Genomic DNA, 62,408 nt, shown 5'->3' with positions numbered 1-62,408 from the left:
TTACATTTCTAGCTACAACCCTGCTCTGTATACTCATTCTAAACTTGTTCCATAGACTATAATATAATCTATCTCCACTCATTCATTCATCAAGATTGAAAAATGGATTCAAATGCTTGTCTACCACACTTGCTAGTGTTAGCAATAACATTGGTATTGGTTAGTCATGCAATGGAAGATTCAGCTCAAGACAAACAGAGATGTGCAGAATCCCTGACAGGTGTTGCAACGTGTCTGCCATATTTGGGTGCTGACGCGAAAGCACCCACAGCAGATTGTTGCGGTGGTCTCACACAAGCCATGAAGACCAACAAGAAGTGTGTCTGCCTTATTCTCAAAGACAGGGATGTTCCTGACCTTGGCTTAAAGATTAACATGACAATTGCTGTTGGTCTCCCTTCTCTTTGCAAAACACCTGATAATCTCTCACAGTGCTCTGGTATGTTCAATTTCAAATTAAGTCTTCCTTTTTTCTTGAAGAACACTACACTACAGTGTTATGTTTCCATTTCCTATGCAATGAGTCTTGTTAGTGGCCATATAACAACTAATGTTTTTATCTTTCATTGTCTGATGATAACATGTTTTTAATAGGAAAAAAAAGAGTCTTTATTTCTATTTTCAAAACTATTTTTAGTTTTCAAGATACAACTAAACAAGGTTCTTGATAGCAACAACAACATTACGGAAGAACCAGAGGTAGCAGCTAATAGCAGACCAGCAAGGAACCACAACAGACCCACTCACCTCAGAGATTACGTTTAGCCGCGACAGCATTAGTGCACTGCAGTTAGTTAGGGGACAGAGATAGTGCTTTTCCCAAATTCTGTTATCCTCAAATTCTGTTATAACAGAGTTTGTTATTATCTGCTAGAAAACAATAAGCAGTGTAAGCCTGTAAATATCAAGAGAAAAGGAATGAAAAAGCACAGAACAGAATTTGAATTTGCTTATCTTCTCTTTATTTCCTTCGTTTTGCTCTTAGCAGATAGCCTCTGCTATCAGTTCTTCAGACTGTTTGGCGGAGAATGATGTGAGACACAGAATGTGAAATTGAGAGGGAACTTGAATAAGATTAAAACAGAAGAAGCTGAGAAAACAATTTCCCGTTGTTTTTGTTTTTTTGGATTTTAGAACACTTATTTTGGATAGGATTCTCCAAACTTATATATTTTGGATAAGAAATTGATTACTAAGTAGTCTAAAATTATTTTATAAAACAGTTTCTTAACTGAGAATACTCAGGCCCTAAATCTTCCAATTTTAGTATATTTCTAAAAAAATCAGAATATTTGTGGTCTAAGTTTTATCATTATCAAGCCTTTCATTTTCCTTAAAGAACAAAAGAGTGTTACATTCCATTTACTATGTAATGAATGGTCAACAAGTCATGTACTTCAAACTCTACTTTTCTCATTCATAACTAGACAATAACACATTTTAAAGGGGAAAAAAAGGGCATCTAAATTTGCCAATTTTACTTTGTTTGTGTATCTGTTATCTCTGAGTTTTCAACTGCGAAAGTTAAAAATATTTGAGGTTTGATTTTTTCTCAAGAAATTCTTGTTTGAAACGATTTGAACAGCACTTCTGCACTTGGATCCTAAATCACCTGAAGCTCAAGCTTTTAATCAAATTGGTCAGAAATCCAATGGTGGTTCTATCAGTCCTTCGCCCACTACTTCTGGTAGTGATCCTTTCAACAAAATATTTCATTTTTAGAATTTATTTTTGACATTGACATTTGAGTTTCAATGGTGTAGTACTAAATTTTGCATTTATTTTTAATGTGTTCTTTTGTGCATTCAGCTGAAGGAAGTTCCCAGAATGGTAGAAACCAAGGGATAGATGAAACGGCCACAGCTAAGAATAGTGCGTCTTATATCGGGAAGAGATTGTTAGAAAGTTTGGTTGCAGTTGCAGGGCTTCAAATTTGGCTTTCATGAGCTTAACTCAAATACTACCTATATATTACCATTCTCATATCACATTGAAACGTAAACCATTGATTAGTTGATAGTGTAAAAATATTTACACTCGAGTGTATTAAATCTCTGACAGACTCACAATAGATATTATTGCAAAACCTTATTGGAGATTTATTTTTGTGAGCATTTTGCCTTTAATCTCATACAACTAAATGCTTGTTACACAAATCTTATTGTTCAGTCCTAAAATTCTTTTATCTCTAATAAGAAATAACGACTTGTTGCAATAGAAATTAAAATCTTATTATTTTTTTTAAGTACACTTGAGGATGATTTTGGTATCCCACTTTTCAATTGCTCGGTTCGTTTCCATATTTTCAAATTTTACAAATTTGATTCATTAGTTAACTTAATTGATATCAAATTTTACATTTTGGTATCCATATTTACAAAATTAACAAACTAATTTTTTTTTCCTCGTAAAGTCTAAAACTGATAATTCGTCAAGCATGATATGGTTTCTTTAGCCAAGTACAAGATAATCTAGATTCTACTTGTATCCTCCCAAGATAGTCTAAGAATGAATGAGTTAAGTTGAATATGGAAAAACAAATATTCATTAAGATGTTATGGTTTGATTATCCCAACAACTTTTCTCAAATGATTCAACTTGTTGAATTGAGCTTTCCTTTCTCTGTAATGTTGAATACAAAGTTGGAGGATCAAAAGGGGCAGGCATGGTGCAAGGGTCGGTATTTGCAGGAACCTTGACCAATGATTCCATCATAAATTTCTTTACTGATCCTTCTGCTCCACAAACCATTGACTCCACACATAGTTCTGTAGCATTAGCACTTATGGAGGGTTTGTATCTGAAGAGTTTAGCATATGAATTCAGGAGATGAAAAATGTAGTCGTACACGTAGTCCATCTTTACCTCTTCTTGAATGAAATCACTGGCCATGCACCTTGCCAATTTGATGTGCCTGATAAATTTCACAAATAGAAATGAAATGGAACAAGTTAAACATTGAGAAAGTGTTGTTTAATTTATTTATTTCCTCCAAAAAGTTTTGCATTAGTAGGTAATTCTTGTTTATTATTCGTATAAGCTCACATTTTAGTAAATAGTATATCTGCATATGGACTGTGCAATAATGTAAAGGATGAAACATGTTAGGCTTTTGGGCCAAGGTTATTATATTAAATCTTAAAAGATACTATATATTAAACATTGATTTGCTTATAACTATGTTGTCAGGTTTGACCCTGATTAATATTAACTGATTCACCATTAAATCAAATATTCCGAGGCCTCGATGAATTCTTTTAGGATTAATTAACTTGGTAAGAATTATATTCTAGCCTTAGTGAAGAAGCAAAACTTCAAGAGTTTAGCATATGAATTCAGGAGATGAAACATGTAGCCGTACACGTAGAGTGGTAGAGTCACATGACAGAATGTATTTTTGACTGACTGACCAAGCAGAACCTTCAATGTACACCTTATATCTGCACGATCATGATTGAATTGAAACATTTATTTATTGATAAACTGAACTTATATATCCAATAACAAAAATATATTATTACATATAATTATAACTGAAGCATGAATGGACAGTTTTAATGTTATACCTATAAGTGCATTGACTTGGCAAGTCTGATTTGTTGAACCCCTCTTGTGATTCTCGAAACCAATCCTGAAACAAAATTTTCATTTGTCAAGAAGGAAGCTATATATGTGGCTTTATTGTGAGTCAATTAACAGACAAAATATATTGTTTAGAAGGAAAAAATCAGTAATGTTCAATAACAGGTTATTTCCTTTGATTTTGAATGTACTTTTAAGTTGTGTATTAATAAAAGATTAAAAGTTAAAAAAGTGTATAATGTTATATACAATATTGGTACTGGCCATTGTGTTGCTTGAATTTGCCTGTTATTTCTAGTTTCTGCACACCATGTGCTTAAGCCAATTTTATATAATGAAACTTTTGCTTATAAGAAATATTACGTACAAAATTAATTTTTTCATATCCAAAGAATAAAACTACTTTCAGTAAGTGTAATCAAACAAAGCTAATAAGAAGTGTGATACCTGGGCAAATAAACGAGCATTCCAATCTTGATTTTCAGAAACATTGCATTTAATGAGGTCTTGTCTGGTTTGAGCAACAGCTGGATTACCTTTCCAGTAAGCATAAGGCTCTCTGTTCAGCCATGGTATCCTCGTAGTGCCTTCTTTCAACCCTCCCAACAAAATATGCCATGGCTTTATATTAATCTCTGCCCTGTGCACCACACATACAATACTTTTTACTTATTTAAAAATTAAGGTCGCCTTAGGGGTGATTGTCAATTTTCAATTTTCCATTTTAAAATATAATTTCGAAATACAAACATGTTCAACAAAAATTGCACTAAGTTGATTTTTTACATCTTTCTGAAATGGTTTTTATCACATACAACAAACAATAAAATTTTGTTTAATTTATTGATTATTGTTTATGTTTTAACCTTTACTGTTATTTTTTATAATATTTTTAAATTATTTTTATTATGTTTAATTCTTTTTTATTTATTTTTGTGTCAATATTTTTTTAATATTACATGATTTTATATTGGAGTGTGATAAGATTAAATATTTAAATTATTTTATCTATTAAATAATTTTTTAAAATCTAAAAATTAAAATAAACTGAAACTAAAAACTCCAAACATAAACTGAGTTTAATTTTTAATGATTTTGAAACCGAACACAAAGAACTACTTCTAGAATTGTGTCCCAAACAATGTAATAAAAATATAATTCTATTGTATATTTGTATAACAAAATCATATTTATGTAAAAAGAATACTTCTAGAATTTTCTAATTTTCTACCCACATGGGTAATGTGAATAGCAATATAAAATCCTATATACTTAGCCTTCTACGATACGATAAACAAATTTTGAAAATTTTCACTCATAAATGGACTCCTTTAGAAGTCCACACATAGGTCCTTCTAGACTTGAATGACAAATTGAAAAGGTACCAAAAAAAAAAAGATTTTGATATAATAATCACATGCTAAAAGGTTAATTTGTGTATTGTGAATTATTGATTTTGTTTATTATATATTCTTTTTCTTTTTTTTTCAAAATTTTAATTTTTGACAGTTTTACACTGATGACAAAATATTTGTAATACCTTAACAACGTTTTATCACATGATTTTTACGTCATAACCCAAGTGAGAAATCATATGATTATCACATCATCATTATTTAACAGTGATTTTTTATTTATGAAAGTGACTGAGCAATGACAAACAGAATTATAGATTAAGACCGCCCAAAAGATAATTGAGAGACTAATAATCACTTTCGTAGAAGGATGAAGAACTAAAAGTTGATAAAATTCAAATTCTTAATCATTCATTTAAAAAGTTAGAATCTATCACACTATTCAGACCAATCAGTACTAAAGAACAATTTATAAATATTAACCAAAAATAATGAAAGCTGGCTACACTGGTTTTCAATGGGAAGAGTCTGAGAAACTACTTAGTATTGAGGGAATGGAGCAATGGCAGATTCATCTGAGAGCTCTACATCATCAAAAGGTTGTGGAGCAATGCCACCATACCTGAGCTTTTGATCTCACCCATTTGTCGACGAGCATTTGCACCTTCTGCTACTGCACACAATTTGGGAAGAAACACACCTGTGCATACATGAAAGACAAAACTTATAATTTATTAGACAATTTATAATCGTATATCATTTTGTGTGTTCAGTTCTGAAAATGTTTTTTAGATGCGTATTCATAAAAGATAAAAATAAATAGAAAACAAAAGTAACTACATACAATATTAGATCAATTTGTTTTTGTTACAATATTAGATCAATTTAATTAAGATAGAACCGTATGTCAAATATATAATTCATGCATTCAATGATAAAAATTAGAATTATTTTTAGTTAATTAGCAATGTAAAAATTGATGCTGTGTTATAGTTTTTTATTTCTAAATCACAAGGTATTTTTTTATTAAAGATAATCTACTTGTTCAATAGAAATAGAATTATTATAGATGATACGTTTTTATATATAAATATTTAATGTAATTATATATTTAAGATTAAAATTTAAAACTTCCAATTAAACTAAAATAAGATTACATTAATTGATCAATACACTTAGTGTTTTATGGTGTGATAGTTAGACAAGATCATATCGATGCAAGTGAACAGTGTGAGCTAGGTTTGTATGATGGCTATGATAATGAGGAATTAAGTTTGGTCACTAGCTACTACTACTAGTCAATGGAGAACCTGTTGCTCCAAACTACCTGCGATACTTTATGTTTGAAAGAAAACAAAAAGATTGCTCCTATACTGCGTCCTCATACAGAAACTATCTCATGCTGAAAATTATGTATGATGTTTTTATATCATAACACAACATTATTTTTCATGATCAAGTGAAAAAAATTAATAATATTGGATGCCCCCATAGTGTGCAACTACAGACCTTCAGTTTGCAAGACTGAAGTCTCTACGTACCATTGAGCTACAGGGGCAAGAACATTTTGAATCAAAAATTGATTTTTCTATTGGTTCTTCCTTTCCTCCCTTATACTCTCCTCTTTTCATAAAAAAGGTTAGACTCAATAATTTTCATCTTTATGTTTACAATAATATTTTGTTTTATGTTTTTAATACTAACCTAGAGTCTACATATCAAAGTTGCTGAAAATTATGTTCATTCTCATTCTTGGCGCTGTTAGTCTAGTGTGAAAACGGACAAATTCAGTTTCCTGTTATATATGGCACTGTTTATAAAAAGGAAATAAAAAAAAGTAGAATTTGATTATGGCTAATTTCACCCATTATATTTATTACAAGAAAACCTTTAGATAAAAATTATTTTTTTGTACTTTTAGCTTGGTCGTAAACATTAACATTACATCACGCTAAATTTTATGAGGAAGGATGCTATAAATATTAACAATACATCTCACACACACAAAGACATCTAAAATTATATCACTATGTTTTATGATGTGTTATGATTTGCTTTAAAATATGGTACAAGGTTTATCAGAGACCGGCTTATAAGTAAAAATTAAATTTGTCATAAAGGGAGTAAAATGGAAAATAATTAATTTCTAAATTAGAATTAAATTAGAATAAGCTGTGCAGATCTTATAATTTTTGTTCACTAATTCGCCCACCACATAATGTTTTAATTTTTCCAACTTTGTATAATCTAAAAAGTATAAAAATGAAGATTACGACTTTCAGCCTCCAGTTCCTTTTAATGGAAGAAGTGAGTAAATGTTGATGCGATATCGGTAGCCCCCATAGGGTAATTTAGAATATTACTCCAACAATTTTGTTGGTTCTCAAGCATCATTGGTTATCTATGGATATCTCATCAAAGTTCTTGGCCTGGCCGGCTTGGAGAGTCAAGTCTTGTATGCAGCCACGAGTCACGACTTTAATTAACACGAAAGAACTAATTATTCACTTCAATGGTTAGTGACTAAAATTAAATATAAGTTTTTTTCCTATTCAACCACGTTTTCATGAACCACTAGTCCCCCATTTTTGGAAACAAGAATGTGATACACAGAATTGAACAACTAGTTGATCTTAACTACAAATATGCTCAATATGCAAATATGTACATCCCAAAAACAGAATTTAAATAAGACTCTCAAATTTAAAAAAAGAAAAAAAGAAAGAAAGAAGATAGCAATAACTACAATGCAAATTGAACAACCTGGCAATACAATGATACAACATTGGTTGTAAGCAACACTAAACAGTGATACTATACGAGTAAAAAGATTGAAGTTTGAACCCCACATGATCAAGGAAATGAAAATAGGCATGCCGCCATGATCTACAAATCAGCAAAGGAGCAATCACTATCCAAAGTCCCACAACAAATCCAATTGTCGCACTAACAAAAAACCAATTCACTCCATGCCCATGACTTCCTTCATAACTATGAGTTTTCCCATTGGAGCTGCAGTTTATGGGCAGTGGTGGACCACATAGATTGTTGCCGATAAAGCTGGAGGCATCAAAGGTTTGCAATTGAGTTCCTGTTGGAATTTTTCCCTTCAAATGATTATAAGACACGTCTAGCATGCTCAAAAAGCTCAAATTAGAAATGGTTGGAGGGATTTCACCAGAAAGTTGATTCCTCGAAAAATCAATACACTGTAACGATCCCATATTACCAATACCTTCTGGAATAGGACCAATCAATTGGTTGTGGGACAAGTTCAAAAAGTTCAATCCATTTAGATCTGTGATTTCTCTAGGAATATCTCCTAATAATTTGTTACTTGACAGATCAATACTTGTTACCAAACCCAGAATGTTTCGATACTCATCTCCTCTTCCTTTTAGCCATAGTAGCACACTAACTATACCTGATACCGAAGAGTAATATGTATCATTTGGTGCATGAGAATAGATACGGGGATATGTACTCCGGTTCACTAGTGTCATGGCACTCAAGTTACGGAAACAGATGGGTATATTGCCAGAAAAATTATTTTTTGCAAGGTCTAAAACCTGAAGAAGACTCATCTGACATATTTCATTTGGAATGTGACCGGAAAAACTGTTTGATCGAAGGCGGAGGATTTTCATATTTGAGAGCTTTTCTCCAACCCATGTTGGAATACATCCTGAAAGATTATTTTCTCCAAGATCCAAGGATATCAATTGGCTAGTCTTCTTCAAACTGGTAGGAAATATTCCCGAGAGCAAGTTGTTACGAATTTCTAATGACTGCAGCTCAGCCAAGGAACCCATGGATGGTGGGAAGTTCCCAACAAAATGGTGCTTGTAAATTCACTTCCACTAGAAATGGCCAATTAATCCAACAATCAGGTATTTCTCTGACAGATTATTGGATGCAAGATTGAGAAATTCTAATTGCATTGGCTTGTCCTGATTGTTACATAAAAAATCTTGCATGGATTCAGAGAATGAATTGGTTGAAAGGTCTAAGTCATACACATCATTTGAAAGATAGGGTAATTTACCACATAAGTGATTTGTGCTTAGATCAACAGTTTGGATAGATATTGGATTTTTTATTGTAGTCACAAGCTCACCACGGATATGATTATGAGAGAGGTTTAAATACAAAACCTGAGAATGTGCTTCCCAGAACCAAGTGGGAATAGAATCGAAAATCCCCGTGTTAGATAGTCCAACATATTTAAGTTTGTTTTGTGACTGAATCCACAATGGAAAGCTGGGACCTAACTGCCATGATGTCACTTCCAAATAGGTAAGTTGAAAATTAGGAATCCAATTGGGACCCACTTTTAAAGTGAAATTGTTTCCCGATGCACCAAAATCCGTCAAGCTTGTAAGATTTGCAAGATCATCTTCCTTGACAACTCCTTGAAAATTATTGCCATCAATCCAAAGAGATGACAATTTAGAGAGTGATCCAAGACTTTCAAATGGATTTCCACTGAATTTATTAATAGAGAGATCGAGAAATGTTAAATCTATCTCCCTTGAGTTGCGGAGATTTCCCAAAAAAGTCGGAATTGTTCCTTCAAGTTGATTATATGACAAATAAAGTGCAACAAGAGAAGTCAAATTTCCCAAAGAAGTTGGAATGGTTCCTTCAAGTTGATTGTATGACAAATCAAGTTCAACAAGAGAAGTCAAATTTCCCAGGGCATCAGAAATAGTCCCATGCAAGTTGCTGGAATGAATTTCCAAAGACTTGAGACGATGAAGACCGTATAAGCAATCAGGTATAGAAGATGAGAATGAATTTCCAGACAAGTCAAGATTTTGAATAAGTGTGAGGTTTCGAATACCACAAGGAATCGGACCTTGGATTTCATTACCATGTAATTGAAGAGAAACAAGTTTCTTCAATTTGAATATCCACTTGGGGACAAAAGAAATGGCAGGGGAATAACTAGTATTGTAAAGAATGAGAGTTTGCAGAGATGAGAAGTTGAGCAAGGATGGTTCATTATAGTGAGGGAGTGTGCAGTTTGACAAATATAGGTGGGTCAAAGAAGGAAGAGATTGGAGAGTGTGTAGCCAATGAAATGCTTTGGATAGGTTTGCATTACTCAAATCAAGATATTCAAGCTTCCACATACTTGATAGCCATTCTACATTTTCAGCAAACAGAGGTTCGACAACAGAATGACCTCCAAGGCCAAGATACACCAAATTGGAGAGATTCCCAATCTGAGATGGAATTGTTTCATTGGCGGCATACGCCAGGTCAAGATACACCAAATTTGAGAGATTCCAAATCTGAGATGGAATCTTCCCCATGAATGGAGTACCAGAGAGGTCGAGGTGAGTCAAGGAAGTCATTGTCCCAAGGAAAGAAGGAATTGACATACCTTCTCCAAGGAAAAGATTGCCGCTCAAGTCCAAGTAATTCAAATGCTTTAAATCAGCCAAACAAGGACTTATCTCTCCACCAAAGCTCCATCTCCGATAAGCTTCCCAATTTGCATAATCAGAATCTGAAGTGTTGAGGTGAAGCTGAAGAACGTGGGAAGTAAGGTTGTGGCAGAGGACTCCATACCAGTGGCAACAGTTGGTATTATTATGATTCCAAGACCAAAGCCTATTTGAAGGATCATTCAGATTATTCTTAAACTTCAAAAGTGTCTCACGCTCACTTGGGATGCACACACTCTCTCTGCATGGTAAGCTCAACAACCAAAGCTGGACAAAGACAAGAATATAAATGGAGGAATTCATGATCACACAAGAATATATAGAAAACAAGTGTAGTTGTTGGTTCTGCATATAAATCATCAAACTTCTATTATTTATACTGCTGCCCTGCCTGTTTTTTTCTTCACTTTCATTATTTTTTACCTTTTTTATTATTGTGCCAAATACTAAATTATTCTTCCATTCTTTTTTTACGCTGGCCTCTTTAAATTATCGATTTAATTATCCAATTATCCCGAATTAATTCTTAGAATACGAAATTTTTTGTATTTACTGTATCTATCTCCCTTTTTAAAATTCCTATATACACTAAATTCATAAAAAAAATCAAAATTAATAACAAAAAAATATGATTTATTCTTGTGCTGAATACTAACATAAGAAACATTCTTTTATATAGGTACAGTTTTTTTTTTACAAAAATAAATAAGAATTATTTTATTTTAATTTACTCTATAATACTGCTTAAATGAAAATTTGGTGTCATTAAACTTCAAATTTTAACTATTATTTAATCAATCCTTCCGTTAAACTTTTGTTACGTACAAAAGTCCAACATTTTTTTAAGAAAAAAACCAAGTCTTTTATTTCATCAAATTTAATATTAAATTATCAAATTTTCAATATTCAAACTAAAAATAATGTAAAAGAAAATTGTCTTCTAAATCATAGCTTACACCATCAAGTCAATCTCAAGGTTTTCCATTTTTTCATCTTGAACCTTTGGACACTCCACAAAGTCCAGCCATTATGTTAAGGTCTGACTTCTTCAACTTGAACCATAGGTCACTGCATTACCTTCATATCAAGTTCCCTGTCATTGACAACAAATGTTGCGAGTTAAGTCAAGCAAGGAAAAAAAATATTATTGATGAATAAATCAATTATAGGAAAAGAGTTTACTTTAAAGACTATTTTGGTTAAAAAAATCTAAAAAAAATTATTTCATTCCAAGCTAGCTATTTAATTTTGATCAATTTTTCAATTCACAAAATAATATTCTTCTTATATGTGAAAAAGACTAATTAATCTTCATTGTCATTAATGATTGTTCTGTTGTCTATTTCTAATTGTTTTTTTAATCATAATATTATTTTCTTTTTATTAAAAATTAATTAGTGAGATACAAAGAAGTTTAACGTGATCTATCATAATTATTGAGATCATAGTTTTTCCTTTTATAAGTCTTGGTCCAAATTTCTCCATGTATTGTAGATCATATTTAACTTAAAAAGTAAATTAGAAGATCTACAAAGAAGTGTGACATGTTTTTTAAATTATAAAATTATGGAGTTAGCTATTTATTGTTAGACCACAAGTTTTCATATATTAAAGTTTTTGTCTAAATTTCATTTATGGTGATAGTTTAAGAATAGTGATAGAAGACAAAAATAAATATTCAATTTATTGAAATATCTAACTCAATTAATTGATGAATACATCAATTATAGGAAAAGGGTGTACTTTAAAGACTATTTCTATTAAAAAATCTATAAAAAAATTATTTCCTTCCAATCTAATTATTTAATTTTAATCAGTTTTTCAGTTCACAAAATAATATTCTCTTATATAGGAAAAAAAGACTAGATTTAATCATCATCAATTGGAAAAGTTATTGTGTCATCTATTTATAATTGTATTCTAACTTGAATATTATTTTATTTATCATATAAAAATTAATTAGTTATATAAAAGAAGTAAAAAGAATATTAACTTTTTTTCTCAAAAAAAAATCAGTATCATATTTTATATTTTTTACAACTTATCAACTTAAATAAGAGGAGAAACATAATTTTAATTTCCATTTTACTTTTTAAATAATTGCAAGTGCCAAATTTAAATAATCATGAGAATACTCACGTTCAATATAATTTTCTAAAAAAAAATCCATACGATAACTTAAACAATCTATAAAGAAATATAATTTATTCTTGTGTCAAATACTAAAACAAGAAACATTTTTTATTTTAGTTTATCGTATAGAATTGCTTAAATCAATGAAATTTTTATTTTAAGAAAATATTAATGATTTTTTTAAAACTTTAAGTAGTTTACATCAAAGATAATTAAATTTGGCTTAATTAGTCTTCAAATTTTAACTATTATTCAAATCAATCTTTTCGTTAAACCTGTACGTATTAAGTAAACAACAAAAAGTCTTGTCTTATAAAATTCAAACATTCTATTACATGCGGTTTGAACCCATAATTAATTTTAAATATCAAATTTTAATTATTCAAAATAAAAGAAATGAAAACAAAATTGTCTCCTAGAGAAACCGTTGGCCACTCCACCAAATCCATATCAAGGTCCCCACTTTTCCAACTTGAACCATAGACTACTCCATCAAGTCTATGTCAAGGTCCTCCATTTTAAGGTCCCCACTTTTCCAACTTGAACCATAGACTACTTCAACCTTAGGACACTCCACAAAGTCCACCAATATTAAGGTCTCTGCCTTCTTCAACTTCTGCAACGCATATATAGAAAACAACTTAATTGTATAAGTGCTTCTTGCTTCTGCATATAAATCATAAAACTTCTATTATTTATACTGCTGCAAGTGTCTTTCTTGACTTTTTTATTTTTTTTATTGTGTTTCCTTTTTTTAATTATTGACTTTATTATCCAATTCTCCCGAGTTAATTCTTAGAATAGGAAATAATTTTGAATTTACTTTATCTATCTCCCTTTTTAAAATTCCTATATACACAAAATTTTATATTGAATTTAACTATTATTTAATCTATCCTTTCGTTAAACTTTTGTTAATTAAACAATAAAAGTCCAACATTTTATTAAAAAAATTCAAGTCTTCTATTTCATGGACTCCATCAAGTCTTTTATTAAAAGTCCAACTTTTGTTAATTCAAGTCTTTTACAAAATTTTGTTAATTCAACTTTTGTTAATTATTACAAAATTTGGTATTGAATTTAACTATTATTTAATTCAAGCCTTTTATTAAAAGTTCAACTTTTGTTAATTTAAATATTATTTTGTTAATTAAACCATAGCCGACTCCATCAAGTCTATCTCAAGGTCCTGTATTTTTTCATCTTGAACCTTTGGACACTCCACAAAGTCCAGCCATGTTATGTTCTCTGGCTTCAACTTGAACCATAGCCCATAGGGCACAAACAATATATTAATGATAAATACATCAATTATAGGAAAAGGGTCTAATTTAAAGACTATTTCAGTTAAAAAATCTATATAAAAAAAGATTATTTCATTCATATCTTGCTATTTAATTTTGATCAATTTTTTAATTCACAAAATAATATTCTCTTATATATGAAAAAAAACTAGATTTAATCGTCATTTGGAATGGTTGTTGTGTGATCTATTTCTAATTGTATTCAAACATGAATATTATTTTCTTTATCATATAAAAATTAATTGGTGATATAAAAAGAAGTGTGCAAAAGAATATTAATTTTTTTCTAAAAAAAATTAGTAGCATATTTTGTATTTTTTTTACACGTCATCAACTTAAATAATAGGAGAAACATAATTTTAATTTCCATTTTAATTTTTAAATAATTTTAATTACCAAATTTAAGCAATCATAAAATTTATCATGTTCAATATAATATTCTCAAAAAAAAATATTCATATGATAACTTAAATAATCTACTAAGAAATATAATTTATTCTTATGGAGATCGAATACTAAAATAAATAAAAAATATATTTTTGATCACAATATAAAATTTTTTAAATCAATGAAATTTCATTTTAAGAAAATATTAATCATTGTTTTAATACTTTAAATCAAAGGTAATTAAATTTGGTTTAATTAGTCTTCAAATTTTAACTATTATTTAAATCAATCCTTTCGTTACACCTTTGTTAAGTAAATGATAGCATAGCAAGCAAGGAGGTGCAAGCAGTAACACTCTCACAAAGATAAAGATCTCTAAGCCATCATTTTTTTTTCCTTTTCTTTTCTATGAACTGTCATTTCTTATCTCTACATGTGAATGTCATGCAGACAAATGATGTCCAAGCTCCACTTTTTCCATTCATTGCAAGTTGTAAGCAGAATGTAGAATGTACGTATAATAAAATAATGAGAATGCCAACTACTAGTACGTAGTACTTAATTAAAACAAAAGTATCAAAATTAGAACGAAAATAACTTTGATGCTGTTAATACATGAGTTTAATTTTGATACACTGTAAAATTTTAAATTGTTAATTAATTAGAAATCACCTAATGATTTGTAAAACAATTACTAAAAAAAGTTTCATTTGAAACTTAGTCTTCCACCCGTCTCAAGCTCTCCACATGAAAACTAAGCTCTAGACAAAAATAAATAAATAAATAAATAACCACGAGAAATAATATATAACTCTTAAGTGGACAATTGGTGTTCTTTTGTGCATTCAGTTGAAGGAAGTTCCCAGAATGGTAGAAAGCAAGGGACAGATGAAACGGCCACAGCTAAGAATAGTGCATCTTATATCGGGAAGAGATTGTTAGAAAGTTTGGTTGCAGTTGCAGGGCTTCTAATTTGGCTTTCATGAGCTTAACTCAAATATTGCCTATATATATATATTACCAATTTGGTTTAACTCTAATTTGGCTTTCACAAAATAATATTCTCTTATATATGAAAAAAAAGACTAAATTTAATTTTCATCAATTGAAAAGGTTGTTTGTGTCATCTATTTCTAATTGTATTCAAACCTAAATATGATTTCCTTTATCATATAAAAATTAATTATTGATAAAAAAAGAAGTGGTGAAAAAGAATTTAACTTTTTTCTATAAAAAATAATATCATATTTTGTATTTTTTATAAGTTATCAACTTAAATAATAGGAGAAACATAATTTTTATTTTCATTTTACTTTTTAAATAATTGTAAGTGTCAAATTTAAACAATCATAAAAATACTCACGTTCAATATAATATTCTAAAAAATATATTTATACGATAACGTAAATAATATTCTACAAATAAATATATTTTATTCTTGTCTCAAATACTAAAATAAGAAACATTTTATTTTAATTTACAGTATAGGATTTCTTAAATCAATGAAATTTTTATTTTAAGAAAATACTAATAATTTTTTTAAAACTTTGAGTAGTTTACAGCAAAGGTAATTAAATTCGGTTTAATTAGTCTTAAAATTTTAACTATTATTTAAATTAATTAATCCTTTCGTTAAACCTGTACGTGTTAAGTAAATAACAAAATGTCTTGCCTTATAAAATTCAAATATTCTATTACTTGCAGTTTGAACCCATAATTAATTTTAAAATATCAATTTTTTATTATTCCAAATAAAAGAAATTGTCTAGTCTCCTAGACAAACCACTTCCCACTCCACCAAATTCATATCAAGGACCCCACTTTTCCCACTTGAACCATAGACTACTCCATAAGTCCAAGTCAATGTCCTTCATTTTTTCATCTTGAACCTTAGGACACTCCACAAAGTCCAGCCAACCATATTTAGGTCTCTATCTTCTTCAACATGAACCATAGGTCACTACATTACCTTCATATCAAGTTCCATATCATTGACAACAAATGTTTAGAATTAAGTAAGCAAGGAAAAAAATTATAAATGATGAATACATCAATTATAGGAAAATGATCTAATTTAAAGACTATTTCGGTTAAAAAATCTATATAAAAAAAGACTCTTTCGATTCAATCTAACTATTTAATTTTGATCTATTTTTTAATTTAAAAAATAATATTCTTCTTATATGTGAAAAAAAACTAATTTTCATTGTCATTAATCAGAAAGATTGTTGTGTCGTCTATTTCTAATTGTATTTTAGCCTGAATATTATATTCTTTTTCATTAAAAATTAATTAGTAAGATACAAAGAAGTGTAAAATGCTTGTTTAACTTGGTCTACCATAATTATTGAGATCATAACTTTTTTCTTTTATAAGTATTGGTCCAAATTTCTCCATATATTGTAGATCATATTTAGCTTAAAAAGTAAATTAGAGGATATGATATACCAAGAAGTGTCGCATGTTTTTTTAAATTATTTATCTATGGCCTTAGCTATTTTATTGTTAGACCACAAGTCTTCATATATTAAAGTCTTTGTCTGAATTTCATTTACTTGTGTGGTGATATTTTAAGAATAGTGATAGAAGAGAAAAATAAATATATAATTTATTGAAATATCTAACTTATGAAGATTTGCATTCTTAATGCATAAGCTTTTCAGTTTATATATTATTATTATTTGGAAATATTAATTTGTTGTGTTAATTGTCTATTTCTAATTAATTTGAAAATGAATCTTAATTTTTTATCATAAAAATTAGTATCATATTTTTTATTTTCTTTACAAGTTATCAACTTAAATACTAATAGGAGCAACATAATTTTAATTTCCATTTTATTTTTTAAATAATTTTAAGTGTCAAATTTAAGCAATCATAAAAATACTCACGTTCAATATAATATTTTTAAAAAATAATTCATGAGAACACTTAAATAATCTACAAAGAAATATAATTTATTCTTGTGCCAAATAAACAACAAAAAAAGTCTTGTATTATTAAATTCAAGTATTCTATTACATGCAATTTGAACCTATAACTAATTTTAAATGATCAAATTTTTATTATTCAAAATAAAAGAAAAGAAAAAAAAATTGTCTTCTAGACAAACCACAGACAACTCCACCAAATCCATATCAAGGTCCCCACTTTTTCAACTTGAACCATAGGCCACTCCATCAAATCTATGTCAAAGTTTCTTATCATTGACAATAAATGTTGAGAGTTAAGTCAAGCATGAAAAAAAATACGGTAAAATATATCATTTCTATCCCTATAAAATTTTAATGTGCTACTTTTTTTTATCCTGAGTTAAGTTTGGATGATAGATAATTATCATGTATTCTTAGATTTTGGTGTCTATCCCTATAAAAAGGTTCTTATATTTACAATTTTTTTATCTTTTGGTCCTCGAGGGGAAGATTCAATTCACACATAAACATGAACAAAATTAATAAAAATAGGGAAGCAAGCTCAGGTACAAATGAAGTGTAATGGAGGTATGAGACAAAGCCACTACACATTCCATTATTCTTGAGTCTGCCACCGACCTCTGCAAGCTTAGCATTTGCCAATTGCCATGATGTAATCTCCTTCTTGACAGTCTCTCATCAAGTTGGAGTGGTATCACAGCATTGAACTAAGTTGATCGTTCCAATGGGATGATGGTTTTGATTGCTGCAGATAAAGTGTGTGATTGTGAGTTTCTGGTCCCATGAGTTAAACTACAACGACTAAAAAAAATATTGTCGTAACTTTAAGGTCAAAAGGATAATTAAACCTTTTATTTTTTTATTACTTTTTTTAACAACGGGTTATATATATGTAGCAGTTTATTCTAAACAATGGACTACCTGTGAAATCTTTGAATTCTATGTAAGAAATGTTATTTCAAACTTCTCATCAGTCTTCATGTCAATGATGGCATGCTCCATTTGAATTCTATGTCTAATTAAGCTCTCGGTCTTCCGTTTTTGCAACTTTATTTCGTAGAAAGAAGCCAAATTTGAAGATACAACATTTGATACTATAACTGTTTGGTGTTTTGAAAATCTCACTCACATATTTCCAAATGTTACAAAAGAATTTGATTCAGTGGTTTTTACGAATTCCTTCCTAGCCTTTTTTACCAAGTCAGGGAATTTGCATTGTTGTGCATGATGGCTGCCACAAGGACCATTGTACCAACCCATTAGTGCAAGTGGTTTTTTCTTATGAGAATTGAGAAACAAATTATATATGTGTTTTATAAAGGGAATTCTATTATTTTTAATTTTGAACTTGTAATGTTTTTTGTTTCCCTCACAGAACAAGTGATGTTACTCTTGATCGACGCCATACGTACGCATACTTTAATGCTCTTTTTTCACACCACTTTTATCTTAATGGTATCTCAAGTTGACAGTCATAAATTAAAATAGCTAACTATAGTTGATTAGTAGAGACAAACAGCTCAAAGATAAAGATCTTTAAGCCATCATTTTTTTTTCCTTTTCTTTTCTATGAACTGTCATTTCTTATCTCTACATGGAATGTCTAGAAGTTGAAAATTACTTGAGCTTTCTTTACCTACTGCTTTCCATTTTGGCGAACTGCTTTTCTTTCTCATAATGAACTTTCCACTTCCAATGATGGTTGAACATTAATAATTCTTCATCTATTTTGTCTAAAAATTTCCACTCACTTTTGGTGAGTGGTGTGAATGTCATGCATACAAATGATGTCCAAGCTCCACTTTTTCCATTCATTGCAAGTTGTAAGCTCCACTTTTGATCGACGCCATACGTACGCCTACTTTGATGCTCTTTTTTCACACCACTTTTATCTTAATGGTATCTCAAGTTGACAATCATAAATTAAAATAGCTAACTATAGTTGATTAGTAGAGACACACAGCTCAAAGATAAAGATCTTTAAGCCATCATTAGTGGTGTTAATGTCATGCAGACAAATGATGTCCAAGCTCCACTCTTTCCATTCATTGTAAGTTGTAAGCAGAATGTAGAATGTACGTATATATAATAAAATAATGAGAATGGCAACTGCTAGTACTACTTAATTAGAACAAAAGTATCAAAATTAAAACGAAAATAACTTTGATGCTGTTAATATATGAGTTTAATTTTGATAGATAGTGTAAAAATTTAAATTATTAATTAATTAGAAATCACCAAATGATTTGTAAAACAATTAGTAAAAAAGTTATAGGAAATATATATAATTAATTAATTGCAAATGAAAGTGTATTTAAATTAAATTCTTAATTGACATATCCTTATTGTGATATTTTGTATATTTTTTATTTAATTGAGACACGGGTGTGGTTGTCTAATATAATAGGGATGGTTGGTGAGGAATTTTGGAATGTTAGTTGGTTTTAGGGAAGAACCAATGTCTTGAAATTCCCTCTTCACCAGAAGCAGTTTTATTGTGTCTTTATCGAAGTCATCTTCTCCAGAGACTTGCCTTTAACTTTGAAGATAGGAAATAGATCAGTCAAACATTGTTTCAGTTTATTTGGATTTTTTTTGAAGGACATGTGATTTTCAAAGACTTCTTACAACTCACAACCTTTGGAATTTCTCTATGCCTGGTTAACCCACAATTTCGGCGCCTGTTGCGGTTAGGAACATAGGCTAGCAAAAACACTAATCATTTCAAGAGAAATGTTAACACACTTTTCTAATATATTATTTTTTATATTAAAATTTATTAAAATAAAAAATTCAGCTGATCTCATATTTTATTTAGCAAATTTTTCTCATATATTAAGTCTTAGATTTTTAAAATTATAAAGGTAAAACTAAAATGTTTTACTAAATGTATTTTAAAGTAAATTTTATACACAAAAATATTATGATTTTATAAAAATTGTTTGGTCAAGGGAGACATATTGAGCCCTCCTAACTATAAGCTACCCTGAGGGTTTCTATCTTTCTTTTTCCCACTTAATTTTTGACTTTGGCAGCAAGGGTTAAACCTACCACATCTACATAACTATGTCTTACTTTCCAATAAGTTACACCTAAATAGCTAACATATTCATCTTGCCCACGCACACTATCTTTCGTAAACTTTTCACGATCATCTTTATATCATCAAATTCATTTAATTAAATATACAATTATCTTAATATTATAAGCAAGTCTCTGTATAATCATGTAGTGTTTCTAAATAGAATGAGCCTAAATCACACACTCCTGAAAAAAAAAAAAGAGTCATATTGTCAAAATAGCCGTAAAAAGATAGAAATACTAAGTTATGGGCAAGATTTTGATATACTATAACCTTAATTTTTACAATAAACCTAAATGTCTAAATATCATAACTCAACCATGTGACGAAATGACAATGTGTTAATTTTGTTGTGTCCTCAGGCCGAGGGAATTCTCACACACCATTCCAAACAATTTCTAAGGAATTCCACAACGTGTCTATGCTTCAGACAACAATAACGTACGAAATAAACAAGTAGCATCTAATAACGTTAAAATAAGCACACACATATATCGAGCCAACCAACGTTGGAGGTAGAAGAACAACAATAATATCAATATTTAATTTCATTTAGGGTTAATTTTTTAGGAACTCAATGTAAAATAATAATTTATTAAAAAACAAACACAAAATTTGAGTATTTATTAAGAATAAAAACATATTTAATTTCATTTAGTGTTTTGACAATCACTTAGTTACACCTTATGAAATTCACGGATTGGTTTGGAGGCTTGACTATCAAATTTCATCTCGCATCAGATTAAACATCGCATTACTATACCATATAGTTATATGTGATTTTTTTCCCATTCAATTTTATATTTAGCTACACATTAAAATTAATTTATACCAAATTTTTTGCATATAGGTTTTTTTTAGTGAATCAAATTCTTTTTTAATTCAAATTGGGACATTAGTTTTCGTATCCGTTAAGAATAATTGATACCTAATTTAAATAATTGTATTAAATTCTAATTATCAAAAAATCCCGTATTTATTATCATAAAAATATTTAACAATTTAATCATTAATTTCGTAGTATAATTGATACTGGACAACTAATATTTATTGCACTTAATTTCATTTGATAATAACTGATATTTCTTCAATCGCGTATCATTTGTTGCAAAACGAACATCCAATATCATTGGAGAACAATGTTGATGTAACGATTAATTCATTGATAATCACATGAATGTATTAAATCCAGGATATTAAATTTACAAATAATTTTTTGTTTTTCAATTATATTTTAACAATAATTAAGAAATAAATCTAAATCATTCTACATTTACATTTGTTTATAGGTATTTGGGATATTGGCCGGAGATGCTATATGGGAATCTAAATTTTGCTTAACACAAATGTGGTATGCAAGGAAAAATCAAATTGAAATATTTTTAACCACCACTTCAAATTTTTAAAAGATTTGTTTCAAAATAAGGATATGAAGAACAAATTGTTTTTAGAGAACATTTCCTCCATGATGTTTTCCTTTCCTTTAGGTGAAAAAAAAATAGACATTTCCAAAAATAATGAAAGTGCATTTATATAATGTTGTTTATATAGAGAAGTCTTTGAAAATATAAGTCAAGTACTATTACTACAAACTATTCTGTATCATATATCTCTTATATATTTTGATATAAAATATTTATTATTTTTTTTAATTTCTTAGTAACATGTGCATGAAAGTCAAATCAAACCGAATCTGAGGATTTATGTGACATTTAACTTTTATCAATTTTTGCCCTCAAAGATCACACTCTAATCAAGTAAAATAGAGACAAATTTAACAGACAATGACTAAATTAAATATGGATTTGGCTATTGCCATATTAACCTCGGAGAGGTAAAAGATCATTAATAATAGTAATAGAAACAGTAGACTTGTAAGCATAAAGTTGTTCCTAGGAAAACAATAAGCCACAAAGAAATCCCCAAGAATGTATTCATTCCTAATCCACAAAGAAAAGCCCGTATGCGCTTACTGTGTTGTCAATCCCAGAGGGCTTTCCATGAATGATCTTCTCCAAGGAATTTTCTATAACAAACCAAAGAACTAAATATAACAAGCTCTCAACATTACTGAAATATTCTCAAAGGAAAGATCTCAAAGGGATGGCAAGCCTAGTTTTTTTTTTTTTTTATCATAGAAACATTATAGTTTCTCCCTAGCAAGAATAATTTGTGATGGATTGAAATTTCCTTTATGTATCTATGAACCAGTGGCATAAAGTTTGTTTTTAAGCACACATGACATGACGATACCTAGCTTTGGATTACCATGTGACAAAAAATTACTTTCCTAACTTTAGTTTCCCCGAAAGGTAAAATTAACCAAATCTGAAAAGCGTTTCGTGTAATATTGGCTACGCATGATTAATTAACTTCTGAAACGGCCAGCTACTTCATAACCTTTTGATGTCATTCTCCCCAACAAAAAACAACTTGTTACCTAGCAACAGCTTGCTTGCTTGCTTTCTCACGCACTTAGTGACCCTCTATGCATGTGAAATAAATTGTTATAACCTTTATTGTTTTTCATCAATATTACCAAAATTTCCTTAAAATGTTCAATATTTCGTAACCTTCATAATTAATTCAAAATTCTCAAAAGATTAGTATATGACCTTTTTTCTTGTTTGTACTAGGAGAGGAATAAATGAAAAAAAAATCAGAAATTTGTGGATTGCTATTTGCTCATATGATGTGTCTATTAGTTCTTTGAAATTTGTATTGATCATATTTATTTTTACCTTTTAATAGATATATTGTGCTGTCATCCCAAGAGAAGGATCAAACATTGATGATGCAGAGGTGCTAAGATATTGCAAGAAGAATCTTGCATCTTTCAAAGTCCCTAAAAAGGTCTTCATTACTGATTCTTTGCCCAAGACTGCCACCGGAAAGATTTTGCGTCGTCTTGTGGCAAAACACTTTGTCTCTCAAATTTGAGCAACCCAAGTCCTACTTTTGAAGCCTCCATACCTGGCCATACATAGTTGGAGTCCACACACATAAATTTCAACAATAATTTGGCAACTTGGCATTTAAGAGGAGGGTAATTCTGCAAATGGTCTTTCATACAGGATACAATAGATTGTAGTTTTGAATATTCACGTCAAATGTTCACAATGTAATGTTTTCAATGTTTTATAGATCTTAAATACCAGTAGCAGACAAGCATGTCATGCTTATGCTTTTTTGCTATCGTGCTCCTGTTCCTTGCCACTGGTCTTGATGAAGCCAAGCATTGTCTCTTTGCCTTTTAAGTTGTACATAATTGCAAAACGGATACATGTAAAAGAATAAATCTTATTAAAGGTAAGGTTGATTTTAAAGTGGGCAAGAATGCATCCATGATCTTAAGTAAATAAAATTCAAGCGAATATGTGGTTTGGATTAGAGAATAGTATTATCCAGTGCACACTAAATTGGAGAGATTCCCAACATGTGGTTTCAAAACTCAAGAGTACTTACCAACTATTTCAAATTTAATCTACGTGATCTAGCTAATGTTTTCTATCAGAGAATTACAACTAGTTGATCTCAAGTACAAAACTATACTGAATATGCAAATCTTTACATCCAAAAACTGAATTTAAATAAGGCTCTCAAATTTGAAAAAAAAAAAGATAGCAATGACTACAAATTGATCAACCTGCCAATACAATGATAAAACATCAGTGTATTCTAAGCAACACTAAACAGTGATACTACATGAGCAAAAAGATTGAAGTTTGAACCACACATGATCAAGGAAATGAAAATAGGCATACCGCCATGATCTACAAATCAGCAAAGGAGCAATCACTATCCAGAATCCCACAATAAATCCAATTGCCGCTCTGACAAACAACCAATTCACTCCATGCCCATCACTTCCTTCATAACTATGAGTTTTCCCATTGGAGCTGCAGTTTATGGGAAGTGGTGGACCACATAGATTGTTGCCAATAAAGCTGGAGGCATCAAAGGTTTGCAATTGTGTTCCTGTTGGAATTTTTCCCTTCAAATGATTATAAGACAAGTCTAGCATGCTCAAAAAGCTCAAATTTGAAATGGTTGGAGGGATTTCACCAGAAAGTTGATTCCTAGAAAAATCAATGGACTGTAATGATCCCATATTACCAATGCCTTGTGGAATATGACCAATCACTTGGTTGTGGGATAAGTTCAAAAAGTTCAATCCATTTAGACTTGTGATTTCTCTAGGTATTTCTCCTAATAGTTTGTTACTTGACAGATCAATGCTTGTTACCAAACCCAGAATGTTTCGGTACTCATCTTCTCTTCCTTTCAGCCATAGTAGCACACCAACTATACTATATCCAGAAGATTAATGTCTACTATTTTGTGCTACAGAATAGATACGAGGATCTGAACTTTGGTTCATTAGTTTCATGGCACTCAAGTTAATTACTGAAACAACTTGGTATATTACCAGACAGATTGTTTTGTGCAAGGTCTAAAACCTGAAGATGACTCATCTGACATATTTCATTTGGAATGTGACCGACAAAACTGTTTGATCGAAGGTGGAGGATTTTCATGTTTAAGAGTTTTCTCCAACCCATGTTGGAATACTTCCTGAAAGATTATTTTCCCCAAGGTCCAAGGATATCAATTGGTTATTCTTCTTCAAACAGGTAGGAAATATTCCTGAGAGTGTGTTGTTACCAATTTGTAAAGACTGCAGCTCAGACAAGGAACCCATGGATGAGGGTAAGTTCCCAACAAAATGGTTGCTTTGTAAATTCACTTCCACTAGAAATGGCCAATTAATTCAACAATCAGGTATTTCTCCTGACAGATTATTTGATGCAAGATTGAGAATTTCTAATTGCATTGGCTTGTCCTGATTGTTACATAAAAAATCTTGCATGGATTCAGAGAATGAATTGGTTGAAAGGTCTAACCCATACACATCATTTGAAAGATAGGGTAATTTACCACATAAGTGATTTGTGCTTAGATCAACAGTTGGGATAGATATTGGATTTTTTAATGTAGTCACAAGCTCACCATGGATATGATTATGAGAGTGGTTTAAATACAAAACCTGAGATTGTGCTTCCCACATCTGTGTAGGAATAGAATCAATAATCCCTGTGTTAGACATGCCTAAATATTTAAGTTTTTTTTGTGACTGAATCCACGATGGAAAGCTGGGACCTAACTGCCATGATCCCACATCCAAATAGGTAAGCTGAAAACTAGGAAGCCAATTGGAATCAACTTTTAAAGTGAAATTGTTCCCTGGTGCATGAAACTCCTTCAAGCTTGTAAGATTTGCAAGATCATCTTCCTTGACAACTCCTTGAAAATTATTGCCATCAATACGCAGAGATGACAATTTAGAGAGTGATTCAATACTTTCAAATGGATTTCCACTGAATTTATTAATAGACAGATTGAGATATCTTAATGATGAAAGTTTTCCAAATGATCTTGGAAGAGCACCACCAATTAAGTTGTTGGAAAAATCTAGCATGTCAATATTTTTAAAAGCCCCAATTTGATCTATCAGATTGCCTGAAAGTTGTGAACTCCGAACTGCAAGTGTTGTGATTCCCTAGGAAATACAAGGAGCAAGAATTTCTAAAAGTTCATTAACCTGTTGGTTGAGTTTGAGATATGATAAACCTATCTCCCTTAAGTTGCAGAGATTAGCCAAAGAAGTTGAAATGGTTCCTTCAAGTAGATTATATGACAAATCAAGTTCAACAAGAGAAGTCAAATTTCCCAGGGCATCAGAAATAGTCCCATGTAAGTTGTTGTCCATTAGGTTCAGGAACTTGAGACGATGAAGACCGTATAAGCAATCAGGTATAGAAGATGAGAATGAATTTCCAGACAAGTCAAGATTTTGAAGAAGTGAGAGGTTTCGAATACCGCCAGGAATCGGACCTTGGATTTCATTACCCCGTAATTGAAGAGAAACAAGTTTCTTCAATTTGAATATCCACTTGGGGACAAAAGAAATGGCAGGGGAATAACTAGTAACGGAAAGATGGAGAGTTTGCAGAGATGAGAAGTTGAGCAAGGATGGTTCATTATAGTGAGGGAGTGTGCATCCTGACAAAGATAGGTGGGTCAAAGAAGGAAGAGATTGGAGAGTGTGTAGCCAATGAAATGCTTTGGATAGGTTTGCATTTCTTAAACTTCATAAGTGTCTCACGCTCACTTGGGATGCACACACTCTCTCTGCAAGGTAACCTAAACAACCAAAGCTCCACAAACACAACAATATAAATAATGGAGGAGGAATTCATGTTCATGCAACGCATATATGAAACAACTTAATTGTATAAGTGCTTCTTGCTTCTGCATATTAAACTTACTTCTTTCTATTATTTATACTGCCGCAACTGCCTTTCTTTCTTCATTCTTATTTCTTTTTTAATTCACAAAATGATATTTTTCTTATATATGAAAAAGGGCTAGTTTTCATCGTCATAATTTGTAATAGGTTGTTGTGTCGTCTATTAATTTCTAATTGTATTTGAATCTAGATATTGTTCTCTTTTTAATATAAAAATTAATTAGTGAGATACAAAGAAGTGTGAAATATAATGCTTGTTTAACTTGGTCTACCATAATTACACAGACCATAATTTTTTCTTTTATAAGTCTTGCTTCAAACTTCTCCATCTCCATGTATCGTAGCTATTTTATTGTTAGACTAATAATGCGTATATAGAATATACCATAGAAGGGTTTGCATTTAAAATTTTATTCCACTAATGGTGGTGGTTGCAGAATGCACAAATATGTAGAGGTATATATGTCTACAACGAGCCATTTAGGATTAAAAGTGTCTAATCACACCACCATTATTTTGCACTAGTTTATTTTATTTTGGTTTAACTACCCTTTTAGTCTTGATAGTTGTGATAATTTTTCTTTTTAGTCCCTATAATTTTAAACATTTATTTTGGTTCCTATATTTATAATTTTTTAACCTTTTGGTCCTCAGCAGGAAGTTTCAACTCACACATAAACATGAACAAAATTAATAAAAATAGGGAAGCAAACTCAGGCACAACTGAACTGCAATGGAGGTATGGGACTAAACCAATACACATTCCATTATTCTTGAGTCTGCCACCGACCCCTGCAAGCTTAGCATTTGCCAATTGCCCTGATGTAATCTCCTTCTTCATTGTCACTCATCAAGTTGGAGTGGTATCACAGCATTGAACTAAGTTGATCGTTCTAATGGTAGTTTGTGCCTTCATGGTTGGGATGATGTTGCAGGTTCCGGTTTGTTGTTGAGGGAAAAGATGATCAGCCACGTCTCGTGTGTGCTAAGAGAGTGCCTTTGCCCTCTCCACAACCTTAGTTTCAACAATTGACGTTAGTCGAAACTTGATGGTGAGAATCAAAAGAGTAAAAAAAAAAATGTGTTTAATTCATAATATATATTCGACCATTTGATCTTTGACAAATTTTTTCTTCAAAGAAAATCTTTAATATTTAAAAAATTTTATTTTAAATCTCCATCGTTAAATAATGACGTACCTTCAATATTTATTTGAAACTTGTCTTCCACCCCGTCTCCCTCAAGCTCTCCACATTCACACACATATGAACACTAAGCTCTAGACAAAAATAAATAAATAAATAACCACGAGAAATAATATATAACTCTTTAGTGGAATAAATAAATAAACACTAAGCTCTCCACATTCACACACATGAAATGATCCAGACTAAGTTAACAAACTAAATGGTCTTCTTCCGTGAGTTCACAATGAAACCACAGAATTTATTTCATCCACTAGTTTCCTTCCCAAATTTTTCTAAAACATAACACACTACAGAACCTTCTATAATTTTTTTTTTTAAAAAAAAAACCAACATTTTACATGTAGCACCACAACTTAACAATTTCTAGCTACAACCCTGCTCTGTATACTCATTCTAAACTTGTTCCATAGACTATAATATAATCTATCTCCACTCATTCATTCATCAAGATTGAAAAATGGATTCAAATGCTTGTCTACCACACTTGCTAGTGTTAGCAATAACATTGGTATTGGTTAGTCATGCAATGGGAGATTCAGCTCAAGACAAACAGAGATGTGCAGAATCCCTAACAGGTGTTACAACGTGTCTGCCATATTTGGGTGGTGACACGAAAGCACCCACAGCAGATTGTTCCAGTGGTCTCACACAAGCCATGAAGACCAACAAGAAGTGTGTCTGCGTTATTCTCAAAGACAGGGATGATCCTGATCTTGGCTTAAAGATTAACATGACAATTGCTGCTGGTCTCCCTTCTCTTTGCAAAACACCTGATAATTTCTCACAGTGTTCTGGTATGTTCAATTTCAAATTAAGTCTTCCTTTTTTTCTTAAAGAACACTACACTACAGTGTTATGTTTCCATTTCCTATGCAATGAATGATCTATAAGTCTTGTTAGTGGTGGCCATATAAAAACTTATGTTTTTATCTTTCATTGTTTGATGATAACCTGTTTTTAATAGGAAAAAAAAAGTCTTTATTTCTATTTTCAAAAACTATTTTTAGTTTTCAAGATACAACTAAACAAGTTCTTCAGACTGTTTGGTGGAGAATGATGTGAGACACAGAATGTGGAATTGAGAGGGAACTTGAACAAGATTAAAACAGAAGAAGCAGAGAAAACGTTTTCCCGATGTTTTTTATTTTTTGGATTTTAGAACACTTATTTTGGATACGATTCTCCAAACTTATATATTTTGGAAGAGAAATTGATTACTAAGTAGTCTAAAATTATTTTATAAAACAGTTTCTTAACTGAGAATACTCAGACCCTAAATCTTCCAATTTTAGTATATTTCTAAAAAAAATCAGAATATTTGTGGTCTAAGTTTTATCATTATCAAGCCTTTCATTTTCCTTAAAGAACAAAAGAGTGTCACATTCCATTTACTATGTAATGAATGGTCAACAAGTCATGTACTTCAAAGTTTTCTACTTTTCTCATTCGTAACTGGACAATAACACATTTTAAAGGGGAAAACAAGGGCATCTAAATCTGCCAATTTTACTTTGTTTGTGTATCTATTACCTCTGAGTTTTCAACTCCGAAAGTTAAAAATATTTGAGGTTTGATTTTTTCTCAAGAAATTCTTGTTTGAAATGATTTGAGCAACCCTTCTGCACTTGGATCCTAAATCACCTGAAGCTCAAGCTTTTAATCAAATTGATCAGAAATCCAATGGTGGTTCTATCAGTCCTTCGCCCACTTCTTCTGGTAGTGATCCTTTCAACAAAATATTTCATTTTTGGAATTTATTTTTTACATTGACTTTTGAGTTTCAATGGTGTAGTACTAAATTTTGCATTTATTTTTAATGTGTTATTTTGTGCATTCAGTTGAAGGAAGTTCCCAGAATGGTAGAAAGCAGGGGACAGATGAAACGGCCACAGCTAAGAATAGTGCATCTTATATCGGGAAGAGATTGTTAGAAAGTTTGGTTGCAGTTGCAGGGCTTCTAATTTGGTTTTCATGAGCTTAACTCAAATATTACCTATATATTACCATTTTCATATCACGTTAAAATGTAAACCATTGATGAGTTGATAGTGTAAAAATTATTTACACTCTTGAGTGTATTAAATCTCTGACAGACTCACAATAGACATTATTGCAAAACCTTATTGGAGATTTATTTTTGTGAGCATTTTGCCTTTAATCTCATACAACTATATGCTTGTTACACAAATCTTATTGTTCAGTCCTAAAAGTCTTTTATCTCTAATAAGTAATAACGACTTGTTGTAATAGAAATTAAAATCTTATTATTTTTTTTAATTACACTTGAGGATGATTTTGGTATCCCACTTTTCAATTGCTCCGTTCGTTCCCATATTTTCAAATTTTACAAATTTGATTCATTAATTAACTAGATATCCAATCTTTGATGGAGATGTTTATGAGGCTATATGTGAAAATAGAGTGTTGGCATGGATCTCAACTTTTAATTCCTCAATTTTGGTTGCCATATTTTTAAAATTATGCGATTTTGGAGCAGGAGTGTTGTTTTTCAAATATACCAATACTACTCAGGGATTATGCATGGGAATCTTCTTACATATATACTACTATGAATTATGTTGTCTGCTTAAAGTTGTAGCAGAAAAATACAGGTAATTTTGAAGGAGGCGAAATGCATTTCAGAAGAGAATAATAGAGATAATGTGGAACATTTACCTTGTAGCATTTCCATTTTGAAAAATAATAAGTTTCTAACATTACAAAATTAACAAACTAATTTTTTTTCTCGTAAAGTCTAAAACTCATAATTCGTCAAGCATGATATGGTTTCTTTAGCCAAGTACAAGATAATCTAGATTCTACTTCTATCCTCCCAAGATATTCTAAGAATGAATGAGTTAAGTTGAATATGGAAAAAAAGAAAAAAATATTCATTAAGATGTTATGGTTTGATTATCCCAATAACTTTTCTCCCATGATTCAACTTGTTGAATTGAGCTTTCCTTTCTCTGTAATGTTGCATACAAAGTTGGAGGATCAAAAGGGGCAGGCATGGTGCAAGGGTCGGTATTTGCAGGAACCTTGACCAATGATTCCATCATAAATTTCTTTACTGATCCTTCTGCTCCACAAACCATTGACTCCACACATAGTTCTGTAGCATTAGCACTTATGGAGGGTTTGTATCTGAAGAGTTTAGCATATGAATTCAGGAGATGAAAAATGTAGTCGTACACGTAGTCCATCTTTACCTCTTCTTGAATGAAATCACTCGCCACCTTGCCAATTTGATGTGCCTGATAAATTTCACAAATAGAAATGAAATGGAACAAGTTAAACATTGAGAAAGTGTTGTTTAATTTATTTATTTCCTCCAAAAAGTTTTGCATTAGTAGGTAATTGTTGTTTATTATTCGTATAAGCTCACATTTTAGTATATAGTATATCTGCATATGGATTGTGCAATAATGTAAAGGATGAAACATGTTAGGCTTTTGGGCCAAGGTTATTATATTAAATCTTAAAAGGTACTATTAAACATTGATTTGCTTATAACTATGTAGTCAGGTTTGACCCTGATTAATATTAAGTGATTCACCATTAAATCAAATATTCCGAGGCCTCGGTGAATTCTTTTAGGATTAATTAACTTGGTAAGAATTATATTCTAGCCTTAGTGAAGAAGCAAAACTTCAAGATTACCCTTTGCTTGTGATTATTGCCCCAATCCACAGCAAACTTAATGGATCTGCACTTGTCATCGTCATTGGAATGGTTGTTGTATCAAATTTTCAATATTCAAACTAAAAATAATGTAAAAGAAAATTGTCTTCTAAATCATAGCCCACACCATCAAGTCCATCTCAAGGTTTTTCATTTTTTCATCTTGAACCTTTGGACACGTATTCCACAAAGTCCAGCCATGTTAAGGTCGGGCTTCTTCAACTTGAACCATAGGTCAATGCATTACCTTCCTATCAAGTTCCCTGTCATTGACAACAAATGTTGCAAATTAAGTCAAGCAAGGAAAAAAAAATATAATTGATGAATAAATCAATTATAAGAAAAGGGTGTACTTTAAAGACTATTTCCGTTAAAAAATCTATATATAAAAAAAGATTATTTAGTTTCAATCTAGCTATTTAATTTTGATCAATTTTAAAATTCACAAAATAATATTCTCTTATATATGAAAAAAAGACTAGATTTAATTGTCATCAATTGAAAAGGTTGTTGTATCACGTATTTCTATTTGTATTCGAACCTGAATATTATTTTCTTTATCATATAAAAATTAATTAGTTATAAAAAAAGAAGTGTGAAAAAGAATATTAACTTTTTTTTCTAAAAAAAATCAGTATCATATTTTGTATTTTTTACAAGTTATCAACTTAAATAAGAGGAGAAACATAATTTTAATTTCCATTTTACTTTTTATATAATTGCAAGTGCAAAATTTAAACAATCATAAAAATACTCAGGATCAATATAATATTCTCAAAAAACAAATTCATACGATAACTTAAACAATCTACAAAGCAGTACAATTTATTCTTGTGCAAAATACTAAAATAAGAAACATTTTTTATTGTAGTTTACAGTATAGAATTGCTTAAATCAATGAAAATTTTATTTCAAGAAAATATTAATGATTTTTTTAAAACTTTGAGTAGGTTACATCAAAGGTAATTAAATTTAACTTAATTAGTCTTCAAATTTTAACTATTATTTAAATCAGTCCTTTCGTTACACCTGTGTTAAGTAAATAACAAAAAGTCTTCATTATAAAATTCAACTATTCTATTACTTGCAATTTGAACCCATAATTAATTTTAAATTATCAAATGTTTATTATTCAAAGTAAAAGAAATGAAAACAGAGAAACCACTAGTCACTCCACCAAATCCATATCAAGGTCCCCACTTTTTCAACTTGAACCATAGGCCACTCCATCAAATCTATGTCAAAGTTTCTTATCATTGACAACAAATGTTGAGAGTTAAGTCAAGCATGAAAAAATAGGCTAAAATATATCATTTCTATCCCTATAAAATTTTAATATGCTACTTTTTTATCCTAAGTTAACTTTGAATGATTGATAATTATCATGTATTTTTAGATTTTGGTGTCATTTTGGGATATTATGTGATATATGTCCTTTCTGTTTTTTTATTGCCATAAACTAATCTTCTTTTCTGCTGGACTTTAATGTAATTGGTTCTTTTTTCATGTAATGACTACTTTTTATTCAATAAAGCATTGTAATTGTTTCCCTTATGTGTCTAATATGTGTTTTTGGCTTGATCACCTATTTTTTTTTTTATTCAATTGTAATTGAAAAATTCCTTTGGGCTACGAATTGAAAGAACACCTAATAATTTTTATGTCTAGGAATAAGATAAAAAGAATTGAGCATCAATAAACACTTTATCTTAATGCACATCATTTGGTTATATTAATTCAAGGGATTGATATAATCAAGGGATTTAGGTCTTTTCACTTAAGGAATTAAAGTTAATATGGTGGATTTATGATAATATAACCTTTATTAAATATGAATGTGTAGTGATTACATGATAGAAACTTCAATGAAATTAAACCCCAATGATTTTTTCATTGATTTCATCTCAATTTACTTTGCATACACTGGGTGTTTGTTAAATTATATGTTAAATTATAATATCTGGGTGTTTAAAACTGCCAAAATAATAAAAAAAAAGAAATCAAAGAATAAAATCCAAGCTTTCTTGAAAATCATTACTTTCGACTTAAGAAAGAAAATTGTTTCTTGTTTCTTGTGACACCCTCTACCCTGACATATATATAAATAAATAAAAACATATAAAAATATAAAATTTAATTAAATCAATTTTATTCACATCACATAAACAAATCCACATGGTAAAAAGGTTCATATTCACTTCACTATTACTAAATAAAACTTATCAGAAACATTTCAAGCTCAAAAAATCATGCAATTTAAACAAAAACGCATGTCCAATGTCATATCATATCAGAGCATTGTTTCTTGTCGTGCTCCATCACAAAGTTCCTCAAAGTAATCTACATAGTCATCTATTCCCACGAATACAAGATTCGAAATCATCTCAGGATTCAAACACAAACAGTCACAGAGAGTGAGTTATCACATTCCTAACCAGATAGAGATAAACAAAATCATATCTATTTAATATAAGTATAATAAGTTCAACTTAATACAATCTACGTCACTTCACAACTTTATCATTTAATTTTTTTTTTCAATCATAAATCACATTACACATGAATCACACGCTTGAATCAAGACGTGATAATACTCACCAATTTCATAATAAATAATTCACATGCGTTATGCAACAATTATTTCAATTATAGGAATATAGTCTAATTTAAAGACTATTTCAATTAAAAAATCTATATAAAAAATATTATTTCCCTAAGAATCAATTTTTGTGTTATTCACATGTGTTATGCAACAATTATTTAAAGACTATTTCACTTTATTTTATTTCCCCCAACATCAATTGTTGTGTTATTCATACTGTTAAATTAGTCCGATAACTACCCTGTCGATCATTGTTAGTCTTGTTTCCACCATTGTGCGGAGTACGTATATACTATTACTTTATGATTAAACGTGTTACTTAAATTGCAGATAAAAACTCTTTATAATGAAGTACAATTGTTTATAACTACAACAATTATATTGAGTCAATTTAACACTCATCAAAGGCAGAAAAGCTTTACTTTAAGATTAGACAGAGGCTCATACCAATCATGGCGGTGGTTATAATTACACACATCAGCAACTGTAAAAGATCTTGCACCGCCACAGAAAAAAAAAATGCTTGATGCACATCGGATAAACTCACTCAAGTTATATGTATTAATAGTGTAAAAGAGAGACTGAATATTAAATGATAAAAATATAAAATAATTGTTTTGTATTGGCAGAGTACACATATATATGCCCAAATGTAGATTCAAAGTTCAAACATTTTGGGCCTAGATCATCCCTCCTAGTCATAGCCATCTGAATTGGATCGACCCCACCCCAAGGTTTGTGTTGCATCACTTGCATGCATTCACCCACCACAGTTGTTGTTATAGTTTTCTCGTGATTTTTGTATTGGAAAATACTATGGACAAATATAATTGATACAGTCATAATTAATTATTGTCATGTTGCAATTACAAAGACTCCTCAAAGAATATGTTTAGTAAATCATGATCAAGTAGAAATTGCAATGGCAAACTGTTTTTTAAAATCTTATTAGTCAGTTGTATAAACCCAAATTTAGATATATTCAGGTATGTAATATTTGCCATTTTAGTGCTCTGTTTGGAAATTTGCGTGTCGAATTGTTTTTTTTATACGTACCTGCACAACACTCTTTAGCCAAATACCACTGTGCATGGAGGAATCTGTCCTGAAAGGAGTATAGAACCAGAAACAATATGCGTGGTGGTATCTATCATTCTGAAAAAGAGAAAAAGTGGGATACGTACAATAGTAGGAATGTGACACTCCTAGAAAAATGTATGCACCTTTCATGCCCCTAAATTTATGAACAAAAGATTCAGGTGTCGTTTATTGAATTTGTTTTATATGGAGTGTAAAGTCATATCCAATACTAATAAGTGTATGTTTATATAATTCTTTTAAAATAATTACTCTTCTTTATTTACATCTAATAAAAATGTTATCACATTAAATTTTTAAAATAAGCTAAATCAAGCATGTTTCATAAGAAATTAACTTTTACTGTAATTGTTACATTTTTTAATGACAAAGGGAGATGGGTGAGACGGTGAAGGAAAAAAAAAAGAAGATAATGTTTATGTTGCTCAAATAACAGTATTAATTGTATTAAAATAGTTAATATTAAAAAATATATTAGTAAATATAACATTGTTGTGTTGGTGCTATTTATTGTGCATCAAAATATGTAAAAATAATAATTAACTTGTAATTTGTATAGTTGGTATGGGTTGTTTTATCTATCCTGGATTTTGTTGTATCACACATATAATCATTTATATATATATATATGGGCTACTATTGTCCCCACACCTCCTATCCTTCCCCTCTTTACGTTCAGCTACTCTCCCTCTTTACATCCAAAAACAGAATTTAAATAAGGCTCTCAAATTTGAAAAAAAAAAGAAGATAGCAATGACTACAAATTGATCAACCTGCCAATACAATGATAAAACTTCGGAGTATTCTAAGCAACACTAAACAGTGATACTACCTGAGCGAAAAGATTGAAGTTTGAACCACACATGATCAAGGAAATGAAAATAGGCATACCGCCATGATCTACAAATCAGCAAAGGAGCAATCACTATCCAGAATCCCACAATAAATCCAATTGTCATACTGACAAAAAACCAATTCACTCCATGCCCATCACTTCCTTCATAACTATGGGTTTTCCCATTGGAGCTGCAGTTTATGGGCAGTGGTGGACCACATAGATTGTTGCCGATGAAGCTGGAGGCATCAAAGGTTTGCAATTGAGTTCCTGTTGGAATATTTCCCTTCAAATGATTGTAAGACAAGTCTAGCATGCTCAGAAAGCTCAAATTTGCAATGGTTGGAGGGATTTCACCAGAAAGTTGATTCCTCGAAAAATCAATGGACTGTAATGATCTCATATTACCTATACCTTGTGGAATATGACCAATCAATTGGTTGTGGGACATGTTTAAAAAATTCAATCCATTTAGATATGTGATTTCTCTTGGTATTTCCCCTAATAACTTGTTACTTGACAGATCAATGCTTGTTACCAAACCCAGAATGTTTCTGTACTCATCTCCTCTTCCTTTCAGCCATAGTAGCACACTAACTATACTTTGCATGGAAGAGTAAGACTACCATATTGTGCTTGAGAATAGATACGAGGATCTGTACTTTGGTTCATTAGTGTCATGGCACTCAAGTTACTGAAACAGCTCGGTATATTGCCAGACAGATTGTTTTGTGCAAGGTCTAAAACCTGAAGATGACTCATCTGACATATTTCATTTGGAATGTGGCCGCCAAATCTGTTTGATCGAAGGCGGAGGATTTTCACATTTAAGAGCTTTTCTCCAACCCATGTTGGAATAGTTCCTGAAAGATTATTTTCCCCAAGGTCCAAGGATATCAATTGGTTATTCTTCTTCAAACTGGTTGGAAATATTCCTGAGAGTGTGTTGTTACGAATTTGTAAAGACTGCAGGTCTGCCAAGGAACCCATGGATTGGGGTAAGTTCCCAACAAAATGGTTGCTTTGTAAATTTACATCCACAAGAATGTCCAATTCATCCAGCAATCAGGTATCTCTCCTGACAAATTATTTGATGCAAGATTCAGAAATTCTAATTGCATTGGCTCGTCCTGATCGTTACATAAAAAGTCATTCATGGATTCAGAGAATGAATTGCTTGAAAGATCTAACCAAACACATCACTTGAAAGATAGGGTAATTTACCACACAAGTGATTTGAGCTTAGATCAATAGTTGGGATAGATATTGGATTCTTTAATGTAGTCCCAATCTCACCATGGATATGATTACGAGAGAGGTTTAAATACAAACCTGAGAAAGTGCTTCCCACATCTGTGTGGGAATAGAATCGAAAATCCCCGTGTTAGATAGTCCAACATATTGAAGTTTGTTTTGTGACTGAATCCACAATGGAAAGCTGGGACCTAACTGCCATGATGTCACTTCCAAATAGGTAAGTTGAAAATTAGGAATCCAATTGGGACCCACTTTTAAAGTGAAATTGTTCCCCGATGCGACAAACTCCGTCAAGCTTGTAAGATTTGCAAGATCATCTTCCTTGACAACTCCGTGAAAAAGATTGCCGTCAATATGAAGAGATAACAATTTAGAGAGTGATCGAAGACTTTCAAATGGATTTCCACTGAATTTATTCATAGAGAGATCGAGATATCTTAATGATGAAAGTTTTCCAAATGATCTAGGAAGAGAACCACCAATTAAGTTGTTGGAAAAATCTAGCTGCACAATATTTTTAAATGCCCCAATATGATCTGTCGGATTGCCTGAAAGTCGTGAACTCTGAACTGCAAGTGTTGTGAGTCCATGGGAAATACAAGTGTTGCAGAGATGAGAAGTTGAGCAAGGATGGTTCATTATAGTGAGGGAGTGTGCAGTCTGACAAATATAGGTGGGTCAAAGAAGGAAGAGATTGGAGAGTGTGTAGCCAATGAAATGCTTTGGATAGGTTTGTATAACTCAAATCAAGATAGACCAAATTGGAGAGATTCCCAATCTGAGATGGAATCTTCCCCATGAATCCAGTATCAGAGAGGTCGAGGTGAGTCAAGGAGGTCATTGTCCCAAGGAAAGAAGGAATTGCCATACCTTCAAAATCATTGTCGCTCAAGTCAAGATATCGAAGCTTAGAGAGATTCCCAATCTGAGGAGGAATCTTCCCATAGAATCCAGTATAAAGAGAGGTTGAGGTGAGTCAAGGAAGTCATTGTCCCAAGGAAAGAAGGAATTGACATACCTTCTCCAAGAAATAATTGCCGCTCAAGTCCAAGTAATTCAAATGCTTTAAATCAGCCAAACAAGGACTTATCTCTCCACCAAAGCTCCATCTCCTATAAGCTTCCTCATCCAATCCACGGACGACTCCATACCAGTGTTGAGGTGAAGCTGAAGAAGATGGGAAGTAAGGTTGTGGCAGAGGACTCCATACCAGTGGCAACAGTTGGAATTATTATGATTCCAAGACCAAAGCCTATTTGAAGGATCATTCAGATTATTCTTAAACTTCAAAAGTGTCTCACGCTCACTTGGGATGCACACACTCTCTCTGCATGGTAAGCTCAACAACCAAAGCGGACAAAGACAAGAATATAAAAAATGGAGGAGGAATTCATGATCACACAAGAATATATAGAAAACAAGTGTAGTTGTTGGTTCTGCATATAAATCATCAAACTTCTATTATTTATACTGCTGCCCTGCCTGTTTTTTTCTTCACTTTCATTATTTTTTTTTACCTTTTTTATTGTTGTGCCAAATACTAAAATATTCTTCCATTCTTTTTTTATGCTGGCCTCTTTAAATTATCGATTTAATTATCTAATTCTCCCGAATTAATTCTTAGAATACGAATTTTTTTTATTTACTGTATCTATCTCCCTTTTTAAAATTCCTATATACACTAAATTCATAAAAAAATCAAAATTAATAACAAAGAAATATGATTTATTCTTGTACTAAATACTAACATAAGAAACATTCTTTTAGGTACAGTTTTTTTTACAAAAATAAATAAGAATTATTTTATTTTAATTTACTCTATAATACTGCTTAAATGAAAATTTGGTGTCATTAAACTTCAAATTTTAACTATTATTTAATCAATCCTTCCGTTAAACTTTTGTTGCGTACAAAAGTCCAACATTTTTTTAAGAAAAAATCAAGTCTTTTATTTCATCAAATTTAATATTAAATTATCAAATTTTCAATATTCAAACTAAAAATAATGTAAAAGAAAATTGTCTTCTAAATCATAGCTTACACCATCAAGTCAATCTCAAGGTTTTCCATTTTTTCATCTTGAACCTTTGGACACTCCACAAAGTCCAGCCATGATGTTAAGGTCTGACTTCTTCAACTTGAACCATAGGTCACTGCATTACCTTCATATCAAGTTCCCTGTCATTGACAACAAATGTTGCGAGTTAAGTCAAGCAAGGAAAAAAAAATATTATTGATGAATAAACCAATTATAGGAAAAGAGTTTACTTTAAAGACTATTTTGGTTAAAAAAATCTATAAAAAAAATTATTTCATTCCAAGCTAGCTATTTAATTTTGATCAATTTTTCAATTCACAAAATAATATTCTTCTTATATGTGAAAAAGACTAATAAATCTTCATTGTCATTAATGATTGTTGTGTTGTCTATTTCTAATTGTTTTTTTAATCATAATATTATTTTCTTTTTATTAAAAATTAATTAGTGAGATACAAAGAAGTTTAACTTGATCTATCATAATTATTGAGATCATAGTTTTTCCTTTTATAAGTCTTGGTCCAAATTTCTCCATGTATTGTAGATCATATTTAACTTAAAAAGTAAATTAGAAGATCTACAAAGAAGTGTGACATGTTTTTTAAATTATAAAATTATGGTCCTAGCTATTTATTGTTAGACCACAAGTTTACATATATTAAATTTTTTGTCTAAATTTCATTTATGGTGATAGTTTAAGAATAGTGATAGAAGACAAAAATAAATATTCAATTTATTGAAATATCTAACTCAATTAATTGATGAATACATCAATTATAGGAAAAGGGTGTACTTTAAAGACTATTTCTATTAAAAAATCTATAAAAAAAATTATTTCCTTCCAATCTAATTATTTAATTTTAATCAATTTTTCAGTTCACAAAATAATATTCTCTTATATAGGAAAAAAAGACTAGATTTAATTATCATTAATTGGAAAAGTTATTGTGTCATCTATTTATAATTGTATTCTAACTTGAATATTATTTTATTTATCATATAAAAATTAATTAGTTATATAAAAGAAGTAAAAAGAATATTAACTTTTTTCTCAAATTTTAACTATCATTCAAATCAATCCTTTCGTTAGACCTGTACGTGTTAAGTAAACAACAAAAAGTTTTGTCTTATAAAATTCAAAATTTTAAATATCAAATTTTAATTATTCAAAATAAAAGAAATGAAAACAAAATTGTCTCCTAGAGAAACCGTTGGCCACTCCACCAAATCCATATCAAGGTCCCCACTTTTCCAACTTGAACCATAGACTACTCCATCAAGTCTATGTCAAGGTCCTCCATTTTAAGGTCTCCACTTTTCCAACTTGAACCATAGACTACTTCAACCTTAGGACACTCCACAAAGTCCACCCATATTAAGGTCTCTGCCTTCTTCAACTTCTGCAACGCATATATAGAAAACAACTTAATTGTATAAGTGCTTCTTGCTTCTGCATATAAATCATAAAACTTCTATTATTTATACTGCTGCAAGTGTCTTTCTTGACTTTTTTATTTTTTTTTATGTTTCCTTTTTTTAATTATTGACTTTATTATCCAATTCTCCCGAGTTAATTCTTAGAATAGGAAATAATTTTGAATTTACTTTATCTATCTCCCTTTTTAAAATTCCTATATACACAAAATTTTATATTGAATTTAACTATTATTTAATCTATCCTTTCGTTAATCTTTTGTTAATTAAACAATAAAAGTCCAACATTTTATTAAAAAAATTCAAGTCTTCTATTTCATGGACTCCATCAAGTCTTTTATTAAAAGTCCAACTTTTGTTAATTCAAGTCTTTTACAAAATTTTGTTAATTCAACTTTTGTTAATTATTACAAAATTTGGTATTGAATTTAACTATTATTTAATTCAAGCCTTTTATTAAAAGTTCAACTTTTGTTAATTTAAATATTATTTTGTTAATTAAACCATAGCCGACTCCATCAAGTCTATCTCAAGGTCCTGTATTTTTTCATCTTGAACCTTTGGACACTCCACAAAGTCCAGCCATGTTATGGTCTCTGGCTTCAACTTGAACCATAGCCCATAGGGCACAAACAATATATTAATGATAAATACATCAATTATAGGAAAATGGTCTAATTTAAAGACTATTTCAGTTAAAAAATCTATATAAAAAAAGATTATTTCATTCATATCTTGCTATTTAATTTTGATCAATTTTTTAATTCACAAAATAATATTCTCTTATATATGAAAAAAGACTAGATTTAATCGTCATTTGGAATGGTTGTTGTGTGATCTATATGATAACTTAAATAATCTACTAAGAAATATAATTTATTCTTATGGAGATCGAATACTAAAATAAAAAAATATTTTAGATCACAATATAAAATTGTTTAAATCAATGAAATTTCATTTTAAGAAAATATTAAACATTTTTTTAATACTTTAAATCAAAGGTAATTAAATTTGGTTTAATTAGTCTTCAAATTTTAACTATTATTTAAATCAGTCCTTTCGTTACACCTTTGTTAAGTAAATGATAGCATAGCAAGCAAGGAGGTGCAAGGAGTAACACCCTCACAAAGATAAAGACCTCTAAGCCATCATTTTTTTTTTCCTTTTCTTTTCTATGAACTGTCATTTCTTATGTCTACATGTGAATGTCATGCAGACAAATGATGTCCAAGCTCCACTTTTTCCATTCATTGCAAGTTGTAAGCAGAATGTAGAATGTACGTATAATAAAATAATGAGAATGCCAACTACTAGTACGTAGTACTTAATTAAAACAAAAGTATCAAAATTAGAACGAAAATAACTTTGATGCTGTTAATACATGAGTTTAATTTTGATACACAGTGTAAAAATTTAAATTGTTAATTAATTAGAAATCACCTAATGATTTGTAAAACAATTACTAAAAAAAGTTTCATTTGAAACTTAGTCTTCCACCCGTCTCAAGCTCTCCACATGAAAACTAAGCTCTAGACAAAAATAAATAAATAAATAAATAACCACGAGAAATAATATATAACTCTTAAGTGGACAGTTCTTTTGTGCATTCAGTTGAAGGAAGTTCCCAGAATGGTAGAAAGCAAGGGACAGATGAAACGGCCACAGCTAAGAATAGTGCATCTTATATCGGGAAGAGATTGTTAGAAAGTTTGGTTACAGTTGCAGGGCTTCTAATTTGGCTTTCATGAGCTTAACTCAAATATTGCCTATATATATATATATTACCAATTTGGCTTTCACAAAATAATATTCTCTTATATATGAAAAAAAAGACTAAATTTAATTTTGAACTTGTAATGTTTTTTGTTTCCCTCACAGAACAAGTGATGTGACTCTTGATCGACGCCATACGTACGCCTACTTTGATGCTCTTTTTTCACACCACTTTTATCTTAATGGTATCTCAAGTTGACAATCATAAATTAAAATAGCTAACTATAGTTGATTAGTAGAGACAAACAGCTCAAAGATAAAGATCTTTAAGCCATCATTTTTTTTTCCTTTTCTTTTCTATGAACTGTCATTTCTTATCTCTACATGGAATGTCTAGAAGTTGAAAATTACTTGAGCTTTCTTTACCTACTGCTTTCCATTTTGGCGTACTGCTTTTCTTTCTCATAATGGACTTTCCACTTCCAATGATGGTTGAACATTAATAATTCTTCATCTATTTTGTCTAAAAATTTCCACTCACTTTTTGTGAGTGGTGTGAATGTCATGCAGACAAATGATGTCCAAGCTCCACTTTTTCCATTCATTGCAAGTTGTAAGCAGAATGTAGAATGTACGTATAATAAAATAATGAGAATGGCAACTGCTAGTACTACTTAATTAGAACAAAAGTATCAAAATTAAAACGAAAATAACTTTGATGCAGTTAATATATGAGTTTAATTTTGATAGATAGTGTAAAAATTTAAATTGTTAATTAATTAGAAATCACCAAATGATTTGTAAAACAATTACTAAAAAAGTTATAGGAAATATATATAATTAATTAATTGCAAATGAAAGTGTATTTAAATTAAATTCTTAATTAACATATCCTTATTGTGATATTTTGTATATTTTTTATTTAATTGAGACAGTGGAATGAGACCGCACTATAATTTTCAGCACGGGTGTGGTTGTCAAATATAATAGGGATGGTTGGTGAGGAATTTTGGAATGTTAGTTGGTTTTAGACTATATATCCTCTTTATTAGAAAACAAACGCAAAATTTGAGTATTTATTAAGAATAAAAACATATTTAATTTCATTTAGTGTTTAATAGTGTTTTGGTCTATGTTTTTTTGTCTAATAGTAGGTGTGGTTGTGTAGGTGTGTTTTTTTGTTGAGAAAATCTTTATATAATTATGAGCTATGATAAAATCAAAAATCCATGATGAGTTCCGTATTTAAAAATCGTTGTAGAATTATAGGGTTGATTAAAATGAAACGTATTTGTCATTGAGTGCATATTAAAATGAAACGTACATGCATTACAATAAATAAAACATTTAAACTTTAATTTTAATATAGAATTTTTCTAAATTGTTATGGTGCATGATTAAACTTTAATCATGGAGTACACATTTTTTCCTTATATAAGTAACATGGTTTTACGTGATTTGTTTATTATTTATCTTTTCTTCTAGTTGTGTTCATTGTTGTTTGAAAATTTTCTTTAATATTTTGTTGTTTGGACAATCACTTAGTTACACCGTATGAAATTCACGGATTGGTTTGGAGGCTTGACTATCAAATTTCATCTCGCATCAGATTAAACATCGCATTACTATACCATATAGTTATATGTGATTTTTTCCCATTCAATTTTATATTTAGCTACACATTAAAATTAATTTATACCAAATTTTTTGCATATAGGTTTTTTTTAGTGAATCAAATTCTTTTTTAATTCAAATTGGGACATTAGTTTTCGTATCCGTTAAGAATAATTGATACCTAATTTAAATAATTGTATTAAATTCTAATTATAAAAAAATCCCGTATTTATTATCATAAAAATATTTAACAATTTAATCATTAATTTCGTAGTATAATTGATACTGGACAACTAATATTTATTGCACTTAATTTCATTTGATAATAACTGATATTTCTTCAATCGCGTATCATTTGTTGCAAAACGAACATCCAATATCATTGGAGAACAATGTTGATGTAACGATTAATTCATTGATAATCACATGAATGTATTAAATCCAGGATATTAAATTTACAAATAATTTTTTGTTTTTCAATTATATTTTAACAATAATTAAAGAAATAAATCTAAATCTTCTACATTTACATTTGTTTATAGGTATTTGGGATATTGGCCGAGATGCTATATGGGAATCTAAATTTTGCTTAACACAAATGTGGTATGCAAGGAAAAATCAAATTGAAATATTTTTAACCACCACTTCAAATTTTTAAAAGATTTGTTTCAAAATAAGGATATGAAGAACAAATTGTTTTTAGAGAACATTTCCTCCATGATGTTTTCCTTTCCTTTAGGTGAAAAAAAATAGACATTTCCAAAAATAATGAAAGTGCATTTATATAATGTTGTTTATATAGAGAAGTCTTTGAAAATATAAGTCAAGTACTATTACTACAAACTATTCTGTATCATATATCTCTTATATATTTTGATATAAAATATTTATTATTTTTTTTAATTTCTTAGTAACATGTGCATGAAAGTCAAATCAAACCGAATCTGAGGATTTATGTGGCATTTAACTTTTATCAATTTTTGCCCTCAAAGATCACACTCTAATCAAGTAAAATAGAGACAAATTTAAAAGACAATGACTAAATTAAATATGGATTTGGCTATTGCCATATTAACCTCGGAGAGGTAAAAGATCATTAATAAGTAATAACTTTAATAATAGTAATAGAAACAGTAGACTTGTAAGCATAAAGTTGTTCCTAGGAAAACAATAAGCCACAAAGAAATCCCCAAGAATGTATTCATTCCTAATCCACAAAGAAAAGCCCGTATGCGCTTACTGTGTTGTCAATCCCAGAGGGCTTTCCATGAATGATCTTCTCCAAGGAATTTTCTATAACAAACCAAAGAACTAAATATAACAAGCTCTCAACATTACTGAAATATTCTCAAAGGAAAGATCTCAAAGGGATGGCAAGCCTAGTTTTTTTTTTTTTTTTATCATAGAAACATTATAGTTTCTCCCTAGCAAGAATAATTTGTGATGGATTGAAATTTCCTATATGTATCTATGAACCTGTGGCATAAAGTTTGTTTTTAAGCACACATGACATGACATGATAATACCTAGCTTTGGATTACCATGTGACAAAAAATTACTTTCCTAACTTTAGTTTCCCCGAAAGGTAAAATTAACCAAATCTGAAAAGCGTTTCGTGTAATATTGGCTACGCATGACTAATTAACTTCTGAAACGGTCAGCTACTTCATAACCTTTTGATGCCATTCTCCCCAACAAAAAACAACTTGTTACCTAGCAACAGCTTGCTTGCTTGCTTTCTCACGCACTTAGTGACCCTCTATGCTTGTGAAATAAATTGTTATAACCTTTATTGTTTTTCATCAATATTACCAAAATTTCCTTAAAATGTTCAATATTTCGTAATCTTCATAATTAATTCAAAATTCTCAAAAGATCAGTATATGACCTTTTTTCTTGTTTGTACTAGGAGAGGAATAAATGAAAAAAAAATCAGAAATTTGTGGATTGCTATTTGCTCAAATGATGGGTCTATTAGTTCTTTGAAATTTGTATTGATCATATTTATTTTTACCTTTTAATAGATATATTGTGCTGTCATCCCAAGAGAAGGATCAAACATTGATGATGCAGAGGTGCTAAGATATTGCAAGAAGAATCTTGCATCTTTCAAAGTCCCTAAAAAGGTCTTCATTACTGATTCTTTGCCCAAGACTGCCACCGGAAAGATTTTGCGTCGTCTTGCGGCACAACACTTTGTCTCTCAAATTTGAGCAACCCAAGTCCTACTTTTGAAGCCTCCATACCTGGCCATACATAGTTGGAGTCCATACACATAAATTTCAACAATAATTTGGCAAACATGGCATTTAAGAGGAGGGTAATTCTGCAAATGGTCTTTCATTCAGGATACAATAGATTGTAGTTTTCAATGATTCACGTGAAAGGTCTAACCCATACACATCATTTGAAAGATAGGGTAATTTACCACATAAGTGATTTGTGCTTAGATCAACAGTTGGGATAGATATTGGATTTTTTAATGTAGTCACAAGCTCACCATGGATATGATTATGAGAGTGGTTTAAATACAAAACCTGAGATTGTGCTTCCCACATCTGTGTAGGAATAGAATCAATAATCCCTGTGTTAGACATGCCTAAATATTTAAGTTTTTTTTGTGACTGAATCCACGATGGAAAGCTGGGACCTAACTGCCATGATCCCACATCCAAATAGGTAAGCTGAAAACTAGGAAGCCAATTGGAACCAACTTTTAAAGTGAAATTGTTCCCTGATGCATGAAACTCCTTCAAGCTCTTAAGATTTGCAAGATCATCTTCCTTGACAACTCCTTGAAAATTATTGCCATCAATACGCAGAGATGACAATTTAGAGAGTAGTGATCCAATACTTTCAAATGGATTTCCACTGAATTTATTAATAGACAGATAGAGATATCTTAATGATGAAAGTTTTACAAATGATCTTGGAAGAGCACCACCAATTAAGTTGTTGGAAAAATCTAGCATGTCAATATTTTTAAAAGCCCCAATTTGATCTGTCAGATTGCCTGAAAGTTGTGAACTCCGAACTGCAAGTGTTGTGAGTCCATGGGAAATACAAGGAGCAAGAATTTCTAAAAGTTCATTAACCTGTTGGTTGAGTTTGAGATATGATAAACCTATCTCCCTTAAGTTGCAGAGATTAGCCAAAGAAGTTGGAATGGTTCCTTCAAGTAGATTATATGACAAATCAAGTTCAACAAGAGAAGTCAAATTTCCCAGGGCATCAGAAATAGTCCCATGTAAGTTGTTGTCCATTAGGTTCAGGAACTTGAGACGATGAAGACCGTATAAGCAATCAGGTATAGAAGATGAGAATGAATTGAAGACAAGTCAAGATTTTGAAGAAGTGTGAGGTTTCGAATACCACCAGGAATCGGACCTTGGATTTCATTACCCCATAATTGAAGAGAAACAAGTTTATTCAATTTGAGTATCCACTTGGGGACAAAAGAAATGGCAGGGGAATAACTAGTACGGAAAGATCGAGATTTGCAGAGATGAGAAGTTGAGCAAGGATGGTTCATTATAGTGAGGGAGTGTGCATCCTGACAAATATAGGTGGGTCAAAGAAGGAAGAAATTGGAGAGTGTGTAGCCAATGAAATGCTTTGGATAGGTTTGCATTTCTTAAACTTCATGCACACACTCTCTCTGCAAGGTAACCTAAACAACCAGAGCTCCACAAGCACAACAATATAAATAATGGAGGAGGAATTCATGTTCATGCAACGCATATATGAATCAACTTAATTGTATAAGTGCTTCTTGTTTCTGCATATTAAACTTACTTCTTTCTATTATTTATACTGCCGCAACCGCCTTTCTTTCTTCATTCTTGTTTCTTTTTTATTTCACAAAATGATATTTTTCTTATATATGAAAAAGGGCTAGTTTTCATCGTCATAATTTGAAATAGGTTGTTGTGTCGTCTATTAATTTCTAATTGTATTTGAATATGGAAATTGTTCTCTTTTTAATATAAAAATTAATTAGTGAGATACAAAGAAGTGTGAAATATAATGCTTGTTTAACTTGGTCTACCATAATTACAGAGATCATAATTTTTTCTTTTATAAGTCTTGCTTCAAACTTCTCCATGTATCGTAGCTATTTTATTGTTAGACTAATAATGCGTATATAGAATATACCATAGAAGGGTTTGCATTTAAAATTTTATTCCACTAATGGTGGTGGTTGCAGAATGCACAGATATGTAGAGGTATATATGTCTACAACGAGCCATTTAGGATTAAAAGTGTCTAATCACACCACCATTATTTTGCACTAGTTTATTTTATTTTGGTTTAACTACCCTTTTATAGTTGTGATAATTTTTCTTTTTAGTCCCTGTAGTTTTAAACATTTATTTTGGTTCCTATATTTATAATTTTTTTACCTTTTGGTCCTCAGCAGGAAGTTTCAACTCACATAAACATGAACAAAATTAATAAAAATAGGGAAGCAAGCTCAGGCACAACTGAAATGCAATGGAGGTATGAGACTAAGCCACTACACATTCCATTATTCTTGAGTCTGCCACCGACCCCTGCAAGCTTAGCATTTGCCAATTGCCATGATGTAATCTCCTTCTTCATTGTCTCTCATCAAGTTGGAGTGGTATCATAGCATTGAACTAAGTTGATCGTTCTAATGGTAGTATGTGCCTTCATGGTTGGGATGATGTTGCAGGTTCCGGTTTGTTGTTGAGGGAAAAGATGATCAGCCACGTCTTGTGTGTGCATAAGAGAGTGTCTTTGCCCTCTCCACAACCTTAGTTTCAACAATTGACGTTAGTCGAAACTTGATGGTGAGAATCAAAAGAGTAAAAAAAAAATGTGTTTAATTCATAATATATATTCGACCATTTGATCTTTGACAAATTTTTTCTTTAAAAAAAATCTTTAATATTTAAAATTTTTTATTTTAAATCTCCATCGTTAAATAATGACGTACCTTCAATATTTATTTGAAACTTGTCTTCCACCCCGTCTCCCTCAAGCTCTCCACATTCACACACATATGAACACTAAGCTCTAGACAAAAATAAATAAATAAATAACCACGAGAAATAATATATAACTCTTTAGTGGAATAAATAAATAAACACTAAGCTCTCCACATTCACACACATGAAATGATCCAGACTAAGTTAACAAACTAATGGTCTTCTTCCGTGAGTTCACAATGAAACCACAGAGTTTATTTTCATCCACTAGTTTCCTTCCCAAATGTTTTCTAAAACATAACACACTACAGAACCTTCTAATAATTTTTTTTTATTTAAAAAAAACCAACATTTTACATGTAGCACCACAACTTAACAATTTCTAGCTACAACCCTGCTCTGTATACTCATTCTAAACTTGTTCCATAGACTATAATATAATCTATCTCCACTCATTCATTCATCAAGATTGAAAATGGATTCAAATGCTTGTCTACCACACTTGCTAGTGTTGCAATAACATTGGTATTGGTTAGTCATGCAATGGGAGATTCAGCTCAAGACAAACAGAGATGTGCAGAATCCTGACAGGTGTTGCAACGTGTCTGCCATATTTGGGTGTGACACGAAAGCACGCCACAGCAGATTGTTGCAGTGGTCTCACACAAGCCATGAAGACCAACAAGAAGTGTGTCTGCGTTATTCTCAAAGACAGGGATGATCCTGATCTTGGCTTAAAGATTAACATGACAATTGCTGCTGGTCTCCCTTCTCTTTGCAAAACACCTGATAATTTCTCACAGTGTTCTGGTATGTTCAATTTCAAAATATTTCAGTTTTGGAATTTATTTTTACATTGACTTTTGAGTTTCAATGGTGTAGTACTAAATTTTGCATTTATTTTTAATGTGTTCTTTTGTGCATTCTGATACGTGATGCAGGGGGGAATTCTGGTTTCGAGGACCAGGGCCTCCAAAAGGGGTAAAGGAAAGGAAATAACTAAGAAAAGATAATTCTCATATATATTCCCCTTTCTGTGAATCATTACATTTATTTATACTGATTCTTATAACAGAATTGCTATTCTATGGAATGTTCAGGATTCAAGTTTGTTACAATTATCTCCCACGTGTTGTAATTGCTCTAACAGAATGCATATATGCCTTTAATACCATCCCGCCCCTTTCAGATGTAATCTTTGAGGTACGTTGGTCTCTCTACCCTTCTCTTGGCCTCTGCTCTTTGTTTTCTGAAATTGCTTGTTGCACCTTATCCTGCTGGTTGTTAATCTGCATTGCTTGTTGCACCTCATTCTGTTGATTGTCTCCCTCTGCTATGTTTCCCCCTGTATCACCCCTGGGCCCTTGGGAAAGCACCTTGTCCTCAAGGTGATAATCCCGGCATAAGGTTGACCAATCCTCCCAGGAAGTCTCATCAGGGGAGAGCCCATGCCATTGAACAAGGACGTCCCACCCAGAAACAGATGATGGTCGAGAAGCAAGGATCGCAGCGGGTTGGACAAGGGGGTGATCGTCATGAAAAGAAATCGGCAGTGGATTAGCAACAGGGTCGTTAGGATCACCCTTGAATGGTTTTAACATGGAGACATGGAAGATGGGATGTATCTTAGCATCAGGTGGTAACTGTAATCGATAGGCAACCTTGCCAATGGCCTCGAGAACCTGAAATGGCCCATAGTAACGTTTTGCCAACTTTCCCGAGATGGTGGGATTTTCCCGGGCAGACGTTTGACGGTGAGGGCGCAGGCGAAGTAAGACCCATTGTCCCGGCGAGAAAACTACATCACGGCGGTGTTTGTCAGCTTTCTCCTTCATTAAAATCTGGGCCTTTAGTAATTTCTTACGAATCATGAGGAAGGTTTCCTCCCGGTCACAAAGCAGGGTATCTACAGCATCAATGTTAGAGTCACCGGCAAGGTACTCCGGGAAGTTAAATGGCTTCCGGCCAAAGGTGACCTCATATGGAGTGGCCCCGGTCGCGGAGTTCCAGGAAGTGTTGTGCGACCACTCCGCCCATGGAAGGAGACGGCCCCAAATACGAGGGCGCCGATGAACGAACGAGCGTAAGTATTGCTCGATAATACGATTAATAACCTCAGTCTGCCCATCACTCTGGGGGTGATACGCAGAACTCATACGCAAGTGAGTGCCACTGCGCCGGAAAAGCTCCTGCCAAAACTTGCTAAGAAACAGAGGGTCTCGATCGGAGACCAAGCTCCGGGGAACACCATGAATTTTGACCACCATGTCCAGGAATAATGTGGCCACCATGAAAGCAGTGTGCGCAGTAGGAAGCATCCCCAGATGAACCCCTTTAGAAAAACGATCCACGACCACCAATATGATTGTGTGACCTTTGTACGGCGGCAGCCCAACAATAAAATCTAAGGACAGGTCCTCCCATGGACGATGAGGAACCGGGAGAGGGCAAAGAAGACCAGCGAGCTTCTTTGTTTCGTATTTAGTGGACTGACAGTCACGGCAGTTGGCCACAAAGGTCGCGACATCCTCACGCAAACCAGACCAATAGAAGTTCTCAGAAACACGAGCAATCGTCTTGGCAATGCCAGAGTGGCCCCTAGTGGGGGTCGCATGAAATTCAATGAGGAGGGTAGGAATAATAGGAATATCACGTGGTAACCATATGCGGTGACGGTGCAAAATAAGATTGTTAACCACAGAGAACCCAGGGTGTTTGGCGGGATGATTAGCAATGTCCTGTCGACGATGCACATAGTCAGAATGTTGGTCGAGCTGAGAACGGAGTTCGTCCATGAAGGTCAAGCATGGAACCGAAAGCATGAGAGCAAGGGAAGAATCAGGGTCTGGAACACGGGAGAGAGCATCAGCAGCCTGATTGCTAGCACCGGACCGATAATGGATTTCGTAATCGTAGCCCATGAGCCTGGCGAGATACATGTGCTGCTCGGGTGTCTGGACCACCTGGGTGAGAAGCTCCTTCAAGCTCCGGTGGTCGGTCAGAATGACAAAACGGTGTCCGAGCAAATATTGCCTCCATTTTTTGACGGCGGCCGTAATAGCGTACAATTCACGGACATACGTTGATGATCGGAGCATTTTGGCACTAAAGGGTTTACTGAAATAGGCAATGGGGTGTCCCTTCTGAGAGAGCACAGCACCCAAGCCCACCCCAGAGGCGTCAGTCTCAATGGTGAAGGGAAGGTGAAAATCCGGGAGAGCTAACACCGGTGCGGAGGATAGAGCGAGCTTCAATTGGTCAAATGCAGCCTGAGTAACATCAGTCCATTGAAAGGGATCCAATGTGGTAGCTTTGACCAAGGGGGCAGCAATCGTAGCATAGCCCTTGATGAATCTTCTGTAAAACCCAGCTAATCCGAGGAAGCTACGAAGAGCTTTGGTGGTGCGCGGGGAAGGCCATTGACGGACAGCTTCAATCTTGTCGGTAAGAGGTTCCACGCCATTGAAGGAGACCAAGTGGCCTAAGTACTCGACCTGTCTCTGTGCAAAGGTACACTTAGAAAGTTTTAAGGCAAATTGATGTGTCAGTAGTACCTTGAAGGTGATTTCCAGGTGTTGCAGATGAGCATCCATGGAAGTGCTATAAATGAGAATATCGTCGAAGAAGACGATAATGAAACGCCGCAAGTAAGGCTGAAAAATCGAATTCATGGTTGCCTGGAACGATGATGGAGCATTACATAAACCAAATGGCATTACTTTGAATTCGTAATGGCCATGGTGAGTACGAAATGCAGTTTTCGGAATGTCCTCAGGATTCATACGAATCTGATGGTAACCTTGGAGCAAATCCAACTTGGAAAAATAACAGGCGCCGCCTAATTCGTCAAGGAGCTCATCAATCGTTGGAATTGGAAAACGATCCCGTATGGTAAGCGCATTCAAGGCTCTGTAGTCGACGCAGAACCGCCAAGAGCCGTCGTGTTTCTTAACCAGGAGGACCGGAGAAGAAAACGGACTGGTGCTGGGCTGAATGAGACCTTTCTGTAGCATAGCATCAACCTGTTGCTCGATTTCTTGTTTCTGATAGTGGGGGTAGCGATACGGTCGAACGTTGACCGGAGTTGCCTGAGGGATCAAGTGGATGTGGTGGTCGGTAGCTCGAGCCGGCGGTAGGGTAGAAGGAGTGGTGAAGAGAGCCTCGAATCGGAGCAGCAAGTCCTGAATTGGGGCAGGGAACTCCTGTGGCAGGGAAGGGGTCGAATTAGATAGCAAGGTAATGTGATAAAACAGAGCATCACCTTGTGTTCGACTGAGCCGACGAAGCTGGACCGGAGTGAGGAGGTGAAGTTTGGCATCTAAGTCACCCTGTAGCTTAATGATGCGGCCGTCTGAAAAAAATTGCATCGAAAGTGTGTTGTAATCGGTAAGCACGGGTCCCAAGGCTTTTAACCATTGGACCCCAAGTACTACGTTAGCTCCGGATATGGGAAGGATATACAAATCCACTATAAATGTATTGTTCTGAATGTTGATGGCAATAGCTTGGCACATGCAACTACAACTCAATTGTTGCCCATTTCCGACCATAACGCGCAACGGGGTGGTGGAAATGGAGGGAAGGCCCAACTTCTCGACCAGCTGTTGCTGAATGAAGTTGTGGGTGCTCCCTCCGTCCACCAGGAGCACCACTTCAACGTCAGCAATGGAAGCCACGAAACGCAGCGTTTCGGGCGCTAAGTGACCGGCCATGGAGTTTAAACTAAGTTGGGCCGGATGCGGGTCATGGGCTTCAGTTGGGTCAGGGTCGGGTTCGAGGGTCGGGTCAAGTGGGGCTATATGTGGTGGGTCAGGAGCAGCGTCACCTTCCGCGATGAAGAGAAATACCCTAGAGGCACAGCGGTGACCTCTGTGGTACTTCTCATCGCAGCTAAAGCAAAGGCCGCGCTCACGGCGGCTGGCAATCTCTTCAGAGGTCAGGCGTTTGAAAGGTTGGGTGGGGGAAGGTTGAGGAGGTGGCGGTCGTATGGCTGACGGTGAAGGAAAAAGGGGTGAAAGGGGTTGCGGGCGTGGTGAGAAGGAGGAAGAAGAAAGTGAGGGAGGGCGAGAACGCATGGTGGACGGTGGTGGTCGAAGGTCACCCAGCTTTTCCTCCTGGAGGCGCGCGAGGCCGGCCGCCTGTGAAAGAGTGAGGGGTTGGTGGGCCTGAACCTCACGGCGGATCTCAGGAGTCAGCCCGGAAATGAAGCAGCTGAGGAGGAAGGCCGGCGGAATTCCCACGACACGATTTGCTAAATCCTCAAACTCAGAGAGGTAAGAAGCCACTGATCCCTTTTGCATGAGTTTGCAAAGAGTACCCGTAGGGTCCTCATATTGTGATGGTGCAAATCGATTTTGTAATGCTTGAAGGAAAACAGGCCACGAAGTGAATTGACCATTACTGGTCATCCACTGAAACCATGCTAAGGCCCTTCCTTCCATATAAAATGACGCAATCGTTAATCGGTCGTACTCCGGGGTCCCATGATACTCGAAGTACTGGTTGATCTTAAAGATCCAACCAAGGGCGTCCGTTCCATCAAAACGTGGAACATCTAATTTGAGGCGATGGTGTTGTGCAGGAACAGGAAAAGGGCGTGGAAGGGATGAAGGCATGTGGGAAGCAGGGGAAAAAAGAGGGGTAATGTGAGAGATGAAGTCATCGATTTTGCTGGAGAGAGTAAGTTGCTGTGTGGTGAGGCGAACGAGGAGTTCTTCAATTTTATCAGAGGACGAAGGGTGCGTCATTGGAGGGCAACGAGAGCACCAATGATACGTGATGCAGGGGGGAATTCTGGTTTCGAGGACCAGGGCCTCCAAAAGGGGTAAAGGAAAGGAAATAACTAAGAAAAGATAATTCTCATATTCATTCCCCTTTCTGTGAATCATTACATTTATTTATACTGATTCTTATAACAGAATTGCTATTCTATGGAATGTTCAGGATTCAAGTTTGTTACAATTATCTCCCACGTGTTGTAATTGCTCTAACAGAATGCATATATGCCTTTAATACCATCCCGCCCCTTTCAGATGTAATCTTTGAGGTACGTTGGTCTCTCTACCCTTCTCTTGGGCCTCTGCTCTTTGTTTTCTGAAATTGCTTGTTGCACCTTATCCTGCTGGTTGTTAATCTGCATTGCTTGTTGCACCTCATTCTGTTGATTGTCTCCCTCTGCTATGTTTCCCCCTGTATCAATTCAGTTGAAGGAAGTTCCCAGAATGGTAGAAACCAGGGGACAGATGAAACGGCCACAGCTAAGAAGAATAGTGCGTCTTATATCGGGAAGAGATTGTTAGAAAGTTTGGTTGCAGTTGCAGGCTTCTAATTTGGCTTTCATGAGCTTAACTCAAATACTACCTATATATTACCATTTTCATATCACGTTGAAATGTAAACCATTGATTAGTTGACAGTGTAAAAATATTTACACTCGAGTGTATTAAATCTCTGACAGACTCACAATAGATATTATTGCAAAACCTTATTGGAGATTTATTTTTGTGAGCATTTTGCATTTAATCTCATACAACTAAATGCTTGTTACACAAATCTTATTGTTCAGTCCTAAAATTCTTTTATCTCTAATAAGAAATAACGACTTGTTGTAATAGAAGTTAAAATCTAATTATTTTTTTTAAGTACACTACTTGAGGATGATTTTGGTATCCCACTTTTCAATTGCTGGGTTCGTTTCCATATTTTCAAATTTTACAAATTTGATTCATTAGTTAACTTAATTGATATCAAATTTTACATTTTGGTATCCATATTTACAAAATTAACAAACTAATTTTTTTTTCCTCGTAAAGTCTAAAACTGATAATTCGTCAAGCATGATATGGTTTCTTTAGCCAAGTACAAGATAATCTAGATTCTACTTGTATCCTCCCAAGATATTCTAAGAATGAATGAGTTAAGTTGAATATGGAAAAACAAATATTCATTAAGATGTTATGGTTTGATTATCCCAATAACTTTTCTCCCATGATTCAACTTGTTGAATTGAGCTTTCCTTTCTCTGTAATGTTGCATACAAAGTTGGAGGGTCAAAAGGGGCAGGCATGGTGCAAGGGTCGGTATTTGCAGGAACCTTGACCAATGATTCCACCATAAATTTCTTTACTGATCCTTCTGCTCCACAAACCATTGACTCCACACATAGTTCTGTAGCATTAGCACTTATGGAGGGTTTGTATCTGAAGAGTTTAGCATATGAATTCAGGAGATGAAACATGTAGTCGTACACGTAGAGTGGTAGAGTCACATGACAGAATGTATTTTTGACTGACTGACCAAGCAGAACCTTCAATGTACACCTTATATCTGCACGATCATGATTGAATTCAAACATTTATTTATTGATAAACTGAACATATATATCCAATAACAAAAATATATTATTACATATAATTATAACTGAAGCATGAATGGACAGTTTTAATGTTATACCTATAAGTGCATTGACTTGGCAAGTCTGATTTGTTGAACCCCTCTTGTGATTCTCGAAACCAATGCTGAAACAAAATTTTCATTTGTCAAGAAGGAAGCTATATATGCGGCTTTATTGTGAGTCAATTAATAGACAAAATATATTGTCCAGAAGGAAAAAATCAGTAATGTTCAATAACAGGTTATTTCCTTTGATTTTGAATGTACTTTTAAGTTGTGTATTAATAAAAGATTAAAAGTTAAAAAAGTGTATAATGTTATATACAATATTGCTGCTGGCCATTGTGTTGCTTGAATTTGCCTGTTATTTCTAGTTTCTGCACACCATGTGCTTAAGCCAATTTTATATAATGAAACTTTTGCTTATAAGAAATATTACATACAAAATTAATTTTTTCATATCCAAATAATAAAACTACTTTCAATAAGTGTAATCAAACAAAGCTAATAAGAAGTGTGATACCTGGGCAAATAAACGAGCATTCCAATCTTGATTTTCATAAACATTGCATTTCATGAGATCTTGTCTGGTTTCAGCAACAGCTGGATTACCTTTCCAGTAAGCATAAGGCTCTCTGTTCAGCCATGGTATCCTCGTAGTGCCTTCTTTCAACCCTCCCAACAAAATATGCCATGGCTTTATATTAATCTCTGCCCTGTGCACCACACATACAATACTTTTCAACAACAACAACCACCCAATTATGAAGCAAGTGTAGAGTCTAAATCCATGGGCATTATAAGAATGATTAGGGACTTGTGCTAACTACCCCAATTAGGACAATATTCTAACTATGGTGGTTGTGAATTTTTTTTATAGGACAAAGAAATTAATGGTGCAGATGGCGTCAACAAATTCCAATCAGGGGAAGAAGAGGAAGATAAGGAACAGTGCAGTCCAGTATCTGTTTTAGACCCACCCTTGGATGACGATGATGATGGGCATGATGATGACCATGAAGGGGATGGTTTTGATTTGGACTGTAGCTATGCCAATGTACAAAGTATGTCATAGTTTAAAAATATTTTATTTTATTTTGTAGCATTTTATGTTGTGTGGTCGTCTTCCATCAACATGCCATCGTACACGCTTCTTCAAAGTTGATTGTCTGTTACAAAATACCATAAGCTGAGATGTTTTGTGCTAATGCCACCTATCTTTGGTGGGTTCCATTGGAAGATTGCAATAGCTCATCATCCAACATGCATTTCGCATTCAATGTGAAATTGGACTACTCTTTGTTCAGATTATGTTCATTCTCATTCTTGGCGCTGTTAGTCTAGTGTGAAAACGGACAAATTCAGTTTCCTGTTATATATGGCACTGTATATAAAAAGGAAATAAAAAAAAGTAGAATTTGATTATGGCTAATTTCACCCATTATATTTATTACAAGAAAACCTTTAGATACAAATTATTTTTTTTGTACTTTTAGCTTGGTCGTAAACATTAACGTTACATCACGCACACACACATAAAAGGCAAATCAAATTATTTTATATCCCTAAATTTTATGAGGAAGGATGCTATAAATATTAGCAATACATCTCACACACACAAAGACATCTAAAATTATATCACTAAGTTTTATGATGTGTTACGGTTTGCTTTAAAATATGGTACAAGATTTATCAGAGACCGGCTTACAAGTAAAAATTAAATTTGTCATAAAGGGAGTAAAATGGAAAATAATTAATTTCTTAATTAGAATTAAATTAGAATAAGCTGTGCAGATCTTATAATTTTTGTTCACTAATTCGCCCACCACATAATGTTTTAATTTTTCCAACTTTGTATAATCTAAAAGTATAAAAATGAAGATTACGACTTTCAGCCTCCAGTTCCTTTTAATGGAAGAAGTGAGTAAATGTTGATGCGATATCGGTAGCTTTCATGGGCAGTGACCTTGTCAAAGAATGCTTGGGCCATGACCATTCAAAAATATCCTTAATTGATCTTTAGCTCAACATTTTGTATAATACGTTAATTAATTTTTTAAAATTATGATTACTATCAATTATTTAATTCTTAAAACTGTTAAAAAAAAGACTTTTTGTTTATTTGTTGATATTTTTATAAGGTTAAAATATATTTTTAATCTTATAAATATTAAAATATTTAAAAAGTTATCTGGATAAAATTTCAATATATTTTTCATTCTCATAAAAATAAAATATATTATTTTTTTTCTTGAAGTAAGATTTAAACATTTCAAATTATTTATTACATTTTTTATTATATTTATAATTAATGTAAAAATAATATATTTACATCGATTATATATATGTATAATCAATATAAAAACTCATAAATTTATCTTAATCTACATTCAGACCAAATAATAATAATGTATTTTAATTTTGTAAAGATAAAAAATTTATTAAATTTTTACAAAAATGAATTCCAAAAATTTATATATTTATCAAATAAAAAATTAGCCAAGATACTTCGTTAGTTTTGGATTGTAATTAATACTGATCCTGGAACACTTGAATATTAATTCATTTTGACTCTTCAAAAAAATTGTTTTATAAAGATAAATTCTTTAGTATTTTTTGTGTTAATTTTTAAGTAAAGTTAACATTTCAATTTGATAATTAATTTTAAAAGCTGACTTTTATTATTATATAAAGTAAAACGTGAAAAAGCAAAACGAATAATACTTAAAAAGTTACACCTATTATTTGCCCTTTTTATAGTTAGGGTAATTTAGAATATTACTCCAACAATTTTGTTGGTTCTCAAGCATCATTGGTTATCTATGGATATCTCATCAAAGTTCTTGGCCTGGCCGGCTTGGAGAGTCAAGTCTTGTATGCAGCCACGAGTCACGACTTTAATTAACACGAAAGAACTAATTATTCACTTCAATGGTTAGTGACTAAAATTAAATATAAGTTTTTTTCCTATTAAACCACGTTTTCATGAACCACTAGTCCCCCATTTTTGGAAACAAGAATGTGATACACAGAATTGAACAACTAGTTGATCTTAACTACAAATATGCTCAATATGCAAATATGTACATCCCAAAACAGAATTTAAATAAGACTCTCAAATTTGAAAAAAGAAAAGAAAGAAAGAAGATAGCAATGACTACAATGCAAATTGAACAACCTGGCAATACAATGATACAACATCGGTTGTAAGCAACACTAAACAGTGATACTATACGAGGAAAAAGATTGAAGTTTGAACCACACATGATCAAGGAAATGAAAATAGACATGCCGCCATGATCTACAAATAAGCAAAGGAGCAATCACTATCCAATATATTAATGATAAATACATGAAAAGGGTCTAATTTAAAGACTATTTCAGTTAAAAAATATATGAAAAAAGATTATTTCGTTCATATCTTTCTATTTAATTTTGATCAATTTTTTAATTCACAAAATAATATTCTCTTATGTATGAAAAAAGACTAGATTTAATCGTCATTAATTGGAATGATTGTTGTGTGATCTATTTCTAATTGTATTTGAACATGAATATTATTTTCTTTATCATATAAAAATTATTTAGTGATATAAAAAGAAGTTTGAAAAAGAATATTAACTTTTTTTCTAAAAAAAAAATTAGTAGAATATTTTGTATTTTTTACACGTCATCAACTTAAATAATAGGAGAAACATAATTTTAATTTTCATTGTAATTTTTAAATAATTTTAATTGCCAAATTTAAGCAATCATAAAATTACTCATGTTCAATATAATATTCTCAAAAAAAAATACATATGATAACTTAAATAATCTACTAAGAAATATTTTAGATCACAATATAGAATTGCTTAAATCAATGAAATTTTATTTTAAGAAAATATTAATAATTTTTTTAATACTTTAAATCAAAGGTAATTAAATTTGGTTTAATTAGTCTTCAAATTTTAACTATTATTTAAATCAATCCTTTCGTTACACCTTTGTTAAGTAAATGATAGCATAGCAAGCAAGGAGGTGCAAGCAGTAACACTCTCACAAAGATAAAGATCTGTAAGCCATCATTTTTTTTTTCCTTTTCTTTTCTATGAACTGTCATTTCTTATCTCTACATGGAATGTCTAGAAGTTGAAAATTACTTGAGCTTTCTTTACCTATACTGCTTTCCATTTTGGCGAACTGCTTTTCTTTCTCATAATGAACTTTCCACTTCCAATGATGGTTGAACATTAATAATTCTTCATCTATTTTGTCTAAAAATTTCCACTCACTTTTTGTTATTGGTGTTAATGTCATGCAGACAAATGATGTCCAAGCTCCACTTTTTCCATTCATTGCAAGTTGTAAGCAGAATGTAGAATGTACGTATAATAAAATAATGAGAATGGCAACTGCTAGTACTACTTAATTAGAACAAAAGTATCAAAATTAAAACGAAAATAACTTTGATGCTGTTAATATATGAGTTTAATTTTGATAGATAGTGTAAAAATTGAAATTATTAACTAATTAGAAATCACCAAATGATTTGTAAAACAATTAGTAAAAAAGTTATAGGAAATATGTATAATTAGTTAATTGCAAATGAAAGTGTATTTAAATTAAATTCTTAATTAACATATCCTTATTGTGATATTTTGTATATTTTTTATTTAATTGAGACAGTGGAATGAGATCGCACTATAATTTTCATCACGGGTGTGGTTGTCCAATATAATAGGGATGGTTGGTGAGGAATTTTGGAATGTTAGTTGGTTTTAGACTATATATCCTCTTGTTCAGTTTTCACATTCTTGTTGGTTAGTTTAAAAATCGAGATGATACTGGATAAATCTGAAGTCGTGTATAACACTTTCAGATTGAATCAAATTTCGGGGTTCAACCAAAATTGTTCAATCAGATAAAATTAGAAGATAATAATTCAAGAGTTTTGTTTTGGTCTTGTATGTTTTGTCACCCGTTATGCTTTCTGAACCAGAATGATTATTTATGATCAAAGAAAATGTGGTTTTTGGCGGTTGATGGAAGTTATTTCTTTTTAAAAATTGCCGTTGATGGAAGTTTTAGTAACTTCCATGTAACTTTCAACATTTGCCTAAACCGAGCATCTCGTTATTACATTAAAACAAGCGTGCACTCTTATTTTAACATTAAAGAGATCAATTACACTAAAATGTCCAACAAACCTCCCCCATTTTAGTGTAATTACCGATCAAATCACCAAAGTCATAACATACAACAAACTACTGCATAGATGAAATATCGTGACGATTGAATTTCATCTTAGCAAATTACACGTTTCAAATATTCGAATATCAGGGTGTCACTAAGGATTGAACCCTTTCTATTCATAATGAATACATGAAGATAATCTGCACAATAGTTTATAACATTACTCTTGCTCGACACTAGTTTACTAGCCTGTGTCCCTATCCTTCATAAGCATATCAAAGCCAAGTCCCAGCTTCTTGAAGCGGCTAAACTTCGTGCTTATATAGGTAGTCATTTTCTTTCTTGCACCTGCAAATGCAATTTTTCAAAAGAACCATTGAGAAGTTATACTTCAACCTCCTTAACTTACAGAACCGAACACATATCTTTTGGGATACTTTCGATGATGTGTTCCAATCTCTACATGTTAAGCTTTCCACATTGAATTCAGCACCTAATGTCATATTAGATGGGAATTGGGTATCTTAACATAAGAGATTTCAAATGGACTTTAATCCTAATCCCACAGCCGACCTTTTCACGAGATCTCTACTTAACCCTTTGGTTAAATGATCGGCCAAATTATGTTGAGTTCTCACAAACTCCACTGATATCACACCATGCATGATTAACTCCCGAACCATGTTGTGTCTAACACCCAAGTGTCTAGACTTCCCATTATACACTTGACTATATGCCTTAGCCAAAGTAGCCTGACTATCACACCTGATAGACATAGGAGGTACAGGTTTGGGCCACAATGGAATCTCATAGATCAGATTTCTTAGCCACTCAGCTTCTTTACCAGCTGCTGCTAAAGCTACAAAT

The 62,408-nt window shown here is 32.1% G+C and overlaps 5 protein-coding genes and 1 pseudogene across 5 annotated transcripts; 2 read left to right on the top strand and 4 right to left on the bottom strand.

The window, feature by feature from the left end:
* The first annotated feature begins 10 nt into the window (after nt 1-10).
* LOC100786084 (non-specific lipid transfer protein GPI-anchored 14) lies at nt 11-2,162 on the top strand. Its single transcript, XM_014773209.3, has 3 exons — nt 11-439; nt 1,586-1,687; nt 1,810-2,162. Exons 1-3 carry the CDS (start codon nt 103-105, stop codon nt 1,944-1,946), a joined length of 576 nt encoding a protein of 191 aa, XP_014628695.1. The 5' UTR covers nt 11-102; the 3' UTR covers nt 1,947-2,162.
* Nucleotides 2,163-8,797: 6,635 nt separating this feature from the next.
* LOC100786594 (receptor-like protein EIX1) lies at nt 8,798-10,693 on the bottom strand. The gene has a single exon (XM_041013723.1). It carries the CDS (start codon nt 10,691-10,693, stop codon nt 8,798-8,800), a length of 1,896 nt encoding a protein of 631 aa, XP_040869657.1.
* A 13,166-nt stretch (nt 10,694-23,859) lies between these two features.
* Nucleotides 23,860-27,380, bottom strand: LOC100779125 (receptor-like protein kinase 5). Its single transcript, XM_014773208.1, has 5 exons — nt 27,293-27,380; nt 25,832-26,292; nt 25,277-25,789; nt 23,994-24,223; nt 23,860-23,875 (listed from the first exon to the last, which is right to left on the bottom strand). The coding sequence occupies exons 1-5, from the start codon at nt 27,378-27,380 to the stop codon at nt 23,860-23,862; spliced, it is 1,308 nt and encodes a 435-aa protein (XP_014628694.1).
* A 698-nt stretch (nt 27,381-28,078) lies between these two features.
* LOC121174508 (non-specific lipid transfer protein GPI-anchored 14) lies at nt 28,079-29,722 on the top strand. The gene is made up of 3 exons (XM_041013722.1): nt 28,079-28,541; nt 29,359-29,463; nt 29,586-29,722. Exons 1-3 carry the CDS (start codon nt 28,205-28,207, stop codon nt 29,720-29,722), a joined length of 579 nt encoding a protein of 192 aa, XP_040869656.1. The 5' UTR covers nt 28,079-28,204.
* Nucleotides 29,723-36,997: 7,275 nt separating this feature from the next.
* Nucleotides 36,998-47,285, bottom strand: LOC121174507 (probable inactive leucine-rich repeat receptor kinase XIAO). The gene is made up of 6 exons (XM_041013721.1): nt 46,560-47,285; nt 40,586-40,661; nt 38,242-38,390; nt 37,981-38,160; nt 37,299-37,883; nt 36,998-37,096 (listed from the first exon to the last, which is right to left on the bottom strand). Exons 1-6 carry the CDS (start codon nt 47,283-47,285, stop codon nt 36,998-37,000), a joined length of 1,815 nt encoding a protein of 604 aa, XP_040869655.1.
* A 7,472-nt stretch (nt 47,286-54,757) lies between these two features.
* Nucleotides 54,758-57,192, bottom strand: LOC100812278 (uncharacterized; annotated as a pseudogene).
* Between the last annotated feature and the right edge of the window lie 5,216 nt (nt 57,193-62,408).

The sequence above is a fragment of the Glycine max genome, unplaced genomic scaffold (assembly GCF_000004515.6).
Source record: "Glycine max cultivar Williams 82 unplaced genomic scaffold, Glycine_max_v4.0 scaffold_120, whole genome shotgun sequence".
NCBI lineage: Eukaryota > Viridiplantae > Streptophyta > Magnoliopsida > Fabales > Fabaceae > Glycine > Glycine max.
Note: the sequence above shows the minus strand (reverse complement) of the source record. Positions and strands in the feature narration are given on the sequence as shown.

What these genes read in the sequence shown, in the direction of transcription:
- LOC100786084 (XM_014773209.3), top strand. Translation starts at nt 103, where the DNA reads ATGGATTCAAATGCTTGTCTACCACACTTGCTAGTGTTAGCAATAACA. An exon ending in TAATCTCTCACAGTGCTCTG is followed by an intron (nt 440 to 1,585) that starts GTATGTTCAATT and finishes CGATTTGAACAG; the next exon opens with CACTTCTGCACTTGGATCCT. An exon ending in TCCTTCGCCCACTACTTCTG is followed by an intron (nt 1,688 to 1,809) that starts GTAGTGATCCTT and finishes TTGTGCATTCAG; the next exon opens with CTGAAGGAAGTTCCCAGAAT.
- LOC100779125 (XM_014773208.1), bottom strand. Translation starts at nt 27,380, where the DNA reads ATGAAGAAGGAGATTACATCAGGGCAATTGGCAAATGCTAAGCTTGCA. An exon ending in ATCTCAAACTCAACCAACAG is followed by an intron (nt 25,790 to 25,831) that starts GTTAATGAACTT and finishes TGTATTTCCTAG; the next exon opens with GGAATCACAACACTTGCAGT. An exon ending in TGTGGGAAGCACAATCTCAG is followed by an intron (nt 24,224 to 25,276) that starts GTTTTGTATTTA and finishes AATCATTTGAAG; the next exon opens with GGAAAAATTCCAACAGGAAC.
- LOC121174507 (XM_041013721.1), bottom strand. Translation starts at nt 47,285, where the DNA reads ATGGACAACAACTTACATGGGACTATTTCTGATGCCCTGGGAAATTTG. An exon ending in TGTGGGAAGCACAATCTCAG is followed by an intron (nt 40,662 to 46,559) that starts GTTTTGTATTTA and finishes TATGCGTTGCAG; the next exon opens with AAGTTGAAGAAGGCAGAGAC. An exon ending in TTGGGAATCTCTCCAATTTG is followed by an intron (nt 37,884 to 37,980) that starts GTCTATCTTGAT and finishes TATATTTGTCAG; the next exon opens with ACTGCACACTCCCTCACTAT.
- LOC100786594 (XM_041013723.1), bottom strand. Translation starts at nt 10,693, where the DNA reads ATGAATTCCTCCATTTATATTCTTGTCTTTGTCCAGCTTTGGTTGTTG.
- LOC121174508 (XM_041013722.1), top strand. Translation starts at nt 28,205, where the DNA reads ATGGATTCAAATGCTTGTCTACCACACTTGCTAGTGTTAGCAATAACA. An exon ending in TAATTTCTCACAGTGTTCTG is followed by an intron (nt 28,542 to 29,358) that starts GTATGTTCAATT and finishes AAATGATTTGAG; the next exon opens with CAACCCTTCTGCACTTGGAT. An exon ending in TCCTTCGCCCACTTCTTCTG is followed by an intron (nt 29,464 to 29,585) that starts GTAGTGATCCTT and finishes TTGTGCATTCAG; the next exon opens with TTGAAGGAAGTTCCCAGAAT.